This window comes from Oncorhynchus gorbuscha, linkage group LG13, assembly GCF_021184085.1.
Source record: "Oncorhynchus gorbuscha isolate QuinsamMale2020 ecotype Even-year linkage group LG13, OgorEven_v1.0, whole genome shotgun sequence".
Lineage (NCBI taxonomy): Eukaryota > Metazoa > Chordata > Actinopteri > Salmoniformes > Salmonidae > Oncorhynchus > Oncorhynchus gorbuscha.
In genome coordinates, this window is record NC_060185.1 from 101,675,692 (window position 1) to 101,739,635 (window position 63,944).

Genomic DNA, 63,944 nt, shown 5'->3' on the forward strand with positions numbered 1-63,944 from the left:
CTTTACTACCACCACTAGCTCTACTACCACCACTAGCTCTACCACCACCACTAGCTCTACTACCACCACTAGCTCTACCACCACCACTAGCTCTACTACCACCACTAGCTTTACTACCACCACTAGCTCTACCACCACCACTAGCTTTACTATCACCACTAGCTCTACCACCACCACTAGCTCTACTGGATCTACCACCACTAGCTCTACTGGATCTACCACCACTAGCTTTACTACCACCACTAGCTTTACTACCACCACAAGCTTTACTACCACCACTAGCTTTACTACCACCACTAGCTTTACTACCACCACTAGCTTTACTACCACCACTAGCTTTACTACCACCACTAGCTTTACTACCACCACTAGCTTTACTACCACCACTAGCTTTACTACTGGATCTACCACCACTAGCTTTACTACCACCACTAGCTCTACCACCACCACTAGCTTTACTACCACCACTAGCTCTACCACCACCACTAGCTCTACTACCACCACTAGCTCTACCACCACCACTAGCTCTACTACCACCACTAGCTCTACCACCACCACTAGCTCTACCACCACCACTAGCTCTACCACCACCACTAGCTCTACTGGATCTACCACCACTAGCTTTACTACCACCACTAGCTCTACTGGATCTACCACCACTAGCTCTACCACCACCACTAGCTCTACTACCACCACCAGCTTTACTACCACCACAAGCTTTACTACCACCAATAGCTTTACTACCACCACTAGCTTTACTACCACCACTAGCCTACCACCACTAGCTCTACCACCACCACTAGCTCTACTGGACTACCACCACTAGCTCTACCACCACCACTAGCTCTACTGGATCTACCACCACTAGCTCTACTGGATCTACCACCACTAGCTTTACTACCACCACTAGCTTTACTACCCACTAGCTCTACCACCACCACTAGCTCTACTGGATCTACCACCACTAGCTCTACTGGATCTACCACCACTAGCTCTACTGGATCTACCACCACTAGCTCTACTGGATCTACCACCACTAGCTTTACTACCACCACTAGCTCTACCACCACCACTAGCTCTACCACCAATATTTACTACCACCACTAGCTCTACTGGATCTACCACCACTAGCTTTACTGGACCAATACCACTACCACCACTAGCTTTACTACCACCACTAGCTCTACCACCACCACTAGCTTTACTACCACCACCAGCTTTACTACCACCACTAGCTTTACTACCACCACTAGCTTTACTACCACCACTAGCTTTACTACCACCACTAGCTTTACTACCACCACTAGCTTTACTACCACCACTAGCTTTACTACCACCACTAGCTTAGCTACTACTACACCACTAGCTTTACTACCACCACTAGCTCTACTGGACTACCACCACTAGCTTTACTACCACCACTAGCTTTACTACCACCACCAGCTCTACTACCACCACTAGCTTTACTACCACCACTAGCTCTACTGGATCTACCACCACTAGCCTACTACCACCACTAGCTCTACCACCACCACTAGCTTTACTACCACCACTAGCTCTACCACCACCACTAGCTCTACTACCACCACTAGCTCTACTGGCTCTACTACCACCACTAGCTTTACTACCACCACTAGCTCTACCACCACCAGCTCTACTACTACCACCACTAGCTTTACTACCACCACTAGCTCTACCACCACCACTAGCTTTACTACCACCACTAGCTCTACTACCACCACTAGCTCTACCACCACTAGCTCTACTGGATCTACCACCACTAGCTTTACTACCACCACTAGCTCTACTGGATCTACCACCACTAGCTCTACCACCACCACTAGCTCTACTACCACCACTAGCTTTACTACCACCACTAGCTCTACTAGCTCTACTGGAGCTCTACCACCACCACTAGCTCTACTGGATCTACCACCACTAGCTTTACTACCACCACTAGCTCTACTACCACCACTAGCTCTACCACCACCACTAGCTCTACTACCACCACTAGCTCTACCACCACCACTAGCTCTACTACCACCACTAGCTTTACTACCACCACTAGCTCTACCACCACCACTAGCTTTACTGGATCTACCACCACTAGCTCTACTGGATCTACCACCACTAGCTCTACTGGATCTACCACCACTAGCTTTACTACCACCAATAGCTTTACTACCACCACTAGCTTTACTACCACCACTAGCTTTACTACCACCATCTACTACCACCACTAGCTTTACTACCACCACTAGCTTTACTACCACCACTAGCTTTACTACCACCACTAGCTTTACTACCACCACAAGCTTTACTACCACCACTAGCTTTACTACCACCAATAGCTTTACTACCACCACTAGCTCTACTGGATCTACCACCACTAGCTCTACCACCACCACCAGCTTTACTACCACCACTAGCTTTAGTACCACCACTAGCTCTACTGGATCTACCACCAATAGCTTTACTACCACCACTAGCTCTACTGGATCTACCACCACTAGCTCTACTGGATCTACCACCACTAGCTCTACCACCACCACTAGCTCTACTACCACCACTAGCTTTACTACCACCACTAGCTCTACCACCACCACTAGCTTTACTATCACCACTAGCTCTACCACCACCACTAGCTCTACTGGATCTACCACCACTAGCTCTACTGGATCTACCACCACTAGCTTTACTACCACCACTAGCTCTACCACCACTAGCTTTACTACCACCACTAGCTTTACTACCACCACTAGCTTTACTACCACCACTAGCTTTACTACCACCACTAGCTTTACTACCACCACTAGCTTTACTACCACCACTAGCTCTACCACCACTAGCTCTACCACCACTAGCTTTACTACCACCACTAGCTCTACTAGATCTACCACCACTAGCTCTACTGGACTACCACCACTAGCTTTACTACCACCACTAGAGCTTTACTACCACCACTAGCTTTACTACCACCACTAGCTCTTACTACCACCACTAGCTCTACCACCACCACTAGCTCTACTGGATCTACCACCACTAGCTTTACTACCACCACTAGCTCTACTACCACCACTAGCTCTACTGGATCTACCACCACTAGCTCTACTGGATCTACCACCACTAGCTCTACCACCACCACTAGCTCTACTACCACCACTAGCTCTACTACCACCACTAGCTCTACTGGATCTACCACCACTAGCTCTACTGGATCTACCACCACTAGCTTTACTACCACCACTAGCTTTACTACCACCACTAGCTCTACTACCACCACTAGCTCTACCACCACTAGCTCTACCACCACTAGCTCTACCACCACCACTAGCTCTACTGGATCTACCACCACTAGCTCTACCACCACCACTAGCTCTACTGGATCTACCACCACTAGCTCTACTACCACCACTAGCTCTACTACCACCACTAGCTCTACTGGATCTACCACCACTAGCTCTACTGGATCTACCACCACTAGCTCTACTGGATCTACCACCACTAGCTTTACTACTAGCTTTACTCCACCACTAGCTTTACTACCACCACTAGCTCTACCACCACTAGATTTACTACCACCACTAGCTCTACTACCACCACTAGCTTTACTACCACCACTAGCTCTACTGGATCTACCACCACTAGCTCTACTGGATCTACCACCACTAGCTTTACTACCACCACTAGCTTTACTACCACCACTAGCTACCACCACTAGCTCTACTACCACCACTAGCTCTACTGGATCTACACCACTAGCTCTACTGGATCTACCACCACTAGCTTTACTACTAGATCTACCACCACTAGCTCTACTGGATCTACACCACTAGCTCTACCACCACTAGCTCTACTACCACCACTAGCTTTACTACTAGCTCTACCACCACTAGCTTTACTACCACCACTAGCTCTACTACCACCACTAGCTTTACTACCACCACTAGCTCTACCACCACTAGCTCTACTGGATCTACCACCACTAGCTTTACTACCACCACTAGCTCTCTACCACCACTAGCTCTACCACCACTAGCTTTACTACCACCACCACTTTACTACCACCACTAGCTCTACCACCACCACTGGCTCTACTACCACCACTAGCTTTACTACCACCACTAGCTTTACTACCACCACCACTAGCTCTACTACCACCACCAGCTTTACTAGCACTACTTTATCTACCACCACTAGCTCTACTGGATCTACCACCACTAGCTCTACTACCACCACTAGCTCTACTGGACTAGCTTTACTACCACCACTAGCTCTACTACCACCACTAGCTCTACTACCACCACTAGCTCTACTACCACCACTAGCTCTACTACCACCACTAGCTTTACTACCACCACTAGCTCTACCACCACCACTAGCTCTACTACACCACTAGCTCTACTAGATCTACCACCACTAGCTCTACTACCACCACTAGCTCTACCACCACCACTAGCTCTACCACCACCACTAGCTCTACTGGATCTACCACACCACTAGCTCTACTGGATCTACCACCACTAGCTCTACTACCACCACTAGCTCTACTACCACCACTAGCTTTACTACCACCACTAGCTCTACCACCACCACTAGCTTTACTATCACCACCACTAGCTCTACCACCACCACTAGCTCTACTGGATCTACCACCACTAGCTTTACTACCACCACTAGCTCTACTACCACCACTAGCTCTACTACCACCACTAGCTCTACTACCACCACTAGCTCTACTACCACCTCTACCACCACTAGCTTTACTACCACCACTAGCTCTACTACCACCACTAGCTCACCACTAGCTCCACCACCACTAGCTCTACTGGACTACCACCACTAGCTCTACTGGATCTACCACCACTAGCTTTACTACCACCACCACCACTAGCTTTACTACCACCACTAGCTTTACTACCACCACCTTTACTACCACCACTAGCTTTACTACCACCACTAGCTTTACTACCACCACCACTACCACTAGCTTTACTACCACCACTAGCTTTACTACCACCACTAGCTCTACTGGACCACCACTTTACTACCACCACTAGCTCTACTGGATCTACCACCACTAGCTCTACCACCACCACCAGCTTTACTACCACCACTAGCTTTACTACCACCACTAGCTCTACTGGATCTACCACCACTAGCTCTACTGGATCTACCACCACTAGCTCTACTGGATCTACCACCACTAGCTCTACTACCACCACTAGCTTTACTACCACCACTAGCTCTACTACCACCACTAGCTCTACCACCACCACTAGCTCTACTAGCTCACCACCACCACTAGCTCTACTGGATCTACCACCACTAGCTCTACTGGATCTACCACCACTAGCTTTACTACCACCACTAGCTTTACTACCACCACTAGCTCTACCACCACCACTAGCTTTACTACCACCACTAGCTCTACCACCACTAGCTTTACTACCCACCACTAGCTCTACTACCACCACTAGCTTTACTACTAGCTCTACCACCACTAGCTTTACTCTACCACCACCAGCTTTACTACCACCACTAGCTTTACTACCACCACTAGCTCTACCACTAGATCTACCACCACTAGCTTTACTACCACCACTAGCTTTACTACCACCACTAGCTTTACTACCACCACTAGCTTTACTACCACCACTAGCTTTACTACCACCACTAGCTCTACTGGATCTACCACCACTAGCTTTACTACCACCACTAGCTTTACTACCACCACTAGCTTTACTACCACCACTAGCTTTACTACCACCACTAGCTCTACCACCACCACCACTCTACCACCCACCACTAGCTCTACTGGATCTACCACCACTAGCTTTACTACCACCACTAGCTTTACTACCACCACTAGCTTTACTACCACCACTAGCTTTAGCTCTACCACCACTAGCTTTACTACCACCACTAGCTCTACTACCACCACTAGCTTACTGGATCTACCACCACTAGCTTACTACCACCACCAGCTCTACTACCACCACTACTGGATCTACCACCACTAGCTCTACTATCTACCACCACTAGCTCTACTGGATCTACCACCACTAGCTTTACTACCACCACTAGCTTTACTACCACCACTAGCTCTACCACCACTAGCTTTACTACCACCACTAGCTTTACTACCACCACTAGCTCTACTACCACCACTAGCTTTACTACCACCACTAGCTTTACTACCACCACTAGCTTTACTACACCACCACTAGCTCTACTGGATCTACCACCACTAGCTTTACTACCACCACTAGCTTTACTACCACCACTAGCTTTACTACCACCACTAGCTCTACTACCACCACTAGCTCTACTGGATCTACCACCACTAGCTCTACTGGATCTACCACCACTAGCTTTACTACCACCACTAGCTTTACTACCACCACTAGCTTTACTACCACCACTAGCTTTACTACCACCACTAGCTTTACTACCACCACTAGCTCTACCACCACTAGCTTTACTACCACCACTAGCTCTACCACCACTAGCTTTACTACCACCACTAGCTCTACTGGATCTACCACCACTAGCTTTACTACCACCAATAGCTTTACTACCACCACTAGCTCTACTGGATCACCACCAGCTCTTGGATCTACCACCACTAGCTTTACTACCACCACTAGCTTTACTACCACCACTAGCTTTACTACCACCACTAGCTTTACTACCACCACTAGCTTTACTACCACCACTAGCTTTACCACCACTAGCTCACCACTAGCTCTACTACCACCACTAGCTCTACTGGATCTACCACCACTAGCTCTACTGGATCTACCACCACTAGCTTTACTACCACCACTAGCTTTACTACCACCACTAGCTCTACTACCACCACTAGCTTTACTATCTACACCACTAGCTCTACTACTACCACCACTAGCTCTACTACCACCACTAGCTTTACTACCACCACTAGCTTTACTACCACCACTAGCTTTACTACCACCACTAGCTTTACTACCACCACTAGCTTTACTACCACCACTAGCTTTACTACCACCACTAGCTTTACTACCACCACTAGCTTTACTACCACCACTAGCTTTACTACCACCACTAGCTTTACTACCACCACCAGCTTTACCACCACTAGCTTTACTACCACCACCACTAGCTTTACTACCACCACTAGCTCTACTACCACCACTAGCTTTACTACCACCACTAGCTTTACTACCACCACTAGCTTTACTACCACCACCACTAGCTTTACTACCACCACTAGCTTTACTACCACCACTAGCTTTACTACCACCACTAGCTTACCACCACTAGCTACTACCACCACCACTAGCTTTACTACCACCACTAGCTTTACTACCACCACTAGCTTTACTACTACCACCACTAGCTTTACTACCACCACTAGCTTTACTACCACCACTAGCTTTACTACCACCACTAGCTCTACCACCACTACTTTACTACCACCACAAGCTTTACTACCACCACTAGCTCTACTACCACCACTAGCTCTACTGGATCTACCACCACTAGCTTTACTACCACCACTAGCACTACCACCACTAGCTTTACTACCACCACCAGCTTTACTACTTTACTACCACCACTAGCTCTACTGGATCTACCACCACTAGCTTTACTACCACCACTAGCTCTACCACCACCACTAGCTTTACTACCACCACTAGCTCTACTACCACCACTAGCTCTACTACCACCACTAGCTCTACCACCACCACTAGCTCTACTACCACCACTAGCTCTACCACCACCACTACCACCACTAGCTCTACCACCACCACTAGCTCTACTACCACCACTAGCTCTACTGGATCTACCACCACTAGCTACCACCACTAGCTCTACTGGATCTACCACCACTAGCTCTACCACCACCACTAGCTCTACTACCACCACCAGCTTTACTACCACCACTAGCTTTACTACCACCACTAGCTCTACCACCACCAGCTTTACTACCACCACTAGCTTTATTACCACCACTAGCTCTACCACCACTAGCTCTACTGGATCTACCACCACTAGCTCTACTACCACCACTAGCTCTACTATCTACCACCACTAGCTCTACTGGATCTACCACCACTAGCTTTACTACCACCACTAGCTTTACTACCACCACTAGCTCTACTACCACCACTAGCTCTACTGGATCTACCACCACTAGCTCTACTGGATCTACCACCACTAGCTCTACTGGATCTACCACCACTAGCTCTACTGGATCTACCACCACTAGCTTTACTACCACCACTAGCTCTACTACCACCACCTTTACTACCACCACTAGCTTTACTACCACCACTAGCTCTACTGGATCTACCACCACTAGCTTTACTACCACCACTAGCTTTACTGGACACCACTAGCTTTACTACCACCACTAGCTCTACCACCACCACTAGCTCTACTGGATCTACCACCACTAGCTTTACTACCACCACCACTAGCTTTACTACCACCACTAGCTCTACCACCACTAGCTCTACTACCACCACTAGCTTTACTACCACCACTAGCTCTACCACCACTAGCTTTACCACCACCACTAGCTTTACTACCACCACTAGCTCTACCACCACTAGCTTTACTACCACCACTAGCTTTACTACCACCACCACTAGCTTTACTACCACCACCAGCTTTACTACCACCAATAGCTTTACTACCACCACTAGCTTCTACCACCACTAGCTTACTACTACCACCACTAGCTTTACTACCACCACTAGCTCTACTGGATCTACCACCACTAGCTCTACTACCACCACTAGCTTTACCACTAGCTACCACCACTAGCTCTACTGGATCTACCACCACCACTAGCTCTACTACCACCACTAGCTTTACTACCACCACCACCACTAGCTCTACTGGATCTACCACCACTAGCTTTACTACCACCACTAGCTCTACTACCACCACTAGCTTTACTGGACCACCACTAGCTCTACTACCACCACTAGCTCTACTACCACCACTAGCTCTACTGGATCTACCACCACTAGCTTTACTACCACCACTAGCTCTACTGGATCTACACCACTAGCTCTACTACCACCACTAGCTCTACTACCACCACTAGCTTTACTACCACCACTAGCTCTACCACCACCACTAGCTCTACTACCACCACTAGCTCTACTACCACCACTAGCTCTACTGGATCTACCACCACTAGCTTTACTACCACCACTAGCTCTACTACCACCACTAGCTCTACCACCACCACTAGCTCTACCACCACCACTAGCTCTACCACCACCACTAGCTCTACTACCACCACTAGCTTTACTACCACCACTAGCTCTACCACCACCACTAGCTTTACTACCACCACCACTACCACTTTACTATCACCACTAGCTCTACTGGATCTACCACCACTAGCTTTACTACCACCACTAGCTTTACTACCACCACCACTAGCTAGCTTACTACCACCACTAGCTTTACTACCACCACTAGCTCTACTACCACCACTAGCTACCACCACTAGCTTTACTACCACCACTAGCTTTACTACCACCACTAGCTTTACTACCACCACTAGCTTTACTACCACCACTAGCTCTACTGGATCTACCACCACTAGCTTTACTACCACCACTAGCTTTACTACCACCACTAGCTTTACTACCACCACTAGCTTTACTACCACCACTAGCTTTACTACCACCACTAGCTTTACTACCACCACTAGCTCTACCACCACTACCACCACTAGCTCTACTACCACCACTAGCTTTACTACCACCACTAGCTTTACTACCACCACTAGCTCTACTACCACCACTAGCTCTACACCACTAGCTCTACCACCACCACTAGCTCTACTGGATCTACCACCAATAGCTCTACTACTACCACCACTAGCTTTACTACCACCACTAGCTTTACTACCACCACTAGCTTTACTACCACCACCAGCTTTACTACCACCACTAGCTTTACTACCACCACTAGCTCTTACTACCACCACTAGCTTTACTACCACCACTAGCTCTACCACCACCACTAGCTTACTACCACCACAGCTTTACTACCACCACTAGCTCTTACTACCACCACTAGCTTTACTACCACCACTAGCTCTACTACCACCACTAGCTTTACTACCACCACTAGCTTTACTACCACCACCAGCTTTACTACCACCACTAGCTCTACCACCACCACTAGCTCTACCACCACCACTAGCTCTACTGGATCTACCACCACTAGCTCTACTGGATCTACCACCAATAGCTTTACTACCACCACTAGCTTTACTACCACCACTAGCTCTACTGGATCTACCACCACTAGCTCTACTGGATCTACCACCACCAGCTCTACCACCACCACTAGCTCTACTGGATCTACCATCAATAGCTTTACTACCACCACTAGCTCTTCCTCCACCACCACTAGCTCTTCCTCCACCATCACTAACTCAACTGCCACAAGCTCTATGTGCTCTACCACCACCACTAGCTCTACCACCACCACTAGCTCTACCACCACCACTAGCTCTACTGGATCTACCACCAATAGCTTTACTACCACAACTAGCTCTTCCTCCACCACCACTAGGTCTTCCTCCACCACCACTAACTCTACTGCCACAAGCTCTATGTGCTCTACCACCACCACTAGTTCTACTGGATCTACCACCACTAGCTTTACTATCACCACTAGCTTTACCACCACCACTAGCTCTACTGGATCTACCACCACTAGCTTTACTATCACCACTAGCTTTACCACCACCACTAGTTCTACTGGATCTATCACCACTAGCTTTACCACCACCACTAGCTTTATTACCACCACTACCTCTACTGGATCTACCACCACTAGGTCTACCACCACCATTAGCTCTACTGGATCTACCACCACTAGCTTTACTACCACCACTAGCTTTACTACCACCACTAGCTCTACCACCACTAGCTCTACCACCACCACTAGCTCATTTATTTCCGGTTTGGAGCGAGTGGTCGCATCGCACTTCGCTCCCGCAGGTAGTATAACTTTTTCATTACATTTCATTACATTTCATTATATTTCATTATAGCACAACGGTTTGATTTGTCTAATCTTAGCAATTTCTTCTCAGCTAGCTACATAGCCGTCTTTGTATCAAAGATAATTGCGTAATTATCATATTTCGCCGTCCTAACGTAGTCTTCACTAGCCAGCTAGCTAACGTCCACTGATTAGCTGCACTGGAAAAACTATTACACTCAACTGAACGACTTGATTAGTGTAGTGTTAGCTAGCTACATAGCTGTCTTTGCTGTCTTCGTATCTTCGTTCCAAGATAATTGTGTTGTTTAGGTTTAGAGTGTGTAGTCGTAGAGTGATTATCTTAATTTACCGAGGTTAGCTAGCCAGCTATTTGTCGTCCTTAACGTAGGAGACTCTGCTAGCTAGCCAACAGCTAGCCAACGCTAGCCAACGCTAGCCAACGTCTTCTGAATAGAACTCAACAACCCGGTCGCATTCACAGGTAGTATCACATTTTCATTTCATTTCATTACAGTACAACGGTTTGATTTGTTTGATCGTAGCTAGCTACATAGCTAGCTACATAGCCGTCTTTGTATCAAAGATAATTGTGTAGTCTAGAGCGATTTTCTAGGTTAGCTAGCCAGCTATTGTCGTTCTTTTAACGCAACGTAACGTAAACAACACTACTAGCTAGCCAGCTAGCCCCCGAATAGCAGCACTGCAGAAACTATTACACTCAACGGAACGACTTGATTAGTGTAGTGTCAACAACGCACCCACTGCCAGCTAGCCTACTTCAGCAGTACTGTATCATTTTAATCATTTTAGTCAATAAGATTCTTGCTACGTAGCTTAACTTTCTGAACATTCGAGACGTGTAGTCCACTTGTCATTCCAATCTCCTTTGCATTAGCGTAGCCTCTTCTGTAGCCTGTCAACTATGTGTCTGTTTATCCCTGTTCTCTCCTCTCTGCACAGACCATACAAACGCTCCACACCGCGTGGCCGCGGCCACCTAATCTGGTGGTCCCAGCGCGCACGACCCACGTGGAGTTCCAGGTCTCCGGTAGCCTCTGGAACTGCCGATCTGCGGTCAACAAGGCAGAGTTCATCTCAGCCTATGCCTCCCTCCAGTCCCTCGACTTCTTGGCACTAACGGAAACATGGATCACCACAGACAACACTGCTACTCCTACTGCTCTCTCTTCGTCCGCCCACGTGTTCTCGCACACCCCGAGAGCTTTTGGTCAGCGGGGTGGTGGCACCGGGATCCTCATCTCTCCCAAGTGGTCATTCTCTCTTTCTCCCCTTACCCATCTGTCTATCGCCTCCTTTGAATTCCATGCTGTCACAGTTACCAGCCCTTTCAAGCTTAACATCCTTATCATTTATCGCCCTCCAGGTTCCCTCGGAGAGTTCATCAATGAGCTTGATGCCTTGATAAGCTCCTTTCCTGAGGACGGCTCACCTCTCACAGTTCTGGGCGACTTTAACCTCCCCACGTCTACCTTTGACTCATTCCTCTCTGCCTCCTTCTTTCCACTCCTCTCCTCTTTTGACCTCACCCTCTCACCTTCCCCCTACTCACAAGGCAGGCAATACGCTCGACCTCATCTTTACTAGATGCTGTTCTTCCACTAACCTCATTGCAACTCCCCTCCAAGTCTCCGACCACTACCTTGTATCCTTTTCCCTCTCGCTCTCATCCAACACCTCCCACACTGCCCCTACTCGGATGGTATCGCGCCGTCCCAACCTTCGCTCTCTCTCCCCCGCTACTCTCTCCTCTTCCATCCTATCATCTCTTCCCTCCGCTCAAACCTTCTCCAACCTATCTCCTGATTCTGCCTCCTCAACCCTCCTCTCCACCCTCTCTGCATCCTTTGACTCTCTATGTCCCCTATCCTCCAGGCCGGCTCGGTCCTCCCCTCCCGCTCCGTGGCTCGATGACTCATTGCGAGCTCACAGAACAGGGCTTCGGGCAGCCGAGCGGAAATGGAGGAAAACTCGCCTCCCTGCGGACCTGGCATCCTTTCACTCCCTCCTCTCTACATTTTTCCTCCTCTGTCTCTGCTGCTAAAGCCACTTTCTACCACGCTAAATTCCAAGCATCTGCCTCTAACCCTAGGAAGCTCTTTGCCACCTTCTCCTCCCTCCTGAACCCTCCTCCCCCTCCCCCCCTCCTCCCTCTCTGCAGACGACTTCGTCAACCATTTTGAAAAGAAGGTCGACGACATCCGATCCTCGTTTGCTAAGTCAAACGACACCGCTGGTTCTGCTCACACTGCCCTACCCTGTGCTCTGACCTCTTTCTCCCCTCTCTCTCCAGATGAAATCTCGCGTCTTGTGACGGCCGGCCGCCCAACAACCTGCCCGCTTGACCCTATCCCCTCCCCTCTTCTCCAGACCATTTCCGGAGACCTTCTCCCTTACCTCACCTCGCTCATCAACTCATCCCTGACCGCTGGCTACGTCCCTTCCGTCTTCAAGAGAGCGAGAGTTGCACCCCTTCTGAAAAAACCTACACTCGATCCCTCCGATGTCAACAATTACAGACCAGTATCCCTTCTTTCTTTTCTCTCCAAAACTCTTGAACGTGCCGTCCTTGGCCAGCTCTCCCGCTATCTCTCTCTGAATGACCTTCTTGATCCAAATCAGTCAGGTTTCAAGACTAGTCATTCAACTGAGACTTCTCTCCTGTATCACGGAGGCGCTCCGCACTGCTAAAGCTAACTCTCTCTCCTCTGCTCTCATCCTTCTAGATCTATCGGCTGCCTTCGATAATGTGAACCATCAGATCCTCCTCTCCACCCTCTCCGAGTTGAGCATCTCCGGCGCGGCCCACGCTTGGATTGCGTCTTACCTGACAGGTCGCTCCTACCAGGTGGCGTGGCGAGAATCTGTCTCCTCACCACGCGCTCTCACCACTGGTGTCCCCCAGGGCTCTGTTCTAGGCCCTCTCCTATTCTCGCTATACATCAAGTCACTTGGCTCTGTCATAACCTCACATGGTCTCTCCTATCATTGCTATGCAGACGACACACAACTAATCTTCTCCTTTCCCCCTTCTGATGACCAGGTAGCGAATCGCATCTCTGCATGTCTGGCAGACATATCAGTGTGGATGACAGATCACCACCTCAAGCTGAACCTCGGCAAGACGGAGCTGCTCTTCCTCCCGGGGAAGGACTGCCCGTTCCATGATCTCGCCATCACGGTTGACAACTCCATTGTGTCCTCCTCCCAGAGCACTAAGAACCTTGGTGTGATCCTGTACAACACCCTGTCGTTCTCAACCAACATCAAGGCGGTGGCCCGTTCCTGTAGGTTCATGCTCTACAACATCCGCAGAGTACGACCCTGCCTCACACAGGAAGCGGCGCAGGTCCTAAGCCAGGCACTTGTCATCTCCCGTCTGGATTACTGCAACTCGCTGTTGGCTGGGCTCCCTGCCTGTGCCATTAAACCCCTTCAACTCATCCAGAACGCCGCAGCCCGTCTGGTGTTCAACCTTCCCAAGTTCTCTCACGTCACCCCGCTCCTCCGTTCTCTCCACTGGCTTCCAGTTGAAGCTCGCATCCGCTACAAGACCATGATGCTTGCCTACGGAGCTGTGAGGGGAACGGCACCTCAGTACCTCCAGGCTCTGATCAGGCCCTACACCCAAACAAGGGCACTGCGTTCATCCACCTCTGGCAAGCTCGCCTCCCTACCACTGAGGAAGTACAGTTCCCGCTCAGCCCAGTCAAAACTGTTCGCTGCTCTGGCCCCCCAATGGTGGAACAAACTCCCTCACGACGCCAGGACAGCGGAGTCAATCACCACCTTCCGGAGACACCTGAAACCCCACCTCTTTAAGGAATACCTAGGATAGGATAAGTATTCCCTCTCACCCCCCCCCCTTTAAGATTTAGATGCACTATTGTAAAGAGACTGTTCCACTGGATGTCATAAGGTGAATGCACAAATTTGTAAGTCGCTCTGGATAAGAGCGTCTGCTAAATGACTTAAATGTTAATGTTAATGTTAATCTACCACCACTAGCTCTACCACCACCACTAGCTCTACTGGATCTACCACCACTAGCTTTACTACCACCACTGGCTTTACTACCACCACTAGCTCTACTACCACCACTAGATCTACTACCACCACTAGCTCTACCACCACCACTAGCTCTACTGGATCTACCACCACTAGCTCTACCACCACCACTAGCTCTACTACCACTAGCTCTACCACCACCACTAGCTTTACTACCACCACTAGCTCTACTACCACCACTAGATCTACTACCACCACTAGCTCTACCACCACCACTAGCTTTACTACCACCACTAGCTTTACTATCACCACTAGCTCTACTGGATCTACCTCCACCACTAGCTCTACTGGATCTACCACCACCGCTAGCTTTACTACCACCACTAGCTCTACTGGATCTACCACCACCGCTAGCTTTACTACCACCACTAGCTCTACTGGATCTACCACCACCACTGATGGCATCTTAGTTTATTTTACTGAGTTTCTGTCACCACCACTAGCTCTTCCTCCACCACCACTAGCTCTTCCTCCACCACAACTAACTCTACTGCCACAAGCTCTATGTGCTCTACCACCACCACTAGCTCTACCACCACCACTAGCTCTACCACCACCACTAGCTCTACTGGATCTACCACCAATAGCTTTACTACCACCACTAGCTCTACTGGATCTACCACCACTAGCTTTACTACCACCACTAGCTCTACCACCACCACTAGATTTACTATCACCACTAGCTCTACTACCACCACTAGCTTTACTGGATCTACCACCACTAGCTCTACTGGATCTACCACCAATAGCTTTACTACCACCACTAGCTTTACTACCACCACTAGCTCTACCACCACCACTAGATTTACTATCACCACTAGCTCTACTACCACCACTAGCTCGACTGGATCTACCACCAATAGCTTTACTACCACCACTAGCTTTACTACCACCACTAGCTTTACTACCACCACCAGCTTTACTACCACCACTAGCTTTATTACCACCACTAGCTCTACTGGATCTACCACCACTAGCTCTACCACCACCACCAGATTTACTACCACCACCAGCTTTACTACCACCACTAGCTTTACTACCACCACTAGCTCTACCACCACTAGCTCTACCACCACCACCAGCTTTACTACCACCACCAGCTTTACTACCACCAATAGCTTTACTACCACCACTAGCTCTACTGGATCTACCACCAATAGCTTTACTACCACCACTAGCTCTACTACCACCACTAGCTCTTCCTCCACCACCACTAGCTCTTCCTCCACCACCACTAACTCAACTGCCACAAGCTCTATGTGCTCTACCACCACCACTAGCTCTACCACCACCACTAGCTCTACCACCACCACTAGCTCTACTGGAACTACCACCAATAGCTTTACTACCACCACTAGCTCTTCCTCCACCACCACTAGGTCTTCCTCCACCACCATTAACTCCACTAACTCTAATTCAGTTTGTCTGTGATGTGTACGCCGAGGAACTTAAAACTTACTACCCTCTCCACTACTGTCCCGTCGATGTGGATAGGGGGGTGCTCCCTCTGCTGTTTCCTGAAGTCCACAATCATCTCCTTTGTTTTGTTGACGTTGAGTGTGAGGTTATTTTCCTGACACCACACTCCGAGGGCCCTCACCTCATCCCTGTAGGCCGTCTCGTTGTTGTTGGTAATCAAGCCAACCACTGTAGTGTGTTCTGCAAACTTGATGATTGAGTTGGAGGCATGCATGGCCACGCAGTCGTGGGTGAACAGGGAGTACAGGAGAGGGATCAGAACGCACCCTTGTGGAGCCCCAGTGTTGAGGATCAGCGCGGTGGAGATGTCTTTACCTACCCTCACCACCTGGGGGCGGCACGTGAGAAAGTCCAGGACCCAGTTGCACAGGGCAGGGTCGAGACCCAGGGTCTCGAGCTTGATGACGAGTTTGGATGGTACTATGGTGTTAAATGCTGAGCTGTAGTCGATGAACAGCATTCTCAAATAGTTATTCCTCTTGTCCAGATGGGTTAGGGCAGTGTGCAGTGTGATTGCGATTGCGTCGCCTGTGGACTTATTTGGGCGGTAAGCAAATCGGGGTGGGTCTAGGGTGTCAGGTAGGGTGGAGGTGATATGGTCCTTGACTAGTCTCTCAAAGCACTTCATGATGACGGAAGTGAGTGCTACGGGGTTGTAGTCATTTAGTTCAGTTACCTTAGCTTTCTTGGGAACAGGGACGATGGTGGCCCTCTTGAAGCATGTGGGAACAGCAGACTGGGATAAGGATTGATTGAATATGTCCGTAAACACACCAGCCAGCTGGTCTGCGCATGCTCTGAGAATGCGGCTGGGGATGCCGTCTGGGCCTGCAGCCTTGCGGGGGTTAACACATTGAAATGTTTTCCTCACGTTGGCTGCAGTGAAGGAGAGTCCGCAGGTTTTGGTTGCGGGCCGTGTCAGTGGCACTGTATTGTCCTCAAAGAGGACAAAGAAGTTGTTTAGTCTGTCTGGGAGCAAGACATTGGGGTCTGTGACGGGACTGGTTTTCTTTTTGTAAACCGTGATTGACTGTAGACCCTGCCACATTCCTCTCGTGTCGGAGCCGTTGAATTGCAACTCTACTTTATCTCTATACTGACGCTTAGCTTTTTTGTATTCGGTCATGTTTCTGGTTACCTTGCCCTGGTTAAAAGCAGTGGTTCACGCTTTCAGTTTCACGCGAATGCTGCCATCAATCCACGGTTTCTGGTTTGGGAATGTTTTAATCATTGCTATGGGTATGACACGTTAATGCACTTTCTAATGCACTTTCTAATGAACTCGCTCACCATATCAGCGTATTCGTCAATGTTGTTGTTTGACGCAATGAGGAACATATCCCAATCCACGTGATCGAAGCAGTCTTGGAGTGTGGAGTCAGATTGGTCGGACCAGCGTGGAACAGGCCTGAGTGCAGGAGCTTCTTGTTTTAGTTTCTGTCTGTCGGCTGGGAGCAACAAAATGGAGTCGTGGTCAGCTTTTCCGAAAGGAGGGCGGGGCAGGGCCTTATATGCACCGTGGAATTTTGAATAGCAATGATCCAGGGTTTTACCAGCCCTGGTTGCGCAATCGATATGCTAAAATAATTTAGAGAGCCTTGTTTTCAGATGAACCTTGTTAAAATCCCCAGCTACAATGAATGCAGCCTCAGGTTTCCAGTTTGCAAAGAGTCAAATAAAGTTTGTTCAGGGCCATCTGTGTCTGTTTGGGGGGAATATATATGGCTGTGATTATAATCGAAGAGAATTCCCTTGGTAGATAATGCGGTCAACATTTGATTGTGAGGAATTCTAAGTCAGGTGAACAGAAGGACTTGAGTTCCTGTATGTTGTTCTGATCACGTCTCGTTAATCATAAGGCCCCCGTCCCTCTTCTTACCAGAAAGATGCTTGTTTCTGTCGGCGCGATGCGTGAAGAAACCAGCTGGCTGCACTGACTCAGTTAGCGTCTCTCGAGTGAGCCATGTTTCCGTGAAGCAAAGAACGTTACCGTCTCTGAAGTCTCTCTGGACTGCTATCCTTGCTCGGATTTCATCAACCTTGTTGAAAGAGACTGGACATTGGCGAGTAGTATGCTACTCGCGCGATGTGCCCGTCTGTGCGTGATGTACCCGTCTCCAGAGCCTGACCAGAAGACTGCTTCGTTTGCCTCTTTTACGACGTCGTTGTTTTGGGGCGTCGGCTGGGATCCGATCCATTGTCCAGGATGGAAGGCAGAACACGGGATCCTCTTCGGGAAAATCATGTTACTGGTCGTAATTATGGTGAGTTGACGTTGCTCTTATATTCAGTAGTTCCTCCCGACTGTATGTAATAAAACTTAAGATTACCAATGTAAGAAATACCACATAAAAAAACTACTGCATAGTTTCCTAGGAACGCGAAGCGAGGCGGCCATCTCTGTCGGCACCAATCTCTCTGATTTGGTCCTGCCGTACATACCTACACGTACGCTACGGTCACAAGATGCAGGCCTCCTAATTGTCCCTAGAATTTCTAAGCAAACAGCTGTAGGCAGGGCTTTCTCCTGTAGAGCTCAATTTTTATGGAATGGTCTGCCTACCCATGTGAGAGACGCAAACTCGGTCTCAACCTTTAAGTCTTTACTGAAGACTCATCTCTTCAGTGGGTCATATGATTGAGTGTAGTCTGGCCCCGGAGTGTGAAGGTGAATGGAAAGGCTCTGGAGCAACGAACCGCCCTTGTACTCTCTGCCTAGCCGGTTCCCCTCTTTCCACTGGGATTCTCTGCCTCTAACCCTATTACAGGGGCTGAGTCACTGGCTTACTGGTGCTCTTACATGCCGTCCCTAGGACGGGTGCGTCACTTGAGTGGGTTGAGTCACTGATGTGATCTTCCTGTCTGGGTTGGCAACCCCCCCCCCCTTGGGTTGTGCCGTGGCGGAGATCATTGTGGGCTATACTCTGCCTTGTCTCAGGGTGGTAAGTTGGTGGTTGAAGATATCCCTCTAGTGGTGTGGGGGCTGTGCTTTGGCAAAGTGGGTGGGGTTATATCCTTCCTGTTTGGCCCTGTCCGGGGGTATCATCGGATGGGGCCACAGTGTCTCCTGACCCCTCCTGTCTCAGCCTCCAGTATTTATGCTGCAGTAGTTTGTGTCGGGGAGCTAGGGTCAGTTTGTTATATCTGGAGTACTTCTCCTGTCTTATCCGGTGTCCTGTGTGAATTTAAGTATGCTCTCTCTAAGTCTCTCTTTCTTTCTCTCTCTCGGAGGATCTAAGCCCTAGGACCATGCCTCGGGACTACCTGGCATGATGACTCCTTGCTGTCCCCAGTCCACCTGGCCGTGCTGCTGCTCCAGTTTCAACTGTTCTGCCTGCGACTATGGAATCCTGACCTGTTCACCGGACGTGCTACCTGTCCCAGACCTATTATTTGACCATGCTGGTCATTTATGAACATTTGAACATCTTGGCTATGTTCTGTTATAATCTCCACCTGGCACAGCCAGAAGAAGACTGGCCACCCCTCATAGCCTGTTTCCTCTCTAGGTTTCTTCCTAGGTTTTGGCCTTTCTAGGGAGTTTTTCCTAGCCAAAATGCTTCAACACCATTATTGCTTGCTGTTTGGGGTTTAAGGCTGGGTTTTGGTACAGCACTTTGAGATATCAGCTGATGTACGAAGGGCTATATAAATACATTTGACTTGATTTGGACTTCCTGACGGGCGGCCCCCAGGTGGAGAGGATAGGTAACAACACGTCCTCAACACGGGGGCCGGTCAGGGGTGTGTACTTAGTCCCCTCCTGTACTCCCTGTTCATCCATGACTGCAGGGCCAAACACAACAACAACACCATCATTAAGTTTGCTGACAACGCAACAGTGGTAGGCCTGATCACCGACGAGACAGCCTATAGGGAGGAGGACAGAGACCTGACAGTGTGGTGCCAGGACAACACCCTTTCCATCAATGTGAGCAAGACAAAGGCCCCCATTAATATAGACTGGACTGTAGTGGAGTGGGTCGAGAGTTTCAAGTTCTTTAATGTCCACTTCACCAACTAATTCATTATCATGGTCCAAACATACCAAGACAGTCGTTAAGATTGCATGACAACACCTTTTCCCCCTCAGGAGACTGAAAAGATTAAGCATGGGTCCCCAGCACCTGGGGTGGCAGCGTAGCCTAGTGGTTAGAGCGTTGGACTAGTAACCGGGAGATTGCAAGTTCAAAACCCCCGAGCTGACAAGGTACAAATCGGTCGTTCTGCCCCTGAACAGGCAGTTAACCCACTGTTCCTAGGCCGTCATTGAAAATAAGAATTTGTTCTTAACTGACTTGCCTAGTTAAATAAAGGTTAATTTTTTATTTTTTAGACTCTAAATGTTCCACAGCTGCACCAATGAGAGCATCCTGACCGGTTGCATCACCGCCTGGTATGGCAACTGCTTGGCATCTTACCATAAGGCACTACAGAGTGTAATGCGTAGAGCCCTGTACATTACTGGGGCCAAACTTCCTGCCATCCAAGACTTATATAATAGGCGGTGTCATAATAAATGTGTAATTACCTGGTATATAGTAATAGGAAAGCCCAAAAAGTTGTCAGACTCCAGTTACCCAAGTCATAGACTGCTTTCTCTGCTACCGCACGGCAAGTGGTACCGGAGCATCAAGTCTAGGGCCAAAAGGCTCCTTAACAGCTTCTACCCCCAAGCCGATAAGACTGCTGAACGATTAATCAAATGGCTACCTGTTATGCAGGTGAATGAGGACCCAAAAGCGACTTGGCGAAAACAGAGTTTTTAATCCAGTAAGAAACTTTACAAAACAAAAAGCATAATACTACTCGTAAAGACGAGAACAGACTGGAGACTTGATCGAGAACTGCAGGTTGCCTCGGGAAGGCACTTGAACCTAGCAGACTCAGACACCTGCTCACCACGCAGCATCTGAGGGAAACACGACACGACAGGGCAAAACATAGACACAGCACGGTGAATTATAGATGAGGATCCGACAGGGCAGGTACGGAAAACAAGGAGAGAAATAGGGACTCTAATCAGGGAAAAGGATCGGGAACAGGTGTGGGAAGACTAAATGATGATTAGGGGAATAGGAACAGCTGGGAGCAGGAACGGAACGATAGAGAGAAGAGAGAGCGAGAGAGTGAGAGAGGGAGGGGGAGAGAGAGGGATAAAAAGAGGGAAAGAACCTAATAAGACCAGCAGAGGGAAACGAATAGAAGGGGAAGCACAGGGACAAGACATGATAATTAATGACAAAACATGACAGCTACCGGATTATTTACATTGACCCCCCACCCCCCATTTGTTTTTACACTGCTGCTACTTGCAGTTTATTATCTATGCGTAGGCTATGCATACCCCTACCTACATATAACAGTTATCTCAACTAACCTGTACCCCCATGCATTGACTCGCTACCGGTATAAAGCCTCGTTATTGTTATTTTATTGTGTTACTTTTTATTATTTGTTACTTTAGTTTATTTGGTCAATATTTTCTTAACTCTTCTTGAACTGTACTGTTGGTTAAGAGCTTGTGGTAAGCAGTTCATGGTAAGATCTACACTTGTTGTATTCGGCGCATGTGAAAAATAACGTTTGATTTGATTTTTGATTTGATTAGAACAAAGTGTTTATTGTACTAACACTCATGAGTTCTTGTTGTTGTGGGTTTGTTTTTGCTTAAACCAACAACCAACAGCAGCAGCAATTTTATTGGAGTTGTCCCTGAGGCTCCAGGAGAAGAGGTCAAGGAAGGCTGAGACTATACTGACAGTCTCACCTTAAAAACATCAACAAGAAGAAAATAGAGAGATTAAGAAAACAAAGCAACTTCTTCCAAAAAAGTTTCTCAAAGAAGGTTGTTGCAACACAACAAGCCACATCAGCCACCAAAGAATGGGATGCGGAGTGTATTTTTGTTTCAGTCACTGGTGGGGACTAGACTACGTGTGAACAGTGCAGGTGGTGGGCTCATGAGTTGTGCTTCAATTTTACTGAGGATAGCTTCATTTGTGACCTACGTACAAATTAGAATTGTGCAATAGCAGAGCATAAGAGTTGCCACATCAATGTTACACTGAATAAATAGTTAAGTTACTAGTTATTGTTATTAGTTTTATATTCCATTATAATATTATATTCCAATTAATATTGTTTTTATGAATTAAAAACAACTATTGAAAACCTTTCTCTCCTGAATGTCATTTTAAAGACTGCTGGGATTTAACATCTCGCATTTGTCAAATAATATTTAGTGCGATTGTACATAATGGGAAACACATGTTTACATTGCCAAAGCAAGTGAAATAGATGATAAACAAGAAAACATGTACTTTGAACATTACACTTACAGATGTTCCAAAATAATAAGGACATTTCAAATATATACAGTGTTGTAACGATGTGCAAATAGCTAAATTACAAAAGGGAAAACAAATAAACATAAATATAGGTTGTATTTGCAGTGGTCTTATTTCACTCCCTCACTCGTTGAATCATGTCTCCGTGACTTAATCAGTGGCAAAAAGTCGACCACGGACTCGATAGCCTAAAAGCGTGGATATCGAGTCAGGAACTGTAACTTTCAAGAGAGATGAATGAATATAACCTTCTAGTCCTAGTCTGTCCAGTCAACGTGATGTCTATTTTCACAGTCTGACTTAATTCAACGTTCAGCTCCATTTTGTGACTGAACGCAACAATGTATCAATAAGTAGCAGGGTTGCATCCATTAGAATGACGTCATAATTAGAACCCAGTTATAGTTGGTTGCAATGTCGCACCAGGTGACGGTCAAAGGGCGTCTCAGAGCGCCCTCCCGTGGCATACATGAAACACTGCATCCCCACTACAATACCGGTACCTCTGGCCCTTTTGGGATTTTAGTCCAGTTTGAGATAATGGCTGTGAATTACAATAGCTAATAGAAGTACGTAATGCAAGGCTAGTTGGTCACATTTGAAGGTGATCATTCATATTCCACCCTTTCTATCTCTATTCGGTGTGTCTGACTAGATAAGAGAGGAAGACTGAGGATGTTTTAGTGAGGTGTATCGTCTGTCCTCGGCCGCCAGGGGTGCAGGGAGAACTGCTCATTCATTCACACTGGGCTTTGGAGCTGAAGCCACCTACAGGCGCCCGGACGATGCGACGTAAACGTTCCCTCTCCTCAGATTCATTTAGAAAAGCCGACAAACAAAAATGTGTCGAGCTTGAAGGGCGCCATGTTGGCCACAAGCACGAAGCCAAATGTTAATGTATTTTCCGTCTTGTTTTGGGCAGAAGTTATAATGGTGGAGTAGAGACAGTCGTTTTATGATGCTGGGAATAGAAGGGGGATTCTTTTATGAGTTTCATTGAAATAAGACTATAAATTAAACGCAACCTCTAGACCCTATCAAATCATGTTATCTGTTCGCAGGGGCACCTACTAATCAAGCGCTCGATATTATTTCATGGTGATTTTTTTCCTTCCCTCCTTTTGCTAGAAGCACTTCGCGCGTAAAGAACACCGGTTCCCAAATTCTCCGTGTTCTGCAGCTGCGAATAGCGCTCCGTAATTGGCGGAGAGCACATCAATCCTGCGTTTAGCCGCACCCCTCCCCCCATTCAGCCAGTCTGGTGGCTGTTCCTGTGTGTTTACTACACGGACCAGGCAGCAGCAGACACTTGGCTTCACATGCACCTAACTAACAGCAGCCAGCTAAACACTTTATAGTTCCATCTGAAAGAGAATCTCCAAGAATCCAACATGCCCAAGAGAAAGGTACGTAGTTTGGTGACTATTTAGAGAAGATTGTGAAACAAGAAAAGCAGGCAGCTATTGATGGCTTGCAAATGAATGTGGAGCGCCATCCCCTCCAACGATTACTTAATTATAAACATTTTTCTTTGGGGAATTTACGGCATTTATTTGGAGGGTATGTTAAAAAATATATATATATTTTTAATGTTTAAATTAATATTTTTCTGATCGCTTGCGGGCTTTAAAGTCTGTCGACCGGCGGTCGCTGTCCTTTGGGAAGCCAGAAGTCTCTCTGTCTCCATGTAGTTAAAGCACAACCAGCAGCCATGCTTTGCAGCCCAAGTCTTCCTCTCTTCTTCGACCTACCGAACAGAAACGCTTCAGTTACCGCCATTTTCCCCTCAATCCGCCCAAAATTACCTCGAGAATTCGCTTTAGTATCTATAGTTTCAATTCTGATCGTTAAAAGATGCAGTCATCGTCTTATTTCGATACAAATGTATATTTTTTGTCTTTGTTCATGGTCCCAGGTGGCTGCAGTGTCGTGTCTCTACCGCCGGGCGGCGCTGCGGAGTCTTAACTCTGCTCCTCCTTCTTGCTTATTCCGTCCCGCGCGAGTTTTCAAATCCTGCCTGAGCTCATAGACAGAAGAGAGAGATGGAGAGAGTGGAGAAAGAGAGACAGATGCTTTAGGACCCGAACTTTCAGTGTTACTTGTCCCAAAAACATATAAACTGTTAACAAAACTCAAGTATTACATTACACTTCAATCTAATGGGTCTAAAAACAAGTTTATTTTAACATTATCTATGACATTTGTACTTTTTTCTTGAAATTTAAAAGTTATCTGGGGTCTTCCCTGACAGTTCATAAATGTGTAATTTGAGTCACCGTAGACTGTTGCCTGCTCTTATAGAGAAGTGTTTTTGTGATAAAAGTTGTTTTTGTTGTTTGTCCTAAGCAGGGAGCAGCTGGGGACGCCAAGGAGGAGGTGAGACTGAGACAGACTCAACACTGACCTCAACTACAACCCATCACTTATAATTACTATTCTTTATCAGCTCCGTTTCAACATAGTTGGTCTCTGACAGTGTGTGTTGACATGTTTTCTCTTCCTCTTCCTGTTGCAGCCCCAGAGGAGATCCGCCCGGTTATCAGCGGTGAGACCAGCTACGATACAGACATTATATACTACCTTATGACGCATCATATAACCTATACACCAGTTTTTACACATTTATAACCTCTTATTACAGCTTAAAGCAAATTTATAGACTGTAATTAAGCGTACAACACATCAAATACCAATATACGCCTTATAACACATCATACAACCACTATATGACAAATAACACACAACCTCAGCTACAATCAGCATACAATCATTACACACGTATTACTATATATACCAGGTCATCACACATGTATTGTCTCTATATATACCAGGTAATTACACACGTATTGTCTCTATATATACCAGGTAATTACACATGTATTGTCTCTATATACCAGGTCATTACACGTGTATTGTCTCTATATATACCAGGTAATTACACATGTATTGTCTCTATATACCAGGTAATTACACACGTATTGTCTCTATATAGCAGGTAATTACACACGTATTGTCTGTATATATACCAGGTAATTACACACGTATTGTCTATATATACCAGGTAATTACACACGTATTGTCTCTATATATACAGCAGATAATTACACGTATTGTTTCTATATATACAGCAGGTAATTACACATGTATTGTCTCTATATGCCAGGTAATTACACACGTATTGTCTCTATATACCGGGTAATTACACACGTATTGTCTATATATACCAGGTAATTACACGCGTATTGTGTCTATATATACCAGGTAATTACACACGTATTGTCTCTATATGTAACAGGTAATGACACGCGTATTGTCTATATAACAGGTAATGACACGCGTATTGTCTATATATAACAGGTAATGACACGCGTATTGTCTCTATATATATACACCAGGTAATTACACGCGTATTGTCTCTATATACCAGGTAATTACACACGTATTGTCTCTATATATACCAGGTAATTACACACAACCTCGGCTACAATCAGCATACAATCATTACACACATATTACTATATATACCAGGTCATTACATGCGTATTGTCTCTATATATACCAAGTAATTACACACGTATTGTCTCTATATAGCAGGTAATTACACGCGTATTGTCTCTATATATACCAGGTAATTACACACTTATTGTCTCTATATATACCAGGTAATTACATGCGTATTGTCTCTATATATACAGCAGGTAATTACACATGTATTGTCTCTATACCAGGTAATTACACACGTATTGTCTATATATACCAGGTAATTACACGCGTATTGTCCCTATATATACACCAGGTAATTACACACGTATTGTCTGTATATATACCAGGTCATTACACACGTATTACTATATATACCAGGTAATTACACGCGTATTGTCTCTATATACCAGGTAATTACACGCGTATTGTCTCTATATACCAGGTAATTACACACGTATTGTCTCTATATATACAGCAGGTAATTACACACGTATTGTCTCTATATATATACCAGGTCATTACACACGTATTGTCTCTATATATATACCAGGTCATTACACACGTATTGTCTCTATATATACCAGGTAATTGCACACGTATTGTCTATATATACCAGGTAATTACACGTAATGTCTATATATACCAGGTAATTACACGCGTATTGTCTCTATATATACCAGGTAATTACACACGTATTGTCTATATATATAGCAGGTAATTACACACATTGTCTATATAGTAGGTAATTACACGTGTATTGTCTCTATATAGCTGGTAATTACACACGTATTGTCTCTATATACCAGGTAATTACACACGTATTGTCTATATATACCAGGTAATTACACGCGTATTGTCTATATATACCAGGTAATTACACGCCTATTGTCTATATAGCAGGTAATTACACGCGTATTGTCTCTATATAGCAGGTAATTACACACGTGTTGTCTCTATATAGCAGGTAATTACACACATATTGTCTCTATATAGCTGGTAATTACACACGTATTCTCTCTATATGGCAGGTAATTACACACGTATTGTCTATATAGCAGGTAATTACACACGTATTGTCTCTATATATACCAGGTAATTACACACGTATTGTCTATATATACCAGGTAATTACACACGTATTGTCTCTATATATACCAGGTCATTACACACGTATTGTCTCTATATATGCCAGGTAATTACACACGTATTGTCTCTATATATGCCAGGTAATTACACACGTATTGTCTCTATATATACCAGGTAATTACACACGTATTGTCTCTATATATACCAGGTAATTACACACGTATTGTCTCTATATATACCAGGTAATTACACGTATTGTCCCTATATATACCAGGTAATTACACACGTATTGTCTCTATATATACCAGGTAATTACACACGTATTGTCTCTATATATACCAGGTAATTACATGCGTATTGTCTCTATATATACCAGGTAATTACACACGTATTGTCTCTATATAGCAGGTAATTAAACGCGTATTGTCTGTATATATAGCAGGTAATTAAACACGTATTGTCTGTATATATACCAGGTAATTACACACGTATTGTCTGTATATATACCAGGTAATTACACGCGTATTGTCTCTATATATAACAGGTAATTACACACATATTGTTTCTATATATACAGCAGGTAATTACACACAACCTCAGCTACAATCAGCATACAATCATTACACACGTATTACTATATATACCAGGTCATTACACATGTATTGTCTCTATATATACCAGGTCATTACACACGTATTGTCTCTATATAGCAGGTAATTACACACGTATTGTCTATATATACCAGGTAATTACACACGTATTGTCTCTATATATACAGCAGATAATTACACATATTGTTTCTATATATACAGCAGGTAATTACACATGTATTGTCTCTATATACCAGGTAATTACACACGTATTGTCTCTATATACCGGGTAATTACACACGTATTGTCTCTATATACCGGGTAATTACACACATATTGTCTATATATACCAGGTAATTACACGCGTATTGTGTCTATATATACCAGGTAATTACATGCGTATTGTCTCTATATATAACAGGTAATGACACGCGTATTGTCTATATATAACAGGTAATGACACGCGTATTGTCTCTATATATAACAGGTAATGACACGCGTATTGTCTATATATAGCAGGTAATTACACACGTATTGTCCCTATATATACCAGGTAATTACACACGTATTGTCTCTATATATACCAGGTAATTACATACGTATTGTCTCTATATATACCAGGTAATTACACACGTATTGTCTCTATATATACCAGGTAATTCCACACAACCTCAGCTACAATCAGCATACAATCATTACACACGTATTACTATATATACCAGGTCATTACATGCGTATTGTCTCTATATATACCAGGTAATTACACACGTATTGTCTCTATATAGCAGGTAATTACACGCGTATTGTCTCTATATATACCAGGTAATTACACACATATTGTCTCTATATATACCAGGTAATTACATGCGTATTGTCTCTATATACCAGGTAATTACACGCGTATTGTCTCTATATATACCAGGTAATTACACATGTATTGTCTCTATACCAGGTAATTACACATGTATTGTCTATATATACCAGGTAATTACACGCGTATTGTCTCTATATATACCAGGTAATTACACACGTATTGTCCCTATATATACCAGGTAATTACACACGTATTGTCTCTATATATACCAGGTAATTACACACGTATTGTCTCTATATATACCAGGTAATTACACACAACCTCAGCTACAATCAGCATACAATCATTACACACGTATTACAATATATACCAGGTCATTACATGCGTATTGTCTCTATATATACCAGGTAATTACACGCGTATTGTCTCTATATATACCAGGTAATTACACGCGTATTGTCTCTATATACCAGGTAATTACACACGTATTGTCTCTATATATACAACAGGTAATGACACGCGTATTGTCTATATATAACAGGTAATTACACGCGTATTGTCTATATATAACAGGTCCTTCTGTAGCTGTGGTCCTTCTGTAGCTCAGTTGGTACACGCGTATTGTCTATATATAACAGGTAATGACACGCGTATTGTCTCTATATATAACAGGTAATGACATGCGTATTGTCTATATATAGCAGGTAATTACACACGTATTGTCCCTATATATACCAGGTAATTACACACGTATTGTCTCTATATATACCAGGTAATTACACACGTATTGTCTCTATATATACCAGGTAATTACACACGTATTGTCTCTATATATACCAGGTAATTACACACGTATTGTCTCTATATATACCAGGTAATTACACACAACCTCAGCTACAATCAGCATACAATCATTACACACGTATTACAATATATACCAGGTCATTACATGCGTATTGTCTCTATATATACCAGGTAATTACACACGTATTGTCTCTATATAGCAGGTAATTACACGCGTATTGTCTCTATATATACAGCTGATAATTACACGTATTGTTTCTATATATACAGCAGGTAATTACACGTATTGTTTCTATATATACAGCAGGTAATTACACGCGTATTGTCTATATATAACAGGTAATGACACGCGTATTGTCTATATATAACAGGTAATTACACACGTATTGTCCCTATATATACCAGGTAATTACACACGTATTGTCTCTATATACCAGGTAATTACACACGTATTGTCTCTATATACCAGGTAATTACACACGTATTGTCTCTATATACCAGGTAATTACACACGTATTGTCTATATGTACCAGGTAATTACACGCGTATTGTCTATATATACCAGGTAATTACATGCGTATTGTCTATATAGCAGGGAATTACACGCGTATTGTCTATATAGCAGGTAATTACACGCGTATTGTCTCTATATAGCAGGTAATTACACATGTGTTGTCTCTATATAGCAGGTAATTACACACGTGTTGTCTCTATATAGCAGGTAATGACACACATATTGTCTCTATATAGCAGGTAAATACACGCGTATTGTCTCTATATAGCAGGTAATTACACACGTATTGTCTCTATATATAGCAGGTAATTACACATGTATTGTCTCTATATATACCAGGTAACTACACACGTATTGTTTCTATATATACAGCAGGTAATTACACACGTATTGTCTCTATATATACCAGGTAATTACACACAACCTCAGCTACAATCAGCATACAATCATTACACACGTATTACTATATATACCAGGTCATCACACATGTATTGTCTCTATATATACAGCTGATAATTACACGTATTGTTTCTATATATACAGCAGGTAATTACACATGTATTGTCTCTATATACCAGGTAATTACACGCGTATTGTCTATATATAACAGGTAATGACACGCGTATTGTCTCTATATATAACAGGTAATGACACGCATATTGTCTATATATAGCAGGTAATTACACACGTATTGTCCCTATATATACCAGGTAATTACACGCGTATTGTCTCTATATACCAGGTAATTACACACGTATTGTCTCTATATATACAGCAGGTAATTACACACGTATTGTCTCTATATATATACCAGGTCATTACACACGTATTGTCTCTATATATATACCAGGTCATTACACACGTATTGTCTCTATATATACCAGGTAATTGCACACGTATTGTCTATATATACCAGGTAATTACACGTAATGTCTATATATACCAGGTAATTACACGTAATGTCTATATATACCAGGTCATTACACGCGTATTGTCTCTATATATACCAGGTAATTACACACGTATTGTCTATATATATAGCAGGTAATTACACACATATTGTCTATATATATAGCAGGTAATTACACACATATTGTCTATATAGTAGGTAATTACACGCGTATTGTCTATATGCCAGGTAATTACACGTGTATTGTCTCTATATATAGCAGGTAATTACACACGTATTGTCTATATGTACCAGGTAATTACACGCGTATTGTCTCTATATACCAGGTAATTACACACGTATTGTCTCTATATACCAGGTAATTACACACGTATTGTCTATATGTACCAGGTAATTACACGCATATTGTCTATATATACCAGGTAATTACATGCATATTGTCTATATAGCAGGGAATTACACGCGTATTGTCTCTATATAGCAGGTAATTACACGCGTATTGTCTCTATATAGCAGGTAATTACACGCGTATTGTCTCTATATAGCAGGTAATTACACATGTGTTGTGTCTATATAGCAGGTAATTACACATGTGTTGTCTCTATATAGCAGGTAATTACACATGTGTTGTCTCTATATAGCAGGTAATGACACACATATTGTCTCTATATAGCAGGTAAATACACGCGTATTGTCTCTATATAGCAGGTAATTACACACGTATTGTCTCTATATAGCAGGTAATTACACATGTATTGTCTATATAGCAGGTAATTACACATGTATTGTCTCTATATAGCAGGTAATTACACACGTAGTGTCTATATATGCCAGGTAATTACACACGTATTGTCTCTATATAGCCGGTAATTACACACGTATTGTCTATATATGCCAGGTAATTACACACGTATTGTCTCTATATACCAGGTAATTACACACGTATTGTCTCTATATAGCAGGTAATTACACACATATTGTCTATATAGCAGGTTAGTCTCAATGCTATGTTGATGCTTTTATCTGAAGCGGCAGAGTACCACCACAGCTATTTTAATATACTGTACAGTCAGAGCCTACGTGTCAAAGTACAAACTGTAAGAAATAAGTCAATTACACATGTATTGTCTCTATATAGCAGGTAATTACACACGTATTGTCTCTATATAGCAGGTAATTACACACAACCTCAGCTACAATCAGCATACAATCATTACACACGTATTACTATATATACCAGGTAATTACACACGTATTGTCTCTATATATGCCAGGTAATTACACACATATTGTCTCTATATATACCAGGTAATTACACACGTATTGTTTCTATATATACAGCAGGTAATTACACACGTATTGTCTCTATATATACCAGGTAATTACACACAACCTCAGCTACAATCAGCATACAATCATTACACACGTATTACTATATATACCAGGTCATTACACGCGTATTGTCTATATATACCAGGTAATTGCACATGTATTTTCTCTTTATACCAGGTAATTACACACGTATTGTCTCTAGCAGGTAATTACACACGTATTGTCTCTATATATAGCAGGTAATTACACACATTGTCTATATAGTAGGTAATTACACGTGTATTGTCTCTATATAGCTGGTAATTACACACGTATTGTCTCTATATACCAGGTAATTACACACGTATTGTCTATATATACCAGGTAATTACACGCGTATTGTCTATATGTACCAGGTAATTACACGCGTATTGTCTATATATACCAGGTAATTACATGCGTATTGTCTATATAGCAGGGAATTACACGCGTATTGTCTATATAGCAGGTAATTACACGCGTATTGTCTCTATATAGCAGGTAATTACACATGTGTTGTCTCTATATAGCAGGTAATTACACACGTGTTGTCTCTATATAGCAGGTAATGACACACATATTGTCTCTATATAGCAGGTAAATACACGCGTATTGTCTCTATATAGCAGGTAATTACACACGTATTGTCTCTATATATAGCAGGTAATTACACATGTATTGTCTCTATATATACCAGGTAACTACACACGTATTGTTTCTATATATACAGCAGGTAATTACACACGTATTGTCTCTATATATACCAGGTAATTACACACAACCTCAGCTACAATCAGCATACAATCATTACACACGTATTACTATATATACCAGGTCATCACACATGTATTGTCTCTATATATACAGCTGATAATTACACGTATTGTTTCTATATATACAGCAGGTAATTACACATGTATTGTCTCTATATACCAGGTAATTACACGCGTATTGTCTATATATAACAGGTAATGACACGCGTATTGTCTCTATATATAACAGGTAATGACACGCATATTGTCTATATATAGCAGGTAATTACACACGTATTGTCCCTATATATACCAGGTAATTACACGCGTATTGTCTCTATATACCAGGTAATTACACACGTATTGTCTCTATATATACAGCAGGTAATTACACACGTATTGTCTCTATATATATACCAGGTCATTACACACGTATTGTCTCTATATATATACCAGGTCATTACACACGTATTGTCTCTATATATACCAGGTAATTGCACACGTATTGTCTATATATAGCAGGTAATTACACGTAATGTCTATATATACCAGGTAATTACACGTAATGTCTATATATACCAGGTCATTACACGCGTATTGTCTCTATATATACCAGGTAATTACACACGTATTGTCTATATATATAGCAGGTAATTACACACATATTGTCTATATATATAGCAGGTAATTACACACATATTGTCTATATAGTAGGTAATTACACGCGTATTGTCTATATGCCAGGTAATTACACGTGTATTGTCTCTATATATAGCAGGTAATTACACACGTATTGTCTATATGTACCAGGTAATTACACGCGTATTGTCTCTATATACCAGGTAATTACACACGTATTGTCTCTATATACCAGGTAATTACACACGTATTGTCTATATGTACCAGGTAATTACACGCATATTGTCTATATATACCAGGTAATTACATGCATATTGTCTATATAGCAGGGAATTACACGCGTATTGTCTCTATATAGCAGGTAATTACACGCGTATTGTCTCTATATAGCAGGTAATTACACGCGTATTGTCTCTATATAGCAGGTAATTACACATGTGTTGTGTCTATATAGCAGGTAATTACACATGTGTTGTCTCTATATAGCAGGTAATTACACATGTGTTGTCTCTATATAGCAGGTAATGACACACATATTGTCTCTATATAGCAGGTAAATTACACGCGTATTGTCTCTATATAGCAGGTAATTACACACGTATTGTCTCTATATAGCAGGTAATTACACATGTATTGTCTATATAGCAGGTAATTACACATGTATTGTCTCTATATAGCAGGTAATTACACACGTAGTGTCTATATATGCCAGGTAATTACACACGTATTGTCTCTATATAGCCGGTAATTACACACGTATTGTCTATATATGCCAGGTAATTACACACGTATTGTCTCTATATACCAGGTAATTACACACGTATTGTCTCTATATAGCAGGTAATTACACACATATTGTCTATATAGCAGGTTAGTCTCAATGCTATGTTGATGCTTTTATCTGAAGCGGCAGAGTACCACCACAGCTATTTTAATATACTGTACAGTCAGAGCCTACGTGTCAAAGTACAAACTGTAAGAAATAAGTCAATTACACATGTATTGTCTCTATATAGCAGGTAATTACACACGTATTGTCTCTATATAGCAGGTAATTACACACAACCTCAGCTACAATCAGCATACAATCATTACACACGTATTACTATATATACCAGGTAATTACACACGTATTGTCTCTATATATGCCAGGTAATTACACACATATTGTCTCTATATATACCAGGTAATTACACACGTATTGTTTCTATATATACAGCAGGTAATTACACACGTATTGTCTCTATATATACCAGGTAATTACACACAACCTCAGCTACAATCAGCATACAATCATTACACACGTATTACTATATATACCAGGTCATTACACGCGTATTGTCTATATATACCAGGTAATTGCACATGTATTTTCTCTTTATACCAGGTAATTACACACGTATTGTCTCTATATAGCAGGTAATTACACACGTATTGTCTCTATATATACCAGGTAATTACACACGTATTGTCTCTATATATACAGCTGATAATTACACGTATTGTTTCTATATATACGGCAGGTAATTACACATGTATTGTCTATATATACCAGGTAATTACACACGTATTGTCTATATATACCAGGTAATTACATGCATATTGTCTCTATATATACCAGGTAATGACACGCGTATTGTCTCTATATATAACAGGTAATGACACGCGTATTGTCTATATATAGCAGGTAATTACACACGTATTGTCTCTATATATACCAGGTAATTACACACGTATTGTCTCTATATAAACCAGGTAATTACACACGTATTGTCTCTATATATACCAGGTAATTACACACAACCTGTCTCAATCAGCATAAATTACACACGTATTGTCTATATATACCAGGTCATTACATGCGTATTGTCTCTATATATACCAGGTAATTACACGCGTCTCTATATAGCAGGTAATTACACGCATATTGTCTATATATAGCAGGTAATTACACACATATTGTCTATATATATAATTACACACAGTCTCTATATATACCAGGTAATTACACACATTGTCTCTATATATAGTAGGTAATTACACACGTATTGTCTCTATATATAATTACACGCTGGTAATTACACACGTATTGTCTCTATATATACCAGGGTAATTACACACGTATTGTCGTATTGTCTCTATATAGCCAGGTAATTACACACTGTATTGTCTCTATATATATACCAGGTAATTACACACGTATTGTCTCTATATATACCAGGTAATTACACACGTATTGTCTCTATATACCAGGTAGGTCATTACACACGTATTGTCTCTATTACACACGTATTGTCTCTATATATACCAGGTAATTACACACGTATTGTCTCTATATAGCAGGTAATTACACACGTATTGTCTCTATATATACCAGGTAATTACACACGTATTGTCTATATAGCAGGTAATTACACACGTATATATATATACCAGGTAATTACACACGTATTGTCTCTATATAGCAGGTAATTACACACATTGTCTATATAGCAGGTAGGTAATTACACACGTATTGTCTCTATATAGCAGGTAATTACACACGTATTGTCTATACTATATGTTTCCAGGTAATTACACACGTATTGTCTCTATATACCAGGTAATTACACACGTATTGTCTATATATACCAGGTAATTACACACGTATTGTCTATATATACCAGGTAATTACACGCATATTGTCTATATATACCAGGTAATTACACGCGTATTGTCTATATAGCAGGTAATTACACACGTATTGTCTCTATATAGCAGGTAATTACACGCGTATTGTCTCTATATAGCAGGTAATTACACACGTGTTGTCTCTATATAGCAGGTAATTACACACATTTTGTCTCTATATAGCTGGTAATTACACACGTATTGTCAATATATATGGCAGGTAATTACACATGTATTGTCAATATATATGGCAGGTAATTACACATGTATTGTCTCTATATAGCAGGTAATTACACACGTATTGTCTCTATATAGCAGGTCATTACACACGTATTGTCTCTATATACCAGGCAATTACACACCTATTGTCTCTATATACCAGGCAATTACACACGTATTGTCTCTATATATACCAGGTAATTACACACGTATTGTCTCTATATATACCAGGTAATTACACACGTATTGTCTCTATATATACCAGGTAATTACACACCTATTGTCTCTATATATACCAGGTCATTACACACGTATTGTCTCTATATATGCCAGGTAATTACACATGTATTGTCTATATATACCAGGTAATTACACACGTATTGTCTCTATATATACCAGGTAATTACACACGTATTGTCTCTATATATACCAGGTAATTACACGTATTGTCCCTATATATACCAGGTAATTACACACGTATTGTCTCTATATATACCAGGTAATTACACACCTATTGTCTCTATATATACCAGGTAATTACACGCGTATTTTCTATATAGCAGGTAATTACACACGTGTTGTCTCTATATAGCAGGTAATTACACACATATTGTCTCTATATAGCTGGTAATTACACACGTATTGTCAATATATATGGCAGGTAATTACACACGTATTGTCTATATAGCAGGTAATTACACACGTATTGTCTCTATATAGCAGGTAATTACACACGTATTGTCTATATATAGCAGGTAATTACACACGTATTGTCTCTATATAGCAGGTAATTACACACGTATTGTCTCTATATAGCAGGTAATTACACACGTATTGTCTCTATATAGCAGGTAATTACACACCTATTGTCTCTATATAGCAGGTAATTACACACCTATTGTCTCTATATATACCAGGTCATTACACACCTATTGTCTCTATATATACCAGGTCATTACACACGTATTGTCTCTATATACCAGGTCATTACACACGTATTGTCTATATATACCAGGTCATTACACACGTATTGTCTATATATACCAGGTAATTACACACGTATTGTCTCTATATATACCAGGTAATTACACACGTATTGTCTCTATATATACCAGCTAATTACACACGTGTTGTCTCTATATATACCAGGTAATTACACACGTATTGTCTCTATATATACCAGGTAATTACATGTATTGTCCCTATATATACCAGGTAATTACACACTTATTTTCTCTATATATACCAGGTAATTACACGCGTATTGTCTCTATATATACCAGGTAATTACACGCGTATTGTCTCTGTATAGCAGGTAATTACACGTGTATTGTCTGTATATATACCAGGTAATTACACACGTATTGTCTGTATATATACCAGGTAATTACACGCGTATTGTCTCTATATATAACAGGTAATTACACGCATATTGTTTCTATATATACAGCAGGTAATTACACATGTATTGTCTCTATATATACAGCAGGTAATTACACACAACCTCAGCTACAATCAGCGTACAATCATTACACACGTATTACTATATATACCAGGTAATTACACACTTATTGTCTCTATATATACAGCAGGTAATTACACACGTATTGTCTCTATATAGCAGGCAATTACACGCGTATTGTCTCTATATAGCAGGTAAATACACGCGTATTGTCTCTATATAGCAGGTAATTACACACGTATTGTCTCTATATAGCAGGTAATTACACATGTATTGTCTCTATATAGCAGTTAATTACACACGTATTGTCTATATAGCAGGTTAGTCTCAATGCTATGTTGATGCTTTTATCTGAAGCGGCAGAGTACCACCACAGCTATTTTAATATACTGTACAGTCAGAGCCTACGTGTCAAAGTACAAACTGTAAGAAATAAGTCAATTACACATGTATTGTCTCTATATAGCAGGTAATTACACACGTATTGTCTCTATATAGCAGGTAATTACACACGTATTGTCTCTATATAGCAGGTAATTACACACGTATTGTCTCTATATATACCAGGTAATTACACACGTATTGTCTCTATATATACCAGGTAATTACACATGTATTGTCTCTATATATACAGCAGGTAATTAGACACGTATTGTCCCTATATATACAGCAGGTAATTAGACACGTATTGTCTCTATATATATACCAGGTCATTACACACGTATTGTCTCTATATATATAGCAGTTAATTACACACGTATTGTCTCTATATATACCAGGTAATTACACACGTATTGTCTCTATATATACCAGGTAATTACACATGTATTGTCTCTATATATACCAGGTAATTACACGTGTATTGTCTATATACCACGTAATTACACGCGTATTGTCTATATATACCAGGTAATTACACACGTATTGTCTATATATATAGCAGGTAATTACACACATATTGTCTCTATATGGTAGGTAATTACACGCGTATTGTCTCTATATAGCTGGTAATTACACACGTATTGTCTCTATATAACAGGTAATTACACACGTATTGTCTATATATACCAGGTAATTACACGCGCATTGTCTATATATACCAGGTAATTACACGCGCATTGTCTATATAGCAGGTAATTACACGCGTATTGTGTCTATATAGCAGGCAATTACACGCGTGTTGCCTCTATATAGCAGGTAATTACACGCGTATTGTCTATATATATACCAGGTAATTGCACATGTATTGTCTCTATATAGCAGGTAATTACACACATATTGTCTCTATATAGCAGGTAATTACACATGTGTTGTCTCTATATAGCAGGTAATTACACAAGTATTGTCTCTATATATACCAGGTAATTACACATATTGTCTATATATACCAGGTAATTACACGCGTATTGTCTCTGTGAGGGCAACGGCACCTCAGTACCTCCAGGCTCTGATCAGGCCCTACACCCAAACAAGGGCACTGCGTTCATCCACCTCTGGCCTGCTCGCCTCCCTACCACTGAGGAAGTACAGTTCCCGCTCAGCCCAGTCAAAACTGTTCGCTGCTCTGGCCCCCCAATGGTGGAACAAACTCCCTCACGACGCCAGGACAGCGGAGTCTATCACCACCTTCCGGAGACACCTGAAACCCCACCTCTTTAAGGAATACCTAGGATAGGATAAGTAATCCTTCTCACCCCCCCCTTTAAGATTCAGATGCACTACTGTAAAGTGACTGTTCCACTGGATGTCATAAGTTGAATGCACCAATTTGTAAGTCGCTCTGGATAAGAGCGTCTGCTAAATCACGTAAATGTAAATGATACGTGTGTAATTACCTGGTATATATAGAGACGATACGTGTGTAATTACCTGGTATACATAGAGACAATACGTGTGTAATTACCTGGAATATATAGAGACAATACGTGTGTAATTACCTGCTATATATAGAGACAATACGTGTGCAATTACCTGGTATATATAGAGACAATACGTGTACTTACCTGCTATATAGAGACAACACGTGTGTAATTACCTGCTATATAGAGACAATACGCGTGTAATTACCTGCTATATAGACAATACGCATGTAGTTACCTGTTATATATAGAGACAATACGTGTGTAACTACCTGGTATATAGAGACAACACATGTGTAATTACCTGCTATATAGAGACAATACGTGTGTAATTACCTGCTATATAGAGACAATACATGTGTAATTACCTGCTATATAGAGACAATACGTGTGTAATTACCTGCTATATAGAGACAACACATGTGTAATTACCTGCTATATAGAGACAATACGCGTGTAATTACCTGGTATATATAGACAATACACGTGTAAGTACCTGCTATATAGAGACAATACGCGTGTAATTACCTGGTATATATAGACAATACGCGTGTAAGTACCTGATATATATAGAGACAATACGCGTGTAATTACCTGGTATATATAGACAATACGTGTGTAATTACCTGGTATATAGAGACAATACGTGTGAAATTACCAGCTATATAGAGACAATATGTGTGTAATTACCTGCTATATATATATAGACAATACGTGTGTAATTACCTGGTATATATAGAGACAATACGCATGTAATTACCTGGTATATATAGAGACAATACGTGTGTAATTACCTGGCATATATAGAGACAATACGTGTGTAATTACCTGGTATATATAGACAATACGTGTGTAATTACCTGGTATATATAGACAATACGTGTGTAATTACCTGGTATATAGAGACAATACGTGTGTAATTACCAGCCAAATAGAGACAATGCGCGTGTAATTACCTACCATATAGAGACAATACGCGTGTAATTACCTGCTATATAGAGACAATACGTGTGTAATTACCTGGTATATAGAGACAATACGTGTGTAATTACCAGCCAAATAGAGACAATACGCGTGTAATTACCTACCATATAGAGACAATACGCGTGTAATTACCTGCTATATAGAGACAATACGTGTGTAATTACCTGGTATATAGAGACAATACGTGTGTAATTACCAGTTATATAGAGACAATACGTGTGTAATTACCAGTTATATAGAGACAATACGCGTGTAATTACCTACCATATAGAGACAATATGTGTGTAATTACCTGCTATATATATAGACAATACATGTGTAATTACCTGGTATATATAGAGACAATACGCGTGTAATTACCTGGTATATATAGAGACAATACGTGTGTAATGACCTGGTATATATATAGAGACAATATGTGTGTAATTACCTGCTGTATATATAGAAACAATACGTGTGTAATTACCTGGTATATATAGAGACAATATGTGTGTAATTACCTGGCATATATATAGAGACAATACGTGTGTAATGACCTGCTATATATAGAGACAATACGCGTGTAATTACCTACCATATAGAGACAATATGTGTGTAATTACCTGCTATATATATAGACAATACATGTGTAATTACCTGGTATATATAGAGACAATACGTGTGTAACTACCTGGTATATAGAGACAACACATGTGTAATTACCTGCTATATAGAGACAATACGTGTGTAATTACCTGCTATATAGAGACAATACATGTGTAATTACCTGCTATATAGAGACAATACGCGTGTAATTACCTGGTATATATAGACAATACGCGTGTAAGTACCTGGTATATATAGAGACAATACGTGTGTAATTACCTGCTATATAGAGACAATACATGTGTAATTATCTGCTATATAGAGACAATACGCGTGTAATTACCTGGTATATAGAGACAATACGTGTGTAATTACCTGGTATATAGAGACAATACGTGTGTAATTACCAGTTATATAGAGACCATACGCGTGTAATTACCTACCATATAGAGACAATATGTGTGTAATTACCTGCTATATATATAGACAATACGTGTGTAATTACCTGGTATATATAGAGACAATACATGTGTAATGACCTGGTATATAGAGACAATACGTGTGTAATTACCTGGCATATATAGAGACAATACGTGTGTAATGACCTGGTGTATAGAGACAATATGTGTGTAATTACCTGGCATATATAGAGACAATACGTGTGTAATGACCTGGTATATATAGAGACAATACGTGTGTAATGACCTGGTATATATACACATTTACATTTAAGTCATTTAGCAGACGCTCTTATCCAGAGCGACTTACAAATTGGTGCATTCACCTTATGACATCCAGTGGAACAGTCACTTTACAGTAGTGCATCTGAATCTTAAAGGGGGGTGAGAAGGATTACTTATCCTATCCTAGGTATTCCTTAAAGAGGTGGGGTTTCAGGTGTCTCCGGAAGGTGGTGATAGACTCCGCTGTCCTGGCGTCGTGAGGGAGTTTGTTCCACCATTGGGGGGCCAGAGCAGCGAACAGTTTTGACTGGGCTGAGCGGGAACTGTACTTCCTCAGTGGTAGGGAGGCGAGCAGGCCAGAGGTGGATGAACGCAGTGCCCTTGTTTGGGTGTAGGGCCTGATCAGAGCCTGGAGGTACTGAGGTGCCGTTCCCCTCACATATATATATATATAGAGACAATACACGTGTAATTACCTGGTATATATAGACAATATGTGTAATAACCTGGTATATATAGAGACAATACGTGTGTAATTACCTGCTATATAGAGACAACACATGTGTAATTACCTGCTATATAGAGACAATACGCGTGTAATTACCTGCTATATAGAGACAATACATGTGTAATTACCTGCTATATAGAGACAATACGTGTGTAATTACCTGCTATATAGAGACAACACGTGTGTAATTACCTGCTATATAGAGACAATACGCGTGTAATTACCTGGTATATATAGACAATACGCGTGTAAGTACCTGGTATATATAGAGACAATACGTGTGTAATTACCTGCTATATAGAGACAACACATGTGTAATTACCTGCTATATAGAGACAATACGCGTGTAATTACCTGCTATATAGAGACAATACATGTGTAATTACCTGCTATATAGAGACAATACATGTGTAATTACCTGCTATATAGAGACAACACGTGTGTAATTACCTGCTATATAGAGACAATACGCGTGTAATTACCTGGTATATATAGACAATACGCGTGTAAGTACCTGGTATATATAGAGACAATACGTGTGTAATTACCTGCTATATAGAGACAACACATGTGTAATTACCTGCTATATAGAGACAATACGCGTGTAATTACCTGCTATATAGAGACAATACATGTGTAATTACCTGCTATATAGAGACAATACGTGTGTAATTACCTGCTATATAGAGACAACACGTGTGTAATTACCTGCTATATAGAGACAATACGCGTGTAATTACCTGCTATATAGAGACAATACGCGTGTAATTACCTGCTATATAGACAATACGCGTGTAATTACCTGCTATATAGACAATACGCGTGTAATTACCTGGTGTATATATAGACAATGCGCGTGTAATTACCTGGTATATATAGACAATACGCGTGTAATTACCTGGTATATATAGACAATACGTGTGTTATTACCTGGTATTTAGAGACAATACGTGTGAAATTACCAGCTATATAGAGACAATACGTGTGTAATTACCTACCATATAGAGACAATACGTGTGTAATTACCTACCATATAGAGACAATACGTGTGTAATTACCTGCTATATATATATAGACAATACGTGTGTAATTACCTGGTATATATAGAGACAATACGCGTGTAATTACCTGGTATATATAGAGACAATACGTGTGTGATTACCTGGTATATATAGAGACAATACATGTGTAATTACCTGGTATATAGAGACAATACGTGTGTAATTACCTGGCATATATAGAGACAATACGTGTGTAATTACCTGGTATATATAGAGACAATACGTGTGTAATTACCTGGTATATAGAGACAATACGTGTGTAATTACCTGGTATATAGAGACAATACGTGTGTAATTACCTGGTATATAGAGACAATACGTGTGTAATTACCTGGTATATATAGAGACAATACGTGTGTAATTACCTGGTATATAGAGACAATACGTGTGTAATTACCTGGCATATATAGAGACAATACATGTGTAATGACCTGGTGTATAGAGACAATACGTGTGTAATTACCTGGCATATATAGAGACAATACGTGTGTAATGACCTGGTATATATAGAGACAATACGTGTGTAATGACCTGGTATATATACATTTACATTTAAGTCATTTAGCAGACGCTCTTATCCAGAGCGACTTACAAATTGGTGCATTCACCTTATGACATCCAGTGGAACAGTCACTTTACAGTAGTGCATCTGAATCTTAAAGGGGGGGGTGAGAAGGATTACTTATCCTATCCTAGGTATTCCTTAAAGAGGTGGGGTTTCAGGTGTCTCCGGAAGGTGGTGATAGACTCCGCTGTCCTGGCCTCGTGAGGGAGTTTGTTCCACCATTGGGGGGCCAGAGCAGCGAACAGTTTTGACTGGGCTGAGCGGGAACTGTACTTCCTCAGTGGTAGGGAGGCGAGCAGGCCAGAGGTGGATGAACGCAGTGCCCTTGTTTGGGTGTAGGGCCTGATCAAAGCCTGGAGGTACTGAGGTGCCGTTCCCCTCACATATATATATATATATATAGAGACAATACACATGTAATTACCTGGTATATATAGACAATATGTGTAATTACCTGGTATATATAGAGACAATACGTGTGTAATTACCTGCTATATAGAGACAACACATGTGTAATTACCTGCTATATAGAGACAATACGCGTGTAATTACCTGCTATATAGAGACAATACATGTGTAATTACCTGCTATATAGAGACAATACGTGTGTAATTACCTGCTATATAGAGACAACACGTGTGTAATTACCTGCTATATAGAGACAACACGTGTGTAATTACCTGCTATATAGAGACAATACGCGTGTAATTACCTGGTATATATAGACAATACATGTGTAAGTACCTGGTATATATAGAGACAATACGTGTGTAATTACCTGCTATATAGAGACAACACATGTGTAATTACCTGCTATATAGAGACAATATGCGTGTAATTACCTGCTATATAGAGACAATACATGTGTAATTACCTGCTATATAGACAATACGTGTGTAATTACCTGCTATATACAGACAACATGTGTGTAATTACCTGCTATATAGAGACAATACGCGTGTAAGTACCTGGTATATATAGACAATACGCGTGTAAGTACCTGGTATATATAGAGACAATACGTGTGTAATTACCTGCTATATAGAGACAACACGTGTGTAATTACCTGCTATATAGAGACAATACGCGTGTAATTACCTGCTATATAGAGACAATACATGTGTAATTACCTGCTATATAGAGACAATACGTGTGTAATTACCTGCTATATAGAGACAACACGTGTGTAATTACCTGCTATATAGAGACAATACGCGTGTAATTACCTGGTATATATAGACAATACGCATGTAAGTACCTGGTATATATAGAGACAATACGTGTGTAATTACCTGCTATATAGAGACAATACATGTGTAATTATCTGCTATATAGAGACAATACGCGTGTAATTACCTGGCATATATAGAGACAATACGTGTGTAATGACCTGCTATATAGAGACAATACATGTGTAATTATCTGCTATATAGAGACAATACGTGTGTAATGACCTGGTGTATAGAGACAATACGTGTGTAATTACCTGGCATATATAGAGACAATACGTGTGTAATTACCTGGTATATATAGAGACAATACGTGTGTAATTACCTGGTATATAGAGACAATACGTGTGTAATTATCTGGCATATATAGAGACAATATGTGTGTAATGACCTGCTATATAGAGACAATACATGTGTAATTATCTGCTATATAGAGACAATACGCGTGTAATTACCTGCTATATAGAGACAATACGTGTGTAATTACCTGGTATATAGAGACAATACGTGTGTAATTACCAGTTATATAGAGACAATACGCGTGTAATTACCTACCATATAGAGACAATATGTGTGTAATTACCTGCTATATATATAGACAATACATGTGTAATTACCTGGTATATATAGAGACAATACATGTGTAATGACCTGGTGTATAGAGACAATACGTGTGTAATTACCTGGCATATATAGAGACAATACGTGTGTAATTACCTGGTATATATAGAGACAATACGTGTGTAATTACCTGGTATATAGAGACAATACGTGTGTAATTACCTGGCATATATAGAGACAATACGTGTGTAATGACCTGGTGTATAGAGACAATATGTGTGTAATTACCTGGCATATATAGAGACAATACGTGTGTAATGACCTGCTATATATAGAGACAATACGTGTGTAATGACCTGGTATATATACATTTACATTTAAGTCATTTAGCAGACGCTCTTATCCAGAGCGACTTACAAATTGGTGCATTCACCTTATGACATCCAGTGGAACAGTCACTTTACAGTAGTGCATCTGAATCTTAAAGGGGGGGGGGTGAGAAGGATTACTTATCCTATCCTAGCTATTCCTTAAAGAGGTGGGGTTTCAGGTGTCTCCGGAAGGTGGTGATAGACTCCGCTGTCCTGGCGTCGTGAGGGAGTTTGTTCCACCATTGGGGGGCCAGAGCAGCGAACAGTTTTGACTGGGCTGAGCGGGAACTGTACTTCCTCAGTGGTAGGGAGGCGAGCAGGCCAGAGGTGGATGAACGCAGTGCCCTTGTTTGGGTGTAGGGCCTGATCAGAGCCTGGAGGTACTGAGGTGCCGTTCCCCTCACATATATATATAGAGACAATACACGTGTAATTACCTGGTATATATAGACAATATGTGTAATAACCTGGTATATATAGAGACAATACGTGTGTAATTACCTGCTATATAGAGACAACACATGTGTAATTACCTGCTATATAGAGACAATACGCGTGTAATTACCTGCTATATAGAGACAATACATGTGTAATTACCTGCTATATAGAGACAATACGTGTGTAATTACCTGCTATATAGAGACAACACGTGTGTAATTACCTGCTATATAGAGACAATACGTGTAAGTACGTGTAATTACCTGGTATATATAGACAATACGCGTGTAAGTACCTGGTATATATAGAGACAATACGTGTGTAATTACCTGCTATATAGAGACAACACATGTGTAATTACCTGCTATATAGAGACAATACGCGTGTAATTACCTGCTATATAGAGACAATACATGTGTAATTACCTGCTATATAGAGACAATACGTGTGTAATTACCTGCTATATAGAGACAACACGTGTGTAATTACCTGCTATATAGAGACAATACGCGTGTAATTACCTGGTATATATAGACAATACGCGTGTAAGTACCTGGTATATATAGAGACAATACGTGTGTAATTACCTGCTATATAGAGACAATACATGTGTAATTATCTGCTATATAGAGACAATACGTGTGTAATTACCTGCTATATAGAGACAATACGTGTGTAATTACCTGCTATATATATAGACAATACATGTGTAATTACCTGGTATATATAGAGACAATACATGTGTAATGACCTGGTGTATAGAGACAATACGTGTGTAATTACCTGGCATATATAGAGACAATACGTGTGTAATTACCTGGTATATATAGAGACAATACGTGTGTAATTACCTGGTATATAGAGACAATACGTGTGTAATTACCTGGCATATATAGAGACAATACGTGTGTAATGACCTGGTGTATAGAGACAATATGTGTGTAATTACCTGGCATATATAGAGACAATACGTGTGTAATGACCTGCTATATATAGAGACAATACGTGTGTAATGACCTGGTATATATACATTTACATTTAAGTCATTTAGCAGACGCTCTTATCCAGAGCGACTTACAAATTGGTGCATTCACCTTATGACATCCAATGGAACAGTCACTTTACAGTAGTGCATCTGAATCTTAAAGGGGGGGGTGAGAAGGATTACTTATCCTATCCTAGGTATTCCTTAAAGAGGTGGGGTTTCAGGTGTCTCCGGAAGGTGGTGATAGACTCCGCTGTCTTGGCGTCGTGAGGGAGTTTGTTCCACCATTGGGGGGCCAGAGCAGCGAACAGTTTTGACTGGGCTGAGCGGGAACTGTACTTCCTCAGTGGTAGGGAGGCGAGCAGGCCAGAGGTGGATGAACGCAGTGCCCTTGTTTGGGTGTAGGGCCTGATCAGAGCCTGGAGGTACTGAGGTGCCGTTCCCCTCACATATATATATATATATATAGAGACAATACACATGTAATTACCTGGTATATATAGACAATATGTGTAATTACCTGGTATATATAGAGACAATACGTGTGTAATTACCTGCTATATAGAGACAACACATGTGTAATTACCTGCTATATAGAGACAATACGCGTGTAATTACCTGCTATATAGAGACAATACATGTGTAATTACCTGCTATATAGAGACAACACGTGTGTAATTACCTGCTATATAGAGACAATACGCGTGTAATTACCTGGTATATATAGACAATACGCGTGTAAGTACCTGGTGTATATATAGAGACAATATGTGTGTAATTACCTGCTATATAGAGACAACACATGTGTAATTACCTGCTATATAGAGACAATACGCGTGTAATTACCTGCTATATAGAGACAATACATGTGTAATAACCTGCTATATAGAGACAATACATGTGTAATTACCTGCTATATAGAGACAACACGTGTGTAATTACCTGCTATATAGAGACAATACGCGTGTAATTACCTGGTATATATAGACAATACGCGTGTAAGTACCTGGTATATATAGAGACAATACGTGTGTAATTACCTGCTATATAGAGACAACACATGTGTAATTACCTGCTATATAGAGACAATACGCGTGTAATTACCTGCTATATAGAGACAACACGTGTGTAATTACCTGCTATATAGAGACAATACGCGTGTAATTACCTGGTATATATAGACAATACGCGTGTAAGTACCTGGTATATATAGAGACAATACGTGTGTAATTACCTGCTATATAGAGACAATACATGTGTAATTATCTGCTATATAGAGACAATACGTGTGTAATTACCTGCTATATAGAGACAATACGTGTGTAATTACCTGGTATATATAGACAATGCACGTGTAATTACCTGGTATATAGAGACAATACTTGTGTAATTACCAGCTATATAGAGACAATACGCGTGTAATTACCTACCACATAGAGACAATATGTGTAATTACCTGGTATATATATAGACAATATGTGTGTAATTACCTGGTATATATAGAGACAATACGCGTGTAATTACCTGGTATATAGACAATACGCGTGTAATTACCTGGTGTATATATAGAGACAATACATCTGTAATTACCTGGTATATATAGAGACAATACGTGTGTAATTACCTGGTATATGTAATTACACACATATTGTCTATATATACCAGGTAATTACACACGTATTGTCCCTGTATATACCCGGTAATTACACATGTATTGTCTCTATATACCAGTTAATTACACATGTATTGTCCCTGTATATACCAAGTAATTACACACGTATTGTCTCTATATACAGGTAATTACACATGTATTGTCTCTATATACCAGGTAATTACACGCGTATTGTCTCTATATAGCAGGTAATTACACACGTATCGTCTCTATATACCAGGTAATTACACGTGCATTGTCTCTATATAGCAGGTAATTACACACGTATTGTCTCTATATATACCAGGTAATTACACACGTATTGTCTCTATATAGCAGGTAATTACACATGTTAAATTAAACTCCGCTCCAACAGCATGTACACCTTGATAACATCAAATCAAAATCAAATCAAATTTTATTTGTCACATACACATGGTTAGCAGATGTTAATGCGAGTGTAGCGAAATGCTTGTGCTTCTAGTTCCGACAATGCAGTGATAACCAACAAGTAATCTAACTAACAATTCCAAAAAAAACTACTGTCTTATACACAGTGTAAGGGGATAAGGAACATGTACATAAGGATATATGAATGAGTGATGGTACAGAGCAGCATGCAGTAGATGGTATCGAGTACAGTATATACATATGAGATGAGTGTGTAGACAAAGTAAACAAAGTGGCATAGTTAAAGTGGCTAGTGATACATGTGTTACATAAGGATGCAGTCGATGTTGTAGAGTACAGTATATACATATGCATATGAGATGAATAATGTAGGGTAAGTAACATTATATAAGGTAGCATTGTTTAAAGTGGCTAGTGATATATTTACATCATTTCCATCAATTCCCATTATTAAAATGGCTGGAGTTGGGTCAGTGTCAATGACAGTGTGTTGGCAGCAGCCACTCAATGTTAGTGGTGGCTATTTAACAGTCTGATGGCCTTGAGATAGAAGCTGTTTTTCAGTCTCTCGGTCCCAGCTTTGATGCACCTGTACTGACCTCGCCTTCTGGATGATAGCGGGGTGAACAGGCAGTGGTTCGGGTGGTTGATGTCCTTGATGATCTTTATGGCCTTCCTGTAACAACGGGTGGTGTAGGTGTCCTGGAGGGCAGGTAGTTTGCCCCCGGTGATGCGTTGTGCAGTCCTCACTACCCTCTGGAGTGCCTTACGGTTGAGGGCGGAGCAGTTGCCGTACCAGGCGGTGATACAGCCCGCCAGGATGCTCTCGATTGTGCATCTGTAGAAGTTTGTGAGTGCTTTTGGTGACAAGCCGAATTTTTTCAGCCTCCTGAGGTTGAATAGGCGCTGCTGCGCCTTCTTCACGACGCTGTCAGTGTGAGTGGACCAATTCAGTTTGTCTGTGATGTGTATGCCGAGGAACTTAAAACTAGCTACCCTCTCCACTACTGTTCCATCGATGTGGATAGGGGGTGTTCCCTCTGCTGTTTCCTGAAGTCCACAATCATCTCCTTAGTTTTGTTGACGTTGAGTGTGAGGTTATTTTCCTGACACCACACTCCAAGGGCCCTCACCTCCTCCCTGTAGGCCGTCTCGTCGTTGTTGGTAATCAAGCCTACCACTGTTGTGTCGTCCGCAAACTTGATGATTGAGTTGGAGGCGTGCGTGGCCACGCAGTCGTGGGTGAACAGGGAGTACAGGAGAGGGCTCAGAACGCACCCTTGTGGGGCCCCCGTGTTGAGGATCAGCGGGGAGGAGATGTTGTTGCCTACCCTCACCACCTGGGGGCGGCCCGTCAGGAAGTCCAGTACCCAGTTGCACAGGGCGGGGTCGAGACCCAGGGTCTCGAGCTTGATGACTAGACCATATTATTAGACATGTTTTATAACTATACTCCAGGTTATTACACAAACTGATACACCTAATTACACCTAATTACATGTCTATTAGCTATGTAAAAGATTATAACATCTTTATAACCTCTGCTACAATACTACAGTATTCCACATACACCATACACTACACTTATCACTATACACAGCTAATTACATTTACATTACATTTAAGTCATTTAGCAGACGCTCTTATACACATGTATTACATATTTAGCAGGTTACATAACTCTTAACCAGTTTATAAATCATGCAACCAGTTAGTAAAGTCCCACTGAAGCCCTAGCTCCTATTGGTCAGTAGATCTGAAGCCCTAATATCTATTGGTCAGTAGATCTGAAGCCTTAGCACCTATTGGTCAGTAGATCTGAAGCCCTAGCACATATTGGTCAGTAGATCTGGAGCCCTAGCATCTATTGGTCAGTAGATCTGAAGCCCTAGCTCCTATTGGTCAGTAGATCTGAAGCCCTAATATCTATTGGTCAGTAGATCTGAAGCCCTAGTATCTATTGGTCAGTAGATCTGAAGCCCTAGTATCTATTGGTCAGTAGATCTGAAGCCCTAGCATCTATTGGTCAGTAGATCTGGAGCCCTAACATCTATTGGTCAGTAGATCGGAAGCCCTAGTATCTATAGGTCAGTAGATCTGAAGCCTTAGCACCTATTGGTCAGTAGAACTAGGAATGATCCGTTTTTATTTTTTTTCACCTTTATTTAACCAGGTAGGCTAGTTGAGAACAAGTTCTCATTTGCAACTGTGACCTGGCCAAGATAAAGCATAGCAGTGTGAACAGACAACACAGAGTTACACATGGAGTAAACAATTAACAAGTCAATAACACAGTAGAAAAAAGGAGAGTCTATATACATTGTGTGCAAAAGGCATGAGGAGGTAGGCGAATAATTACAATTTTGCAGATTAACACTGGAGTGATACATGATCAGATGGTCATGTACAGGTAGAGATATTGGTGTGCAAAAGAGCAGAAAAGTAAATAAATAAAAACAGTATGGGGATGAGGTAGGTAAAAATGTGTGGGCTATTTACCGATAGACTATGTACAGCGGCAGCGATCGGTTAGCTGCTCAGATAGCAGATGTTTGAAGTTGGTGAAGGAGAACACATGAGACTGATGTTTGTTCTCTCTCTCCAGAAACCAGCCCCAGCCAAGACTGAACCCAAGGCCAAGAAGGAGAAACCAGCAAAGGTACGAGAACAGAACTACAAACCCCAGAATCATCACTAAAAACACAACTACAAACCCCCCTCTCCAGAAAGAGAAGGCATACATATGAACATAGTATACAGTGCCTTTGGAGAGTGTTAAGTTACAGCCTTATTCTAAAATGGGCACAAAAATACATACATTCTCTTCAATCTACACACAATACCCCGTAATGATTAAGTAAAAACAGGTTTTTAGATTTTTTTGCTAATGTTTTAGAGCTGGGCCGCCCGGCCAAACTGAGCAATAGGGGGAGAAGGGTCTTGGTCAGGGAGGTGACCAAGAACCCGATGGTCACTCTGACAGAGCTCCAGAGTTCCTCTTTGGAGATGGGAGAACCTTCCAGAAGGACAACCATCTCTGCAGCACTCCACCAAGCAGGCCTTTATGGTAGAGTGACCAGACGGAAGCCACTCCTCAGTAAAAGGCACCTAAAGACAAGATCCTCTGGTCTGATGAAACCATGATTGAAGTCTTTGGCCTGAATGCCAAGTGTCACATCTGGAAGAAACCTGGCACCATCCCTACAGTGAAGCATGTTGGTGGAAGCATCATGTTGTGGGGTTGTTTTTCAACGGCAGGGACTGGGAGACTAGTCAGGATCAAGGGAAAGGTGAATGGCGCAAAGTACGGAGAGATCCATGATGAAAATCTGCTCCAGAGCGCACAGGACATCGGATTGGGGCGAAGGTTCACCTTCCAATAGGACAACAACACTAAGCACACAACCACGACAACACAGGAGTGGCTAAGGGTCAAGTCTATGAATGTCCTTGAGTGGCCCAGCCAGATCCCGGACTTGGAACCAATCGAACATCTCTGGAGAAAATGTATAAAAAAACATTTTTGCTTTGTCAATATGGGGTTTTGTGCGGGGCCACTCAAAAAAAACAGATTTAATCCATTTTAGAATAAGGCTGTAACCTAAAATGTGGAAAAAGTCAAGGGGTCTGAATACTTTCCGAAGGCTCTGTAGATAATGTCTGTCATCCCCCCCACCCAGAAAGAGAAGGCTGTGTAGATAATGTCTGTCATCCCCCCCACCCAGAAAGAGAAGGCTCTGTAGATAATGTCTGTCATCCCCCCCACCCAGAAAGAGAAGGCTGTGTAGATAATGTCTGTCATCCCCCCACCCAGAAAGAGAAGGCTGTGTAGATAATGTCTGTCATCCCCCCCAGAAAGAGAAGGCCAGAAATGAGAAAGAGAAGGCTCTGTAGATAATGTCTGTCATCCCCCCACCCAGAAAGAGATGGCTCTGTAGATAATGTCTATCACCCCCCACCCAGAAAGAGAAGGCTGTGTAGATAATGTCTGTCACCCCCCCCCCCACCCAGAAAGAGAAGGCTGTGAACGACAAGAAGGAGGAGAAGAAAACTAAGAAGGCAGCAGCGAAGGAGAACGCAGAGGCTGAAGCTGCTGAGGAGAACCACTCTGAGAACGGAGATGCCAAGACCAACCAGGTAATATACATTACTATACTGGACATTTTTAACCTTTGAGTCATTTAGTAGTTGCTCTTATCCAGAGCGACTTACAGTTGTGAGTGCGACATTTTCATACTGGTCCCCCGTGGGTCCCCCACTTCCCCCACTTGCAACCCTGGTGTTGCAAATGTCTACAGTACAGACTACAGTACTATATACTACTGTACTGTAGACTACAGTACTATAGACTACTGTACTATAGACTACTGTACTAGACTACTGTACTATAGACTACTGTACTGTAGACTACAGTACTATAGACTACTGTACTGTAGACTACAGTACTATAGACTACTGTACTGTAGACTACAGTACTATAGACTACTGTACTGTAGACTACAGTACTATAGACTACTGTACTGTAGACTACAGTACTGTAGACTACTGTACTGTAGAGTACAGTACTGTAGACTACTGTACTGTAGAGTACAGTACTGTAGACTACTGTACTGTAGACTACTGTACTGTAGAGTACAGTACTATAGACTACTGTACTGTAGAGTACAGTACTATAGACTACTGTACTGTAGAGTACAGTACTATAGACTACTGTACTGTAGACTACAGTACTATAGACTACAGTACTGTAGACTACTGTACTGTAGACTACAGTACTGACTACAGTACTGTAGACTACTGTACTGTAGACTACAGTACTATATACTACAGTACTGTAGACTACAGTACTGTAGACTACTCTACTGTAGACTACTCTACTGTAGACTACTGTACTATATACTACTCTATAGTGCACTACTATCCTATATACTACTCTACAGTGCACTACTGTACTGTGCACTAATATACTGTACTGTATACTACTGTACTGTGCACTACTATTCACCACTATACTGTACACGACTACACTACTACAGTATATACTACCATAATATACACTACTATAAACTACTGTACTGTGACATAGGACAGGTCATAGACAGACATTCGATGGTCATTAACAGGTATAGAGAGACATAGGACAGGTCATACACAGACATTCAATGGTCATTAACAGGTATAGGACAAATAAGACAGTCATTGCAGACACAAAGGAGTATAGATGGATCTAGAGACAGAGTCCTAGGAGGAACTAGAAAGACATCATGGACTGTAGAGGACCTGATGCTGGTCATAAAGGGACATTAGAAGACATTGGTCAGCTTGATGGCAGAGATAAGCTCCTGTTTTAGGATGAGAAACTACCAACAGGAATGTCAGGTTGTTCTACTGACCTCTAACCTCCGACCCTGCAGATGGAGGATGCTCCCGAGGCGGAGAAGGAGGAAGCCAAGTCTGAGTAGCAACACTGCCGACCCCTGACATCGGACCCCCCCCCCCCAGCCTGCCCCAGTGTTCGTGGTCCCTCTCCAAGGCGTATTGTTAACAGAGGAATATTTTTATCAGTGATTTTATAAGTATACTATCTACTATCCGTACAGATTTTTAGCACAAAGCAAAGCTGAGTAATATAATGCAGATCTGCAGTGGTCATATCAACAAAGTGTCTGCAGGCAAGATGAACACACTAAAATGTTTTTTAATGAAACAGCATTTGATGATTGTGTAAGAAGCAAAGCGCGTCCTGTCCCATAGTGAGTTGTGTTCCTGTGCCCCCCTCCTCCACAGTTGGTTATCCTAGGGTTCTACCTTATTCCTGGATAATTAACTGTTTTGATCCCGTCTGTTATGTGCAGTGAGTTCCTTTTGCTTTGTCTAAATGTTCCTGTTTTTACATGAAACATGTTCTAAGCGTGTTGAAAGTGTGTTGTCCAATAAGGAAGAGGAAGAGAGAAATTCCGGGCACAGTGACATGCATGTCTCCTAGGCGACCCTGTAACAGTGACATGCATGTCTCCTAGGTGACCCTGTAACAGTGACATGCATGTCTCCTAGGCGACCCTGTAACAGTGACATGCATGTCTCCTAGGTGACCCTGTAACAGTGACATGCATGTCTCCTAGGTGACCCTGTAACAGTGACATGCATATCTCCTAGGTGACCCTGTAACAGTGACATGCATGTCTCCTAGGTGACCCTGTAACAGTGACATGCATGTCTCCTAGGTGACCCTGTAACAGTGACATGCATGTCTCCTAGGCGACCCTGTAACAGTGACATGCATGTCTCCTAGGCGACCCTGTAACAGTGACATGATGTCTCCTAGGTGACCCTGTAACAGTGACATGATGTCTCCTAGGTGACCCTGTAACAGTGACATGATGTCTCCTAGGTGACCCTGTAACAGTGACATGATGTCTCCTAGGTGACCCTGTAACAGTGACATGATGTCTCCTAGGTGACCCTGTAACAGTGACATGTCTCCTAGGTGACCCTGTAACAGTGACATGATGTCTCCTAGGTGACCCTGTAACAGTGACATGATGTCTCCTAGGTGACCCTGTAACAGTGACATGATGTCTCCTAGGTGACCCTGTAACAGTGACATGATGACTCCTAGGCGACCCTGTAACAGTGACATGATGTCTCCTAGGTGACCCTGTAACAGTGACATGATGTCTCCTAGGTGACCCTGTAACAGTGACATGATGTCTCCTAGGTGACCCTGTAACAGTGACATGATGTCTCCTAGGTGACCCTGTAACAGTGACATGATGTCTCCTAGGTGACCCTGTAACAGTGACATGATGTCTCCTAGGTGACCCTGTAACAGTGACATGATGTCTCCTAGGTGACCCTGTAACAGTGACATGATGTCTCCTAGGTGACCCTGTAACAGTGACATGATGTCTCCTATGTGACCCTGTAACAGTGACATGATGTCTCCTAGGCGACCCTGTAACAGTGACATGATGTCTCCTAGGCGACCCTGTAACAGTGACATGATGTCTCCTAGGCGACCCTGTAACAGTGACATGATGTCTCCTAGGCAACCCTGTAACAGTGACATGATGTCTCCTAGGCGACCCTGTAACAGTGACATGATGTCTCCTAGGCGACCCTGTAACAGTGACATGCATGTATGTCCCTCTGATGTTCTGGAATTCTTCAATAAAACGAGTCCTGTCAATTTTCCTCAAAACGTTGTTGAGTCTTTTACATCCTAGCCCGGGGTAGTTTGGTTTTAATTCAAATGTTATTCTGTGTGAAGGCTGTTATAGGTCTGTTGTGGCTTCACTCACAGGTGTGAAATTAGCTCTTGACTAATCCAGAACTAGGGATGTTTTTTTCAGGAACATTAATCCTACTCCGGGATTCTCCATTCTCATGCCTTTTCAAATCTATTTTTATTGGTCACATACACACATTTATCAGATGTTATTGCGGGTGTAGTGAAATGCTTGGTTCTCCTAGGGTTCTGCCTTCGTCCTGGTTTATTAACTGTTCTCCTTGATGTGTGTTTAGTCCAGGACCTACAGTGTTAATGTTAACCACATGTCTCCTCACAGCTGCTCTGTTAGGTCAAATGCTCCATGGCACTGAAAAGCCTGGGTCTCAGTTCTCAACGCATTTATAACATGCCTACCTGACATGGTCCACCCACACACAGCATCGTGAAGAAGGCGCAGCAGCGCCTCTTCAACCTCAGGAGACTGAAGACATTTGGCTTGTCACCAAAAGCACTCACAATGTTAGTGCGAATGTAGCGAAATGCTTGTGCTTCTAGTTCCGAAAATGCAGTAATAACCAACAAGTAATCTTAACTAACAATTCCAAAACTACTACCTTATAGACACAAGTGTAAGGGGATAAAGAATATGTACATAAAAATATATGAATGAGTGATGGTACAGAGCAGCATAGGTAAGATACAGTAGATAGTATTGAGTGCAGTATATACATATGAGATGAGTATGTAAACAAAGTGGCTAGTGATACATGTATTACATAAAGATGCAGTAGATGATATAGAGTACAGTATATATGTATACATATGAGATGAATAATGTAGGGTATGTAAACATTATATTAGGTAGCATTGTTTAAAGTGGCTAGTGATATATTTTACATCATTTCCCATCAATTCCCATTATTAAAGTGGCTGGAGTTGAGTCAGTGTGTTGGCAGCAGCCACTCAATGTTAGTGGTGGCTGTTTAACAGTCTGATGGCCTTGAGATAGAAGCTGTTTTTCAGTCTCTCGGCCCCAGCTTTGATGCACCTGTACTGACCTCGCCTTCTGGATGATAGCGGGGTGAACAGGCAGTGGCTCGGGTGGTTGTTGTCCTTGATGATCTTTATGGCCTTCCTGTGACATTGGGTGGTGTAGGTGTCCTGGAGGGCAGGTAGTTTGCTCCTGGTGATGCGTTGTGCAGACTTCACTACCCTCTGGAGAGCCTTAAGGTTGTGGGCAGAGCAGTTGCCGTACCAGGCGGTGATACAGCCCGGCAGGATGCTCTCGATTGTGCATCTGTAGAAGTTTGTGAGTGCTTTTGTTGACAAGCCACATTTCTTCAGCCTCCTGAGGTTGAAGTGGCGCTGCTGCGCCTTCTTCACAATGCTGTCTGTGTGGGTGGACCAATTCAGTTTGTCTGTGATGTGTACGCCGAGGAACTTAAAACTTACTACCCTCTCCACTACTGTTCCATTGATGTGGATAGGGGGGTGTTCCCTCTGCTGTTTCCTGAAGTCCACAATCATCTCCTTTGTTTTGTTGACGTTGAGTGTGAGGTTATTTTCCTGACACCACACTCCGAGGGCCCTCACCACCTCCCCGTAGGCCGTTTCGTCGTTGTTGGTAATAAAGCGTACCACTGTTGTGTCGTCAGCAAACTTGATGATTGAGTTGGAGGCGTGCGTGGCCACGCAGTCGTGGGTGAACAGGGAGTACAGGAGAGGGCTCAGAACGCACCCTTGTGGGGCCCCAGTGTTGAGGATCAGCGGGGTGGAGATGTTGTTGCCTACCCTCACCACCTGGGGGCGGCCCCTCAGGAAGTCCAGTACCGAGTTGCACAGGGCGGGGTCGAGACCCAGGGTCTCAAGCTTGATGACAAGCTTGGAGGGCACTATGGTGTTAAATGCCGAGCTGTAGTCGCTGAACAGCATTCTCACATAGGTATTCCTCTTGTCCAGATGGGTTAGGGCAGTGTGCAGTGTGGTTGAGATTGCATCGTCTGTGGACCTATTTGGACGTTAAGCAAATTGGAGTGCGTCTAGGGTGTCAGGTAGGGTGGAGGTGATATGGTCCTTGACTAGTCTCTCAAAGCACTTCATGATGACGGAAGTGAGTGCTACGGAGCGGTAGTCCTTTAGCTCAGTGACCTTAGCTTTCTTGGGAACAGGAACAATGGTGGCCCTCTTGAAGCATGTGGGAACAACAGATTGGGATAGGGATTGATTGAATATGTCCATAAACACACCAGCCGGTCTGCGCATGCTCTGAGGGCGCGGCTGGGGATGCAGTCTGGGCCTGCAGCCTTGCGAGGGTTGACACGTTTAAATATTTTCCTCACGTCGGCTGCAGTGAAGGAGAGTCCGCATGTTTTGGTTGCGGGCCGTGTCAGTGGCACTGTATTGTCCTCAAAGCGGGCAAAAAAGTTATTTAGTCTGCCTGGGAGCAAGACATCCTGGTCCGTTTAATCGTTGCTATGGGAACGACATCTTCAACGCACGTTCTAATGAACTCGCTCACCGAATCAGCGTATGCGTCAATGTTGTTGTTTGATGCAATACGACACATATCCCAGTCCACGTGATGGAAGCAGTCTTGGAGTGTGGAATCAGATTGGTCGGACCAGCGTTGGACAGACGTCAGCGCGGGAGCTTCTTGTTTTAGTTTCTGTCTGTAGGCAGGGATCAACAAAATGGAGTCGTGGTCAGCTTTTCCGAAAGGAGAGCGGGGCAGGGCCTTATATGCGTCGCAGAAGTTAGAATAGCAATGATCCAAGGTTTTTCCAGCCCTGGTTGCGCAATCGATATGCTGATACAATTTATGGAGTCTTGTTTTCAGATTGGCCTTGTTAAAATCCCCAGCTACAATGAATGCAGCCTCAGGATATATGGATTCCAGTTTGCAAAGAGTCAAATAAAGTTCTTTCAGAGCCATCTCTGGGGGGGAATATATACGGCTGTGATTATAATCGAAGAGAATTCCCTTGGTAGATAATGCGGTCGACATTTGATTGTGAGGAATTCTAAAACAGGTGAACAGAAGGACTTGAGTTCCTGCGCCTTCTTCACAATGCTGTCTGTGTCAACCATTTTGAAAAGAAGGTCGACGACATCCGATCCTCGTTTGCTAAGTCAAACGACACCGCTGGTTCTGCTCACACTGCCCTACCCTGTGCTCTGACCTCTTTCTCCCCTCTCTCTCCAGATGAAATCTCGCGTCTTGTGACGGCCGGCCGCCCAACAACCTGCCCGCTTGACCCTATCCTCTCTTCTCCAGACCATTTCCGGAGACCTTCTCCCTTACCTCACCTCACTCATCAACTCATCCCTGACCGCTGGCTACGTCCCTTCCGTCTTCAAGAGAGCGAGAGTTGCACCCCTTCTGAAAAAACCTACACTCGATCCCTCCGATGTCAACAATTACAGACCAGTATCCCTTCTTTCTTTTCTCTCCAAAACTCTTGAACGTGCCGTCCTTGGCCAGCTCTCCCGCTATCTCTCTCTGAATGACCTTCTTGATCCAAATCAGTCAGGTTTCAAGACTAGTCATTCAACTGAGACTGCTCTCCTCTGTATCACGGAGGCGCTCCGCACTGCTAAAGCTAACTCTCTCTCCTCTGCTCTCATCCTTCTAGATCTATCGGCTGCCTTCGATACTGTGAACCATCAGATCCTCCTCTCCACCCTCTCCGAGTTGGGCATCTCCGGCGCGGTCCACGCTTGGATTGCGTCCTACCTGACAGGTCGCTCCTACCAGGTGGCGTGGCGAGAATCTGTCTCCTCACCACGCGCTCTCACCACTGGTGTCCCCCAGGGCTCTGTTCTAGGCCCTCTCCTATTCTCGCTATACACCAAGTCACTTGGCTCTGTCATAACCTCACATGGTCTCTCCTATCATTGCTATGCAGACGACACACAACTAATCTTCTCCTTTCCCCCTTCTGATGACCAGGTGGCGAATCGCATCTCTGCATGTCTGGCAGACATATCAGTGTGGATGACGGATCACCACCTCAAGCTGAACCTCGGCAAGACGGAGCTGCTCTTCCTCCCGGGGAAGGACTGCCCGTTCCATGATCTCGCCATCACGGTTGACAACTCCATTGTGTCCTCCTCCCAGAGCGCTAAGAACCTTGGCGTGATCCTGGACAACACCCTGTCGTTCTCAACCAACATCAAGGCGGTGGCCCGTTCCTGTAGGTTCATGCTCTACAACATCCGCAGAGTACGACCCTGCCTCACACAGGAAGCGGCACAGGTCCTAATCCAGGCACTTGTCATATCCCGTCTGGATTACTGCAACTCGCTGTTGGCTGGGCTCCCTGCCCGTGCCATTAAACCCCTTCAACTCATCCAGAACGCCGCAGCCCGTCTGGTGTTCAACCTTCCCAAGTTCTCTCACGTCACCCCGCTCCTCCGTTCTCTCCACTGGCTTCCAGTTGAAGCTCGCATCCGCTACAAGACCATGGTGCTTGCCTACGGAGCTGTGAGGGGAACGGCACCTCAGTACCTCCAGGCTCTGATCAAGCCCTACACCCAAACAAGGGCACTGCGTTCATCCACCTCTGGCCTGCTCGCCTCCCTACCACTGAGGAAGTACAGCTCCCGCTCAGCCCAGTCAAAACTGTTCGCTGCTCTGGCCCCCCAATGGTGGAACAAACTCCCTCACGACGCCAGGACAGCGGAGTCAATCACCACCTTCCGGAGACACCTGAAACCCCACCTCTTTAAGGAATACCTAGGATAGGATAAGGATAGGATAGGATAATCCCTCTCACCCCCCCCCCCTTTAAGATTTAGATGCACTATTGTAAAGTGACTGTTCCACTGGATGTCATAAGGTGAATGCACCAATTTGTAAGTCGCTCTGGATAAGAGCAAATGTAAATGTTCCTGTATGTTGTTGTGGCCACACCACGTCTCGTTAACCATGAAGCATACGCCCCTGCCCCTCTTCTTACCAGAAAGATGTTTGTTTCTGTCGGCACGATGCGTGGAGAAACCAGCTGGCTGCACCGACTCCGATATCGTCTCTCCAGTGAGCCATGTTTCCGTGAAGCAAAGAACGTTACAGTCTCTGATGTCCCTCTGGAATGCTACCCTTGCTCGGAGTCTGACCAGACGACCGCTTCATTTCCCCCTTTTACGAAGTCGTTTTTTTGGGTCGCCGGCTGGGATCCATTCCATTGTCCTGGGTGAAAGGCAGAACACAGGATCCGCTTCGCAAAAGTCATATTCTTGGTCGTACTGATGGTGAATTGACGCTGCTCTTATATTCAGTAGTTCTTCTCGACTGTATGTAATGAAACCTAATGAAACCTGGGGTACCAATGTAAGAAATAACACGTAAAAAAAACAAAAAACTGCATAGTTTCCTAGGAACGCGAAGCGAGGCGGCCATCTCTGTCGATGATTACATTTCTCTAAAACAGGTTATAGGCTATATATGCACTGCTAAATCAGAACAGTAGGCGAAATGAAGAGGTGAAAATAGACCAAATTATTAGGGTGAGGCACATGTGCTACTAACATCTTACTACACAACATACACTTAGTATTACTTCCTTAGCTACAGTATACATATCTCCCTGGGATATTACATTATTTATGCAGCAGCATACAAGACATGTTTGGACTCACCTTGTTGTGCTGTGCTCACTTGAACAGGAAAGTTGAAAATGTATTTTCCCAGCCGTAGCTCGTTTTTCTCATGTTCTCCGTTGTCTTGAACACACTAAAGTCAGATTTTGCAGTTCAGAGTTAACAGTTAGTTTGGAGTGTGGCACAATGTTGAATGTTTATCATTTTAAATTAGGAAAAGACACCCTTAATCTTAGATTTGGGACCACACAGCCACAGCCACTCTACTGAATAGCAGGCTAATGATTGCAATGCTTGCATTTAGCCACGTATTCCTTCCAAACCACTCATTGCTGAATTTGCGATTTCCAACTTGTTGTGTGATCTTTATGCCCAATGGCCGATGAGCACCGATACGTTTTATCTATAATTTCTCTCCATGATTTTTTATTGATTCTTTTATTTCACCTTTATTTAACCAGGTAGGCTAGTTGAGAACAAGTTCTCATTTTCAACTGCGACCTGGCCAAGATAAAGCATAGCAATTTGACACATACAACAACACAGTTACACATGGAATAAACAAAACATACAGTCAATAATACAGTATAACAAAAGAAAACAAAAAGTCTATATACAGTGAGTGCAAATGAGGTAAGATAAGGGAGTTAAGGCAATAAATAGGCCATGGTGGCGAAGTATTTACAATATAGCAATTAAACACTGGAATGGTAGATGTGCAGAAGATGAATGTGCAAGTAGAGATACTGGGGTGCAAAGGAGCAAGATAAATAAATCAATAATGTACTGTAATACTGTATTTCTCTTCACATGACAAGGATTAAAAATTATTTTCCAGTAGTCTGTCGACTTGATTCATGATGACTGACTGCTAGCTAAGATTTTGAAAGTATGATGTTGACATGATCAGTCCAATCAAAGGTACTATAGATGTAACGTGATTTAACGTCATTTTATCTGTGCCCAATGACCTTGAGCCTTCTTGGAT

At 42.6% G+C, this 63,944-nt stretch overlaps 1 protein-coding gene across 2 annotated transcripts; it reads left to right on the plus strand.

The window, feature by feature from the left end:
• Window positions 1–24,214: 24,214 nt before the first annotated feature.
• On the plus strand, window positions 24,215–57,328 carry hmgn6 (high mobility group nucleosome binding domain 6). Of its 2 annotated transcripts, none has more exons than XM_046296271.1 (6): window positions 24,215–24,349; window positions 25,293–25,319; window positions 25,459–25,488; window positions 52,733–52,786; window positions 54,139–54,264; window positions 55,542–57,328. In XM_046296271.1, the coding sequence occupies exons 1-6, from the start codon at window positions 24,335–24,337 to the stop codon at window positions 55,587–55,589; spliced, it is 300 nt and encodes a 99-aa protein (XP_046152227.1). In that variant the 5' UTR covers window positions 24,215–24,334; the 3' UTR covers window positions 55,590–57,328. The 2 variants fall into 2 exon arrangements, with proteins under 2 accessions (XP_046152227.1, XP_046152226.1); XM_046296270.1 differs by having other exon boundaries at window positions 24,262–24,349; window positions 25,290–25,319.
• Window positions 57,329–63,944: the final 6,616 nt, after the last annotated feature.

Coding starts and splice junctions, on each gene's coding strand:
- hmgn6 (XM_046296270.1), top strand. Junction 25,320..25,458: donor CTGGGGACGCCAAGGAGGAG/GTGAGACTGAGA, acceptor TTCCTGTTGCAG/CCCCAGAGGAGATCCGCCCG. Junction 52,787..54,138: donor AGAAGGAGAAACCAGCAAAG/GTACGAGAACAG, acceptor CCCCCCACCCAG/AAAGAGAAGGCTGTGAACGA.